Here is a 60,948-nt window from a genome sequence, read left to right as displayed (position 1 = left end):
AGATCTTTTCTTTTTTTTCTCCCGAACAACCTAATGAACAAAGGCATAATATAAGTATGCATCCCTTCCTGATATTTATTCCCTTTCATCCATTTCAACAAGGTCTAACAAAATAACCCTTTATATTTGCTCGAAATCTGGAAAAAAGGTTGAACAGGCTCTTGTTGTTTTTGGCTGAAGACATCATTAGCTGCTAGATGCCTTTTTCCTGCTAAAGGAAAGAGTTTCCCAAACGGATCAAGGTAGAAGGTTTATCCAAGATTAAAAGCCTAAAGCTTGAAAACATAGCTTTGTGTTGTCCACAGGCAAAGTTCTGAAAGACCCAAAAAAGGCAGAGCTGCTTAGGACTTGTAAAAAAAACGCTTCAAGTTTCCTATGAAATCACTGTAGAGAGACCAGAATTATTTAAAAATGATTATTTATTAAACATATTTCTTTACAAAGTACAATCAATGGTTTGCATTAAATTTTGGGTTTGGTATTTGCCTGTATGTACAAAAAAGCTTATAACAGAAAATGTGTCTTGATTTTACACATGGGACACAATACTGAGTTACCTTCATATTTTGATTTCTACCAACATAAGCAGTTGACAATAACTTTCAGTTTATCTGCTGTTTTTTTTTTTTTTAAACTGAAGATGAAGCAACAACGTTTCTGCAGAGTGTCAGTATTTATCAATGTACTCAATTATGACAAAGTAGAAATGAATAATCCTTTGGGAAGTCTTCCACCGAGCATGAGTGGAACATGACATTTTTTGGCAGGTTACTGGACTATCCTTATGATCCTAAAAGTCATTTTTTGCAGTTATAAGATAAGAAGAATTGAGGAGCTAGGTAAGTTTAATAATACCCTATTAGCAGCAGTTGATAGTAAATGCAACATAAGGTTTGTTTTGTCTGTCATACAAGGAGGTGTCCAGGCAGACACTATTGTATCGTTCTCTACTTGAACAAAGTATCTGCATGTATTGTATGTCTTTGGAAAAACAAAACAAAAATAAAGAGACAAAAAGCCATTTATTGTCATGAGTGACTATTGCCATCAGCTAATATGAATGCATTGCTAAAATTAGTGAAGACAGGAAAATGCTGTAAGGTAAATATATACAGAGTTAAAATACATTTCTTATCCACTAGATAGTGATTTTGTGGCACTGTGGTTTTCAGAATATAACATCTGTTGAGAGCAATGTAATTTTCAGTGCAAGCTAAAGCAAAAATACCTGCCCGCTGTCATAAACATGACAAACAAATCTGGAATGTTCAAAGTAAGTTCATCTTCCACTTCTCCACTCTTGAGGCACCTTTAAGACATGGCACTTACTGTAAACCATCTAAAAATCAAGAAAAGCAGACACAATAAGCCTGAATTTTCCATAACAACTTTAAAAATCACTGCCAGAGTCACTTGCATACGTAAACGATGCCTGTGTAAGGCTTGCCAGCAAAGCATCTTTCCTGAGAACGGAGCTGGGACACTCTCTGTGTATCATAAGTGTGCGTGCTCAGAGCTGTGGTCACTGTCGTGGCTGTCGTCGTTCGCTAGTGAGTCCCCCGTGTGCTGGAGACCAGCTGCGCCGATGCCAGAGAGCTCGGAGGGGAGCAGCGTGCCCTTTTTCACATTCACCAGTTCCTTCTCCCGGGCGGCTGCCCCTTGCTGGCCCCCTTTTACCCGCTTCCACTTCATCCGTCTGTTCTGGAACCAAACTTTTACCTTAGTGGAAAAAAGAAAAAACAAGAAAATAAAGATGAGGGGTCACTGAAGGTAATAAAGATCTTTCTAGCTGTAGCACGGCACCTGAGATTTTTTTCTTCTTTTTAACGTGCAACACACTGCCTTTCTGGCTGTATGGTAAAAAGCTTTGCAAGCCTTCCCCGAGGAGCAGGCGATCCAGCGTTGGATAGGACGAGAACACTGGGGATGTGGGGATAACGACTGCGAAGGAGGGAACGGGGTTACGGCAAGAAGGCAGCAGGGCGCTCTGCAGCAGTTCGCTCCACAGGGAGAACTCAGAGCCCTTTAGAAAACAGCCGACAGCCCACATACCCTTGAAAAATGTATTCCTGTCATTTCAGGGGCAGAGAAACAGAGGCAAAATGGTACCACCAAGGGGCAGCGCAGAAGAACCTCATGTAAGAGAGAGCCCATTCTGCTGGCAGGGAGCCGTACTGCTGCCCCTCTGCTTATAGGGTTATTAATTACCCTTCAAAAGAGGGTAGTTACTTCGGAAAGGAACTTGTACTGAAATGTTTGCATTGCTTTCTGCCTTTGTTTCCGTAAACTGGTGGCAAGTTTCAGGTGGAGCATTTTAAAAGCTCTTTTTTTTGTTTGTTTTCTCCTTCTTTTTTTGATTTCTGAAGTATCTGAAAAAGCATTTCTTGCTGTCAAAACTTACAACTTCCCTGTCTATTTCACAAACGTATTCAAATGATTCTAGTTGACTGATCCTCAGTTCAACTACAGTTAGCCATAGACCCTGGTCAAATTTTTCAGACAAACAAATACCCCCAAAGCAAGAGGTCAAGACATCTATAAATTTTAGTGAAAATCAGCAAATAATTTCAGATGAGAATGGAAAAGAAATTCATAGCATGAAAGATTAAAAACGTATCTGTATTTAAGTCACATTAAACCCCAAGATTTTACTCCAGATGAAACTAATTTCCCCTCCTCCTCTTCTCTGTATAGAAATATAGGGGGGGGGGAGAGTAAACCTAAATTATTTGCACAGTTCTAAAGTACCAGCACTGCAAACCACAAGGACTTTTTTTTCAATAGCCAAAAGAAAAGAAAAAAAAACCACATTCGTAGCATCTGTCAAATATATTAGACCAGATTAAAGGCTGATTTCAAATCAACTTAAAATATTGTCACTGAAAACAGTATGAATAGAAGATTGTTGGGTTTGATCCATTTAGAGTTAACATTGCAAAAAAAAAATCTGGTGCGTGTGTGTCTGTGCAGCTCTTCACATGAAGGTTCCACAGAAAAATAAACAATGTCTGCAACTTTTCACTTGGAAAGAAAGCGAGAAAGCTTGCAACGTCGGTGTATCCTCTGCTGCGTTTAGCAGAATGTGTTTCAGAGTTTTAAAAGAAACAGCAAGGAACAGGCACAGCAGGACATATTGTACAACATGAGTAATAGAGCCACAAAAATGCTGTTTTGCTGAATCTGTCTTATACATCCAGGAAGCATTGCAGTGTTTAACCTTTACTATCGCTTTGAATTTTACATTAAAATTTTACTACAATTGAACTGATAGTTAACGTCACTATCTGTATGCACGTATGCGAGAAGGAAGAGAGGTATATTTATTTTTTTATACTCTGTATTCCTGTTAAAGCCAGTGTGAGCTGTTAAAGCCAATCACTTGGGAACAGAGCAAAATGATTCCAGGTTAGTTAGGAGCCTCAAAGCACAGCACATCCTTTCTTTTAGTCAACACATCAGAGGCAAAGAATCTGGCTTGTAAAGTGAAATGAGTGTAAAGGGGAAGGTATTTATTACTGGCTGCTGCGATGTTGGGAATTATCATAACTGGGTCACGTATCAGAGGTGACCACGGAAACAGTGTCTTCAAAAGGGTACACCATTGGCAGCTTTCGGGGGGGCAAGTTAAGATGTCTTTTCGTTTATTTTGGGGTGGGGTTTTTTTTAAGACAATGAAGTTTCTCTTGTAAAAGACACAACCAGACAGTACAATAGATGCAACTGCAGTCATAATCTAAAAATAGACTTTGGATTCAACCCAGTATCGCAGAATATTATCACTCTTATTCTGAAATAAGGGACCAGAGAATTTTACTCACTAAGGAGAAATGATAGGCTTGGAGTGATGTTTAAAAGATCTAAGCAATTCTCCAGATATCTTTACATTCTTGAAAATTCACAGAATAAGTCACAGCATTGAAGGCCTAAACCAATATAATAATGTATACAAAAAGTTGTTTCAAGAAAAATAGCATTGATGCGTTTGAAGGAAAAAAATGTCAATGCACAACCTGGATTCAACCCACTTTAACTTACTGGAACAGGAGAAATCCAGGCAAATCACCTTCCAGATGCATCCATTTCATTTTTGGATACTTGAGGAACTGAAGCAAAAACTCCCACAGTCACCGTCAGAAGCTGCTCTGGCTGGGACAGACGGGAGCAGGATGCTTGCTGCCCACCTCCTGATGCAGGTGCTTGTTTCTGTTCTCTCACAGACAGAGCTAAACTCTCACATCTGCTCCCTTGACTTTTTTGACTCCAATTTAATAAATTATTCTTTTTGTGTTTTCCATTTTTTTCTAACAACATTTTGTGGCTGCCACTTTTTATAACGCAGGCCACTTCACAAACCCACGGTTGAGAGCAGTGTCGCTCCTTGAGCGTTAAACCCAGGAGAACCGAGCGGTACCAGCTTCCAGGTAATGAGTAGCTGAGGACAGGCTGGGGAGCACCTCTTCATTCAGATCATCTGCCCTCAAACTAGCTCATCCCACCGTGCCCAGGGATGAGTCTAGGTCCACGTCTGCATAATAATTGATCTAAATAATTAAAGGACAATGATTTCCCTTTTCAAGAAGAACTGCAAGATACACTTGTAATTCTCAGAGGATCCAACGTGCAACGCTATGTCTGCATGTGACCCACTGTCTGGGAAACGTGGCATTAAAGGGCTAAAAGGACTCCAGCTGCCTCTGCATGCACTGTCTTGGGTGTAGGGAAAAGAGAGTAACCCTGGCACTCCCATAGGAAAATACACACTACTGACTGGCAGAGAGCCTGTCAGGTTTCCCGTAAAGAGAAAATCGTAACAATTTTTACAAAAGGTAAAAAAAAAAAAGCTTTAGGGTTTTTTATTAATGACTTCAGATAATCTGCATCTGATTTACTTAGAGAATATCAAAAAAGAATTTTTTTTAAAAAAAATCTATTTATCTGGTATGTCAGACATTATTTTCAAAAGCTAGAAATCAATTATAGTAAAGTTTATCATTGAAAATTTTATGCATTTATTTTGATGTAATTTGGTGCATTAATCTAGAGAGGGACTATAATATAAGGGAATATGTTAGGTATTTTTTATATATATTTATTTATGTCCTCCATTATAAAGTCCTGAAAAACACTTTTGACCTGATCCAAAGTACACTAATGTCAGTGTGAGTTTTTCCATCGAGTTCAATGGACTCTAGATGAAGTCTTTAAAGCTCATGTGCTAATAATATGAGACAGGTCCTTCACTTGTTATTTCCTCTAGAGATCAAATTCAGATACTGGAATTCTGAACTTCCTTTGGAGCTGAAGAGTCAATTATGGAGGGTATAGTTGTTACTGATATGTGATCCAGCTATATTTTAGTAATGGGAAGGAAGTGAGGCAAACTTTGTGTGAAACACTTTAGAGTGTCGGTTTATCTGGATTCATGGAAAACTCTGCTTTTCAAACACACCACTCATATGAAACTTAGAGGTGTTGCACAAAACACGCATCAGAACAAAACACCCTGAGAAACAAAAAGGAGAAGAGAGAACAAAAGAAAGCAAGAAAGAGAGAGAAAGAGCAAGAGTGAGAGAAAGGAGAGAATGACTGAAAGAAAAATAAAGAAAAATTAAAATAAAAATAAAGGAGAGAGAAAAAGCCCCTACTGAGGTGAACTTGAAAAAAAAAAAAACTCTTGAACTATTTTCCAGGGAAAGAACTACCTTTTACCATTTACAACATTTGCAAAAATTATAGCCTTTTAAAGTAAAGATCTACTATGACAAACTTGATACCATAGATTTTTATGAACCTTTTTTAATGTTGTTTTTCAAGTCTAAGTTAGCTCAGGCAAGAGTTGAGAGTGCTCACCACCTCCCAGAATCAGGTCCTGATTGCCTATTATTTATTAAAATGCACTTCCCCTTCTCCACCCTCTGACTAGCACAACTTTAATGTATAGAGCAAGCATATGTATGTACAGAAAACAAAGGAAGTGGAGGGAAATGAACTATATTAAAGATGATGGTAGCATTAACAGCTGTTTCTAAATCAGCACTTATGAGCCAGTCTATTGAGCACATCTGCTTACTGGCACGAAAGCACAGTTTCTTTTCCCTTAGTCAACAAGTTGTTTAGCATCTGCATCTCCACATCTGATGATTAGACTGTTACTTAAGATACAAGTAAATGATTTCACATTGAGCATATCCTGATGTACAAGAGAAGTGTTTTTGCTGTGACCCATTTGTTTTAAGGTCTGCTCTGTAGGAATCATGGGAGGAGATTCAAAACAAGGAGGTTGACATTGTTAGTGTCTACATTACTAAAGTAATCATTATATACTTATGATATATAGGTCCTATGTGCTGTCTTGCATGTATATCTTTAATACAATTTCATTATGGGGATGAAATGTATTATTTTAATTCCAAACGAGCATATCACCTAAACTTATGATTTAATACTCCTTCTTCAATAGAGCCCTTCAGTCCCATTAAATTTAAGAATAGTTGACTTCTACCATGCTCTGCAGAATGCAGGTGCTTCCTTTTGACATGGGATTTTAGCATTCTGTACTCAGAAAAACTAAACAGATACCTTCCAGAATTAATGAGTATTTCTTAATAAAGACATTCTTGCCTGAAAAAATGAAAGCTTGACTGAATTCAAACTACCTTAATTACACCGTCTGCTGTCTTTCTTCTTTTAAGACAAAAGACATTTCTCTCTACAAAAACTCTTTTCTGAAATGAAAGATTCTTTCCTAAAATTAGGTTTTCTATTCCAGATTTTAGTGGCATGGGTCCCAAACGAGATTAAAATTTGAGGCCTGATGTCTTGCAAACCTTAAAAATTAGAAACAAGAGCACTGTGCCAGTTAAAGCTGTTATTTTGCTATAAGGGATGCATATTTCTGAGTCTTTGAAGTTAGTATTCCAAATTCCATGTTTTATTATACCTAAACGATGTGTCAGGAAGACATCACCAAGCCTTTTAAGCATTCTACCTCTGGTCAGCCATTGTCCATTTTCTTTTATCATTATTTTTTTAATCTGCCAATTGATTTTCCTTTAATGCAGACAAACATATGGATAACAAAAAATAACTTTGACTTTTCCAAATTAAAATAAAAATAAGTTTACTTCTCAACTTTCTTTGGCTCTGAAAACGTTCTTGTTATTTTTAGATAGTACACTTATGCTGCCAAGTTTTAAAGAAAGTAAAACTCCTGAACTTTACAGAAATCACTGCTGCTATAGAGCTGAAACTTACCTTTTTCACGTATACAGAGACAGTATTTTCATGATAATTTATTCAACAAACTTATAAAAGCAAATAGGAATATAAAACCAGGAAAGTTTCTTTTGCTATTCTAGACTATGAAAAAATATAAGGGTTGGAAGAATCAAATCTATTAGTTTAAAATATTTACAGAAATTATACTCAGAGTTATCAGTTCACTTCAGTAACTAAAGATAACATGAGATTTTAAATAGTTCAGCTGAATTTCAGTCATGATGAATACATGGGAGAGTAAGTTAAGGTTGTTTTATTCAATTAAACTTAATTTTCTTCCTTATGTGATTTAAAGGAATTCCAATTTCTATTCCAAAAAAACTCTCTTAAAAATGTTAAATATATACTGAGCTTAAAAACAGTTTAAATAAATCTGAGTATTAAATGTCTTCTTAGTTATTATGAAATATTATCGAAATACCTGAATTGGAGAAAATTAACTTTTATTTGGAAATTAATGAGCAGTACCAGAACCTTCTGATTAAAATTGCTGGTGTCACCTGCTCACTGATTTAAAGCAATCTGCTCCGTGTTACGTTACAGGACTTTGCACCGAATGCGCACAAGTACTTTGCAGCAGCTGTTGAGAGAAAGGGGAGGTTTTGGCAGGTGCACAAAGGACAGCTGGAGCTTTTGGCACCCAGGAAGGTGTAGGAGTGAGTTCTGGTTTTTCATTACATAGAAGTCAGTTGAGGTTTGGGTACTGCTTAGGTGATACATTCTCCTTTCTACCTCCCACGTTTAGACAGGGATGGAATAGACATTATATTTCAGAGAGCGGTGATTGGAGTGTTTCATTCCAGTTTCAGAAGCCTTTGAAAGCACTCAGTTTTCCTCCCTCTGTTCCATCCAAAGAACTGCCACCTTCTCCACCAGCGATCTTCAAAATTAGTTTCATGATCAAACAGCAAACCCTCCCTATTCAAAACCTCTCTTAACTAGGCTTCAGGGTTAACATACCTTAAGCAGAATGGGACACAGTATTTCAGGTTCTTTCCTCCGACTGGCTTGTTGTACATCATCTAAGGGAGTATTTTTTGTAAAATTAGTCTCTCTTCTTTGTGGACAAAGAAGGCAAATAAAGGCAATCTGTGGAGCTGCTGCTAGAACTCCCTCTTCCTTATTTTCCTATAATATACTGTTTTAGAGTCTACCTTCATCCAGTTTCTTTGCTTCTATATAGAAATCTACACAAGAAGCACATGGTGGAAAAATGATTTGTTTGCCTTCAGCTAAACCTTGCCTCTTTGTATAGACATTTACCTGCACGAATTACTCGCATATAGAGCATTTTATTTCATGAGAAAAAAATTCTAACATGCATCAATTTTCACGCATTTCGCACAAGTCAACTGAGTGTGAAAGTTAAAAGATGGTGGGTATATAAGACTGGCTTTTGGGTGAATATGTTGATGCTTTTTTTCTGCTATTACTTTAGTGCGAAGAAAGGCAAATGTCAAGAAGCAGGACTCACAACAATCCTCCAGGGGTCTAAGGCTATGGAAGGCATCTCCCTGCCCAAGTAAGAAGCACCCTCATTTGTATTCACTTAAACTAGTTCTGCAGTTCATGATTTCAAATCTGGAGGGACCTTTTTGCCTTCCAAAACAAGCCAGTCCTGATTCTTTTGATGGCAAAAGGAGCCTCTAAATCAACATCGTTTTAAAGCTAGCAAGCCTCAAGAAGTTGCATCTGTTTTCAGCAGGCCACCAGAAAGAGATTCTACATTTTGCAATGCCCTGCATAAAAAAAACCCCTTCTTTATTCTACGTGTTCATTTGTGCCTCTCCAATACCATTTGTTTGTCACTGATCTCTTCTTTCTGTTTTTTTTTAAAGTGACCATAAACAACAAACCTAAAAATCTATCTCCTTAAACAGGGGAGGCAAGAAGAAGCATCTTTCTTGACTTGTGTATAAGAAAAGGTAGGGGTAGGGGACGGCAGAGCCTTACTCTGTAAAAGCTGCTGTATAAGCTGCTAATATTTCTGTCGATACCGCATATGCTGCTTGGCACAGACAGAGGTTTCTCCCCACCCAGAACCTCATGGGGTTTCCCTGCAGGTGTAGGGTCCATTCACAACTAACAGCTTGAGGCACTTGGATCTCTGCACGTGGAATTGCTTGTTCGCATTCAATCAATACTGCAAAAGTAAATATGCTGTTTGAAGTTTTTCCGTATACTTTTTTAAAAAAGAATTACCGGACAAATCAAAATTATGCTTGAGTTATAATTAAGTTTTCCAGGAGCATTCTTTCCTAAGAAGGAACAAACTGAGTTAGCACAGTAACTCTTACTGCTGGTATTTATATTGCTCAAGACAAATATAAAAGTATTAGCAAGCTTTATTTTATTAAGAGTGTTACTTTAAATAAAACAAACAATCCAAAGGATTTCAAGCCACACAGGCTCATTATTATAGTGTGTGTAGACAGTGCTTAACACTTGGAAGCTTGGAATGAGCAGCTGTCTTTTGGAGAAGATGTGACAGCACAATAAATCAGACAGATATGGCTTGTCCTATCAATCCACTGTTTGGGTTTTTTTTGAAATTATACAGGGGAATAATTTCATGACCTAACCATAGAAATCTAGCTTCCTAAAGTAGTAAACTATTCATCTAGTGTGAGGCATGGAGAGACATTTACTCTTCCAGAGGTGGTTCAGAACAAACATCTAATTGAGGAACATTGAACTCCTAGGTTTTTCACCCAGGTGACTAAAGGGAGATACTCTTACCTTACCAATCAAGTCTAAAAATGCAGTGATTGGCCCCTCCTGAGCTCTGCGATGCTGAACAGGTTTTTAATGAAGTCACTTGTGATGAAGGATGGAGGTGACCAGATCCGGAGGAAACTTTTCTAATGGAAAACTTCATTTATTATTTGTATAGTCACAAAAATGTGATGTTAAGCCACAGTGTGGGTTATGGTACTAGACCAATATTGCCCAAATGCATTCAGATAACAATGCTGCTTGCTTCTCCCTCTGGTAGAAAAAGGCATTACAAAAGCTTCTTCCTTTGTCATTCGTCCTGTGTCAGTGCCACATACATGGAAACCAAACACAGATGCAAAAGCACACTTCATTTCGACAAATGTTTGTCCTTTTCTATGCAAAACGAATGGCTTCATGCCTTTTATAAATGATTGGTGGCTTCTGGGTGGGTATTGGAAATTAAAGTGAAGATGAAATAAACCTTCTCATTGCCATCAGCAGAATTTAATCTGACTAGGTGGGATTTTCCGTTTATGTTGGCAAACAGAAGCATTACATATTTGGACTGTTTATTCCGGTAACCTTAGCTAGCCTGCAGAACTGCAACATTACTCTTTTGATTAGCTCCATGCAAAAAGATCTTGCGAGGTGGAAAGATCTCCTACTCTTTCTATATTTGGCAGGACCAAGTCCATAAAAATGTCCATTTTGCCACGCCTCTGATACCCCACTGCAGCTGCTTCCTCTCCTCATCCCACAGCGAGATATTAAAAAGTTTGCATGGAACCTTCTCCAAGTTTATCTGGATGTAAAAAAGCCAAGAATGCGCTTGTCAAGGTTACAAATATCTAGGGAACCAAGATAGTTTTTAGTCTAACTGGCTCTTCAAAATATAATAGAGGCCTGCCAGCTGAAAATTATTAACTGCTGGCTGAGCAGGGATTGTGAGTGCACTCTATAAGAGATGGAGCAGGAATTATATGTACCTATACTGCTGGAATTCTTACAATACCATAATAGAGCCATCCTACCACCAGATGTGCTTATAATGCTCTCAAACTGCACTCTTAATATCTAGGCAATTGAGGCACTTATTTCATTTCATCCTCCTGTCTTGTAACTCAGGTTTCCTTTTTAGGCTGTGATAGGATTACTTCCTTCTCCTGATCCATATGTCGTGAGGGGTTTTTTTCATTATTATTTTTGTGAAATGGCCTTCCATGAGTCATTTATGTTTGAACTGATCTTGTAAGTTGTTTCAAAAGTCAAATGGAGCCTTGCTTTGATGACTGTAGAAAACTTTAATACCCTTATATAGCTTTTTAAATATGGTCAGACATATGTTTTTTTCTACAGCTTGTTTAAATGCCAGAAAGGTAATTATGAAGTGTTAGTTGGTCAGTGCCTCTTTTAAGCTGCGGCGTATGGTTGAAATTATCACTATAGTCAAGAGGAAGATAGAGCTTTCTTAAGATAATAGGCTCCATGATTTATCTCACATCTTGGGAAATAACTGAAAGTGGTAACTTTAGGATGACCCAACAATACTTTCCCCAGATTATTTTTGTTCTTCTCTGCTCTGAATAATATGATGCTTGTCCTTTTTTAAAAATCTAGTAAAAGCAATTACGCTAAACAATTCATTCCACCAGGGGCTAGGTCTGCTCTCAAACCTGTTTCCTGAGCAGATACATTAATTCACCTGATACCCACCGCTGGTTTTTGTCATTGTATCATCTGAAGCAAGTTTCATTTCTCTGTGTGCAAATTCAGTGTTTCATGAGAGATAAAAGAGCTTCCAATACAATTAGGTCTGCAGCCTGTGATGATGTTTATCACTTGTGTGTTCACTTATTTCAAACAACTGATGCCTATCAGGTACCATTTTGTGCAATGCAGCCTTTGGGGGAAAAATAGTAAAATAAAATTCCAGAAATAGCAATTTCCTAAACATTCTGCCTCGCTGGAGAACGATTTTTTGGAATTCCATCAATATATTTTAATTCAGTCACAGTAATTCAGTCAGAATAATGTTTTTGTTGCATCTGTTTAAGATAGGTATCAAATATGATCTCCTCTGCTGGGACAGATAGTAAAAGAAAGTAATAACAGTAGCAAGTAAACAAGTATGTGCTGTTACTCAAGAATAATCATTCATTCTGCTAATGATGGAAAGACAGGTCCTGAATTTGAGTCCAGTCTCTTAACTGGAAAAAAAGAAATGTTAGTGTCACACCAGTTTCACCCTGGAGTATTTTTTTTTTATGTCACTGAAGGAATACTGATGTAAAACAAGTGTGCAAGAAGAGTCAAAACTTCTGATTTACTGCGTTCAGCTTCTGAAGACTGTCGTACACCATGGAAACCCACACCCAGTTCCATGCCTATTTACACCATTTTTCCATCAAAGCAATATATTTGATTTAGAAAGAAACATTTGTAATTGACAACATTGGAATTGACATCATTACTTGGCTTAGTATGATTCAGAAACTGAAAAATATGTCCTGACTTTCCTCTTAATTTTCTCTTTGTTTTCAATTAACAATACAGTTTTTATGCTAACATTACTTTTTTTCTCTCAGACCATTTTATTGTGGCAGGATACAGCACGGTACTCTATCAAGCTAAAAATTGTAATGCTTTCCTTTTCTAAGTAAGGGTGGCTTTAAGCAGGAAAGCAGGAAGGAAGGAAGGAAGGGAGTTATCTCTAGCAGCTCAGTTGTCACTCTGTGATAATCTGGGGAAGCAGAGAATAATTAGATTACATTAGATAGACTAAGTATAATTCTATAGAAATTATCACAATTATCACCAGAATGCTTAGAACCAACATTATGTGACAGCTAGAAAACAGCAAGTGATCCCATGACTTACATGAATTCTCGGCACTTGTGTAACATGGGCTGCCTTTTCTCCTCCAGAGACAATATTCAATATTTATCTGTCCCTTTTCAGTATGTTAAATGCTTTTAAACTATTTCCTTTAGGATAGTGAACTGTCTCTTCATCTAGTTGTACTACTCAACCTGATCTTTGATGAAAAGAATAAAGAATTCATCATGGAGAATAGTTCGATTCCAGGCCAAAGTCACCATTATTAAATATGAGGATATGTTTTCTGAATTCAGCTGACTGATTCCCATCAAATTGACCAGCAGGTATTTTTTAAAATTGATTTAGCATTTCTCAGTTCCTCAATGACGCCACCTGTGTCACTGAGACAAAAAGTCATTCCTCCTCCCTTTTAGCTGTCAAAATGAGGTGTGGAAGTTAATCTCATTGTCTCGGCTTACCTTAGAAGTAGAAATGAAAAAGGCAAAATTTTATCAATTGTTTAACAAAAAATAGTGTGCTTTACAAATGTAACAAACATATTTAAGTAACAGAAAATGACGCCGGTGGAACCTGGCAACGTGTTTAAGTCAAACAAGAGAAATTACTGGCTGCTTCTTGACAAGCTGGAAGAGACAGCCATTCTCTAGAAGCCTTCAAAGAAAAAAAAACTGTTCCATTTGCTTGTGTGAGCAAATATGTGTTCATAAGTATAGAAAAGGCTGGATTTTCACTGAGGTGTCTGCTTATAGCAGGTGTTAATGAACCTCAAGAAAATTGCAAAACTTCTCATAGATGGAGTTCACAAACCATGGTGCTATTTTGACACCTTCCCTTGACTATGTCATCATCCTACTGATTGTATCTAAAGCAATCCCTCAGTCTAATGTTGATTCGTGAAGAAAGGATGACTGTCTATCAGCAGGTAAAAAGCTTTCAATTGTAGTGATAAAACTCTAAGTAATATTTCATCAGATTTGGTGTACTTGAATGCTTGGTATTCTAAATGTCTTTACTAAAACACATTTGTAAAATGTATACGTTGATATAGTTATTATTTGAAATGTGACTTGGATATCTATTTAGCGTGTTGGGATGAGATCCTGAAACACTTCAGTACATGCTTAACATGAATATTTCCATTAGAAATCAATGTGACAACATGCATGATGAAACTTGAGCACGTGCAGAAGTGTTTCCCGGACCAGGGTTTGGTGAGCAGGAAACCAATAACAGTGATAAGAAATTCCATTGTCTCCTCTGCTTTCACAGTGCAGGGTAAGATAAAGTGGTTAAAAATGCCTGTATTCCAGTTTTGCTGGTGTTCCCAGTCTTGCTGCCATCTGGAAACAGGATGTTCAGAAACTCTGGACAAATGGCAACTGCATATATTTAATAGACTAAAACAAGATGCTCATATTTGTTGCATGCAGGCAGATAACTGCTTGCCCATGCAGTATTTGGGACCTACCACTTCTTCAGCCACGTCAATGTGGACAGATTAGAAAAGATGTGCACCAGTTTAACATATATTACTCGTGCTTTTATCTTCCATCCCTGTCTACTTGATGAAACTAATCTGTAGCTGATACATATAAAAATATAAATTACTTGCATAGCAAAGAGGTAATACATGTGTATCATTTTGCTATTAACATTCAATCTGGTACATCAAGATATCTATTAGTAATATAAACAAGAGCTCTACTGTGAGGACCTACTAACCACTGGTAAATATTAGACAAGCATTTCAAGTCCATTATTTTGCATCAGTACCTGTCTTTCAGTGAGGTCAAGGTTTACTGCTATCTCATATCGCCTCAGCCTGGTCAAATAGTTATGATGAGCAAATTCTGCTTCTAGCTCTCTGATCTGCTCCTTGGTGAAAGCTGTCCTTTCCTTCCTGGGTTTACTGTTGACCTCTGACTTGTAGTTTCCTTCTTGGGAATCTGAAAAAAAAAAGGTGAAAAAATGGAAGTAATGACAAGTGTACAGCTAAATAGGAAACAAGCCCAAAGATAACAATGTGCTTAAGTTACATTCTTCAAACTTTCTTCTCTCAGAAACACACCCTTGCTTTCATACCTACGGGCTCTTCACAGTAAATGAGGAAAGCAGCAGTAATTCTGAGCTGCTGCTTCCATTCACTCACATCAAACTTCAGCTTAAAACCTTGCAGTGTTTCATTTCCTAACAGTTCTCTGTAGAATTTCTACAAAGTTTCTGCTCCTTCCTACTCCTGGCAACTCTCAGTGCATCCAGCCAGTACAGGATGTGTATCATTTGATTAGTGTCTTAATGAGTAAATACTTCAGGAATCTCTCTCTCCTATCATTTCACTAATACTTTAAGCCAAAACTCTGTTTTAAAGAACACAAGATTTAGTCCAGTTACGCTTTCAGGGAAAGGTAACAGAAAAAGCATAGGAAATTCAACACACAACAAAAAGAAATTGGTGAGCACGTCCCATGTGATAGTGGGATCTCCTCCTGCTCATGCCAAGGTGCAGGTAGGAGGTTATGCCACAGCTGGTCTCAGTATAGGAAATTGCTACCACTACAGCTCATTACCTAAGGAATACTTTGGCCACAATCAGAGGAACTTTACTGAAGGTTTCATTACCACCCTCCTCATTCCTCTTACTGTCAGAACCAGGTACATTTGGTCTCGAGCCAAAGTCCTGAACTCAATGACAGTCATTCTGTTCTGTTTAAATAAATAAAGAGATGAAACTGTACAAAAAAAAAAAAAAAAAAAAAAAAAAAGAAAACAGAAAGAGTGGAAAGAAAAAGAAAAAAAAAAAAAAAAAAAAGAAAAAAAAAACAGGACCAGACATTTATAGGTTTGGGTATGATACAACACCTATAAATCCAAAATTAGCAGGAGATCAGTAGGAGTACCATTAGTCAAATTCTGGCCTCATGAACCATCTTAAAAATGTCACAGATAAATTCACACTTCAGCTGCCGATTTAAATAGAAACCTGCATCGACATCCAAATGAACAGGCCCGCAAGAAATCATTCCCCGGGAGTCTGTGTCAGATGAATCATCGACGTGCCTAAACTGTCCAACTGGCCAGTGGGTCTGGTTTCTAAACTACAGTCAACTATCTATGTTTTCACTTTTTTGTCAGTTACTCTGTTGCTTGGAAGGGAACTTTTTTCTTTTATGAGAACTGTTGATGTTTGACTCAGTGCTATAGTCATTAATTTAAAATGCTTTAAATCTAGCGGATTCAAATCACCTCTTAACTTTTGCTGACATGACACAAAGAACTTTGTTTCAGACGTGGTTGTACAGCTGGTGTGTATGACTGAGGGTATCCACCAATGTTACTGACTGGGTCTGGGAGCTGTTCGGTCACAAATGGAGTAGGGATTTGCTAGGATAGGACCCCATTAGATGGCACACCCGCTAACTACAGCGTGGGGCCAAGGTCCATTATCCAAAGTCAACATAGAAACCTTGACAGATCGAAACCACCTTAAGCCTAGAATTTCACGTTTCTTCCTTCATACTAATTGGCAAACTAGAGTCATGATAACTTTTCTGCATTTTCCCATCACAGGAACGTACACGTTGCTTTTCTTCCTTGAAATTTCCTCATCTGCTATAGGTCCAAATACTATGTAGATGACCCAAACTTAAATGCTTAAACCCCTATATCAGCATTCCAATGAATCACTGAAAAGAGATACTTAACTCATTTTTTTGACTTGCCATTCCTATACCACCACAGACGTGTTCATACGTGTTTGAAAGCAGGTGGGTGTGCATACTGCTTATCTGCAGTACAATATGGAAATATATTTCATGCAAGTCATTGCTAAAGTCCTCTTAACTCCCTTGGTAAACCTGTACCCGTGTGACATCATGAGCCAAGAAGTCTTCCCATGTCAGTACTTGCTGTAAGAAATACCCATGGTTCACTGGTTTCCAAACTAAAGGTTGCAACCTTAAATAAAAGTAATGCACCCACAGATGACACTTGACACCATACTGAAAATGAAATACTAAAAATGAAGACATAAGCCTGAAAATACAACAGAAAGTGGGGTCAAAGGCGCAAAACCTTGGTAGCTACTGCTATCATGAATGGTCAAAGGGAGAACTTCAGGAACACCCGTCCAAACATCCCTCAGGAGGATACTGATATAAGTGACTCTATAAGTGACTGAGACTTATAACACAAGCAATTTTTCTTCAAGCAGATGGTTTCACGAGGAAAACAGAATTACCATACAGCCAGTAAAACCATAATGAGCCAAGTCTTCATTCAGGTTATTACTCATGGTTCTGAGTTCCCAATCCACAAATGCTGTTAGCATCTAAATTCCAGGGTCCTGGGATACTGATGTAAGGAAAGGGAAATGTAACTGCATGAGTAACATTTGTCCTTCATCTTTGCCAGCACAGAGGATTCAGCACTGCTAGCCATGCTAGCCCACACAGGTCCTGTGTGGATATAAGCATGCATGGACAACTGGTTATTTAGACAGTTCTGCCATTGCTGGATACCACCTTTAAGTCAATGCTGGATTGGAAGTGCCTGGCAGCCACAGTTTTGTCAGCAGTAGGATTTTATCAGCAGACTGACACAGTGGAAAAGTTGTTTTTAGTTTGTTGTGGGTGTCACTGAATGCATTTGTAATAGTCAAGGTATTCTGAAAAAAAAAACAACCCACATGATAGATTTGGATATTGCTAAAAGTAAAAGTTGGAGAGATATGCAGAAGCCTGAGACAGGTACACAGAAAGCAGACTCCCTCTCAGTACTGAGGTTCACACAATAAAACAACTGTAATCCTTGGAAATCTGTTTCAGCAGAGACCTGGCCAGCAAGACAATGGTATTTTCCTTAATGCATTTGAGATACTGAAAATATGTCTAAAAAGAGATTTAGATGGACTCCAGCTAGGTGGGCACCAGTTATGAACTCTTGCTGTCATCTGACTATCTCTGCTGCAGTGTTCTTGTGGTTCACGTACAGATTGCCTTTTATTTCCTATGGACATCATACTACTCGGAATAGTAATATTAGAAATTTTGCTTGTTTTAATTTCCAAAGCAGTAAATCTAGGTTTTCTGATTGTTTCTTTTTAACAGTCTCTGTAGAGCCAGGATTGGGAGCTCCCATCCCTTTCTGACCTTCAGGTCTCTGTTCATATCACCTGACTAGCTTCTCTTTGGTGGAAAATGGGTGGGAGACTTGGAAGAGATTTTTTGGCAGAACTCATGTCGCCTACATCTGTTTTGCAGCTGTTGCAACTAAGACAAGAAAAAAGTCCCAACAACCTTAGTTTTCTTCTACTGGCTACATCTTATGCCAAATAGTAGGTGTAGAGGCAGAGAACAAAGCCTTGGGGGATCTAAGTTACACTCCTTGCCTCTCCAAAGGCACACGTAAAATATATACAGATGGTACAAACCACTTGATGAAAAATACAGCAATCTATATTGTCTGTCTTCCGCCTTCTCCCAGACAAATTCTGGCATGCTTTCAGAAGATGTAGCCTACACGCAGGTATTAGTACCTTATCAGTCTCCTCCTGCAAACCTTTGTTCTTTGGATGTCAAGTAATGTAGGCAGTTAAACACTGCCTTGAGGGATGCAGGTCATACCTCTTTCTCAGGACTGTTTTTATCAGTTTTCAAAAGCTCCAGGCAGCATTTTTACTATCTCCTGTTAGACAAAAATGCTCGCTGGTAACTGAGGTAGAAGGTACCCTTTGGAAAGACACTCAAAGCTACCAATAACTGGAGGCTTAGATTTTTCCTGAGTTTTTTTTACAAAAAATCATTACTACTTGCACTATTCCCCACCCTCGAAAGTTACTTCAACTTTACTCTAAGGAAAGGATTGCTGTTATTATTGCTCTTTGAATTGTCCTGCCAGAGTTCCAATTTCCTTCTCTCTACATCGTTGAGAGATGAAGCATATCAAGTAAACACAGGATCTAACTCCTATGTGTGGAATATGAAAAGTGGTCATTTTGGCATTTTTGCTTTTGATGCATGCCTAGGAAAAAAAAAGGATCGGGCACAGAATACGGAAAAGAGACTGGTCAGAATATCCATGATACAAATACCTGCTGCTCACTGGGTAGGGTGAGAATCACAGGCAAAATGTACAAGAAGCACCTGCTATTTTTTCCTGGCTTAGTTCAAAAGCTGATGTACCTTCCTTCTTCAGACAGAAACGAACCTTCAGGTAATACCTGCAATGGAAGATCCCAGACAAGAATCTTCAAAAATAAGTCAGATTGGTAGTGCTCTATTAGCAGCTGCAGGTGGTTTTCAGATCCTGACATCCATACTGGCAGTGAGTAGGGACAATAAACACTAATGATTTGTGACAAAAAGGCCATTGGAATTTCACCCCTAGAGTCGTTAGTCGATTTCCAGGTTTTCAACTTTCACTCACATCTTCCAACGCTTACTCTCAGAAAGCCTCTACCATCAACAACCTATTTCTAAATTTATTTCACTATAAATTTATAATGAAGTTGGCCAAATTAAAAGAAGTTCTTAATTCCATACCTTCCTCTAAATGATATTCAACTGTTTGCAGAAAACAACTACTACATGGTTATTTACTTTAAAATTAAGTAATCTATACAAAGTGATCAATGTAAAAGGCTTGTTACTTTCAGGTAGTTTAACGTTGCGTGAAAGAGCATTTCTTTCCAACTTAGTTCCTCTACATTTGCTTAAATCACTAACTTCTAAACAAAAGCTTTAGAGCTTCTAAACATCAATAGGACACAACAATGATATGTGGTTCAATGCAAAATGCTTTTTGTTTTTCTTTCAAGATATTGACCATATGAACATAGGGAAAAGTACTCTAGTATCAGAGCAAAAATCTAGCAAAATATCATTAATCTGAAATTCAGATATGAAGAAAATAAGCAACTTTTGAGAATGTCATTAAAAGTATTTCTGGATCTGCAATTCAGTAAATGTATTTAGAGAATAATTTCTGAAAACTGGAACAAACAGCATTGTCATTTCCATAATTCACAGCTCTGTGTGTGCAAATGGGCAAGGTTGCACAGTAGCACAAGTACGACGTCAAAACTACACGAATCCTTCTGTTCATTCTAATGAAAGCAAACTTTTGTTTGCTTATTGAGTTAATGCTTTCTAACCCAGTCTGTGACAATTTACAATTTAAAACAGCCTCATATCCACTCCCAAAAAAAACATGAACTGGCACAGCAAAACCCGTGGGTATTCTGCAACACATTATATACCATCCTAAACCATTACCTACTAGCTGTTGCTGCCAACTTTTTTTGTTATTACTGCCTCCTGAAAGCACAAGTCTAGGAATTATATTGCAACATCAGAAATACCGATTCGTAACACTGGGATTGCTAATGCTGCAGGTTCTTGAAGACACCTACGCTGAACAAGATGTGCTTCTGCCAGGTCATCTGATTGATCTAACTATATAGCACGTACACGTCATTTCTTCAAACCATGTGAATATGGAAGACAACATAGGAATTTTCTCATATGAATAATTACGCTATTTAGTAAATCTTCATGTGGAAGATGCTACCCTAAGTCCCAAATGTTTGTGTAATTGCAGCTTATGTGTGGAAAGGAGGCACAGGATTTGCCTTAAAGAAACTTTACAGGCTGCATTTTAATAGGACTTTATCCAATGGGACTTCCAATTCCCCTTTGGAGTTCTGGAGATACATCTCTTACACGCAGCATCGAATAACATACACGTAGTGATGGTTTGCAAGTCCCAGCACATTCCACCGATGTCTGCTTCCCAAATGGCAGCCAGCTCTTGCTAATAATTCTGTTGCTTAGAAAGTTCAGACCTTGTGGATATTATTCTCCAAATCTGTGAGTACAACACTTCTAATGAGGTGTTACAAGCTTGGTTACTCCACGTAAAGATCTCAATTATTTAGCTTTCAGATATCATTACAATAAATCATTGTGAATTTCCAAATATCCTTCTAACAACCAATCATTGTGTTTTATCCATATGCAAAGAGACTTAATTTTTTTCCACACATAGTCACTATAATCACCTTATCCAAAGGTTGCTGGAATCAAGGTGTAATTTCCAAACCTCACCAAGTATACAGCCTTATGCTCTTTTTTCCTTAGCTGACATGCTGTATATAGACAATGCCATTGCCCTTACTCCTCACCCAAAAGACATTACATTAAAAACAAGTAAAAGCAGATGGCCTAGAAAAGAGTGTGCCATTTGGGCTAGTTTCTAGGGATAGGCCAAGTCCTTCCCCCAAATTACAGTGGGCAAGCTGGGGCAAGCTCAAGAATTTCAGTGGAATCGCTTCTCAGTCACAAGGGTGTCAGAGCTAATTTTGATCCCATTATAAATCCCAGCTTACTTTGTGTATAATCATGAGAAGTCTTGAGTTGATTAAAGAAAAGTATTTTCTTAGGCTCCTACATATATATTTTCTCAAAATATACATGCAGAACTTACAGTCAAAATCTTGCTGACTTCTAAGTTTGCTTTTTAAAAAAATTTTATTGCAATTGCATGAGCTCCCGTCCGAACAAAAAAATAAATAGTTTGCACGTAAGCCAAAGAATCCAGGATTTTAGTTTTCCATACTAAGCAATAAAAGTTGAAACACTTACAGAAGTTTAATACAGTTGGAGTTTCTTTAGGGCTCCATATTGCCTTACTCACCCATCTTTCCCGAGCAGGTCTTCAGGATACAGTTACACAAAGGAAAATATAAATGGGTACTAACAATTCTTCTTTAACTCTTTCTAAGAATTATTTTGCTGCTACAGGAAACAGGAAGCCATTTCACAGAGGCATTTTTCAGTGTAATTCTTCAACGTGTGTTACACTGGCTAATTTTTTTTTCCCATTCATCATGGAGCAGATTTCTTTGGAACTCCTTAATGATGTAGTGAAAATTTTATATATGTTGAACATGTGACAGAAAAAAAACAGTGTCTGGAGCAAATCTAACATCCAATATTTCTGCTTAATCCTATGTTAGTGTGCCCTTTCTCCCTTCTTTTCTTCTTCTTTTTTTTTTTTTTAATCAGTCTGCCTCAAATGGTTTTACTCCTCCTAAAACCTGTCCTTTCGAAACACTCAAAACTGGCCTCTGCACTGAAGGTAGCACCTTGCAGAACTGCAGGATCACAAATCACCTTCCTTTTCACAGTCTTGCTGAGTGTCAGGGTCCTCACAAGCAATTTCCCGTGGTCAATGCCTGCCTTGGTGGCTGCCTCCGTTAGACACGGCTCAGCCAGTGTGGCATTACAGCTTCCAGCATGAGGCACAAAGGTAATCCCTGTCTGGGCCTTTAAGAAATATCATAGATTTCTGTGCAAATGCATATGGCTGCATATGTTTTAGTGACATGTTTTGTAAATCTTATTATCCCTCAGAAAGCATTAAAATGAAGCCAACGGGCCCAGCTGTGCTCATAACATACCTTAGTAGATATCCAGACTTTTTTTTAAGAACAGAAATACATGCACACACGCTTACTTTCTTACCAAACAGGGTTGCTGTTCTGGGTGTATTCTACTATTTCATTCACAGTTTACTTTACAACATTGTGCTGAAGTATAACACTAACTATAAAAATGGAAAAACAGTGGAAAGTACTTTCCCACATGCAATTAAATAGAATTACCTGTCTTTCAGGGGAAACCAAAATAAAAAAGGTTATAAAATAAAATTTTTCAGATGTTTAAACTATTTAAACCATTGGCTTTCAGGCCAACTGTGAAAGTTTCATTTTTCACTAAAAACTATTACTATCTGTTAATACTAGATAGAAAACCTCCTAATGACTTCTAAAGAAGTCCTGACGATCAGCTGTTTGTGACTTACAAGCTCTCCCACTTAGTAGCATTCCACATTTTCCTTTGTGTTTTCTCAAATGATTATCGTAAATGGCAGAATCCATTAAAAGCACCCAAAGGATTTGTCATGTTTGAAGCTAACACAACTTCCTTTTTTTGAACTATAGTACAATTGTTAAGGGATGAAAAAATGCTCACACAATTAAACAGAAAACCCCAAAACAGTTCTCTAAATAGTATACTGGGTAAAGGAAATAAACCTATAAAAGAAATCTGCAGGTTTAAGTTTTCTGCTAAATCTATTTTACTATTAATTTTACAGTCTAGGAGAGCTTTTTGATGAATAATTTTTCTTGATTGCTAACAATCAAACTTGTACAATTAAAGTTTGTGACTCATAATGGAAAGCTTTGGCAGGGTGCAACAAAAAAAAAAAACAACAACCCCTTCAACTTTGATGTGAGCAAAAAGCCTCAACAATTGTTTGGAGTACTTCCTATTAGTTTAAGATTAGAGTGCAAGAAAATATTTATTATATATCTAAGAGGGGAGGTCACTTCAACTACAGGTTCAAGTGTAGCTTTTGAGATGGCAAACTTTTATGCCATACTTGTACTGTCCCTTTTTATATGTATGACAGAGAGAGACTATAGTTAAAGTAACTAAGAGGTCTAAGCCTCCTTTAAGCATCTAAAATGGACTGCTACTTCCAAAGTAGTTGATTTTCCTTACATAGTCTTAATTTTTAATTTGGAAAGAGAAAGTACAGTAATAAGGGCCCGATTTTGTAAATATGTCAGTGTTTGTACATAAAGTTCAGGTCTCAAGTGAGCACTTTGAGAATGGATATATTTAGAAAAAAATTTAAAAAAAAAAGAAAAGAATCTCCCAAAACCCAAGAGTGTCCAATAATTAAACCACAAGTTCACAGTGTGTGAGTCAAACCGAAAGGTCATTTTGTCCCCAGCTTCATTTCCAACTCCTTTTCAGTAATGGAAAGTCTTTCTGTGATCACTAAACTAATACAAAAGTAGAAACTTTTATTTTCCCAAATAAGAGAGGCCATTTGGCACACAAATGTTAAATAATATGGCCAGACTCTTCCATCATTCACCTCACACAAATTGCTGCGTGTAAGCTGAAGAAGAAAGGCCTTTCTGGTAAAGTAATGTGCTAGTGAAATAGTCTGACAGTGCATGTCAAAGCATAGTAAATCCTATATATGTTTTACTATCCCAGACAGTGTTTGTTTTACTCTTTTAAACAAGGCTCATTTTAAATACCTACCTCTACTGGGATAAGAAAATTAAGAAACATTCATTACAATTGAAGATACAAGTCAGGTAGGTATAATTTTTTTCTCCATCCTAAAAGTTGTAACACTGCAAACAAATACAAAGGTTATTTAATTCTTCTGTAAAACAACCCACATCAGTCTCCACATTATCTATTGTGATCAGTTGTCACCTCCAGTAATGGTTGGCAGGCTGGAGGTAAAACATCATCCTCCCTTTTGACTCTGGAAGTGCTGAACTCCAACCTTCCAGGAAATTAAAATTGATGTTTGATTTCTTTGCTCTTCTTCCCATCTGTATAATCTAGAGTTGGGTGCTCTGCAGTAAGAGTAGACGCAATACTTGAGATCATCAGGTCACAGAAATAGGGGGGAAGAGAGCAATAAAATTATTAGCACACCTACTGGAGGATGTAGGAGTGTACTCTAAAAAGCAGAGACTTGAAGCAACAATGAAATCCCAGCACATAGACCAGTACCCAGCGATTCCAGGGCTGGACTTCGTGCAACAACAATGAACGCTGCGTTTGCCAGTGCTAATGGGATGGAGAGGAGGAGGCGGAAAAATCCCCTTCTAAATCTCAGAAAATACCTCCTGAACTCTGCTCTGGCAGCTCTGAAAAAGAGTATGTAGCAGCCCTGAAACGGCACAAATTCGAGAGATATTTTAAGAAGTGGAATAAAGGTCTGCAGCTTTCCAACAAAATGAGTTATAGCAGTTAGACACAAGCGCTGGGGCGTTACTCTTTTCAATATATAACTTTATTCCATCTAATTTTAAACTACTCAGTCACTGAGTTTCCGCCCAATTAAATAAGATGATTGGACATTATACTATTTTTATCAAGGGTATCTTATTTTAAAATTGCACAGTTAAAAAACCTTAATGCCAAGAAAGGAACTTTTCTAATCCTATTTTACCCATTGATAACCACCCTGAATATGGGCCTCTTGCTCAGGATCTTGAGGCAGAGGGGAAGCCTAGGAATGAGGGGCTGTTTGCTCAGCACGGCCATCCCTGCGATAGACTAGGTGATGGTTTCTACTGATACAAAACAAAACCTGAAGCATCCCATCTCCGTTGTCTGTCATGAGACAGAGTGTCACAAGGGGGACGTATTGAACAACCTCCTTCCCTCTCTTACCTGCTGCTCTGCAGAGGGCTCCTTAGCAGCACAGAGCTTTGGAGATCCATCTACTCGCTGCCTGGTTATTTAAAATATCCAACAAGCACAACTTGCATCTCCTTTCCTTCCTTCCTGCGGTCCCCGGTGACTCCAGTCAGTAGAGCAAATGTCACCAGGGCTTGGATTTATTGTAGATGCTGGACTGAGCATGCTCTGGTGCAGAGCAGCCCTAGGAAAATGGTACTTGTTGAATAACCCCGCTGGGTTGTTTTACATTATTGCAATGTTTTCCAGGGGATTTATAGGCCTCTAGGGCACTGAAAACATGGAGCAATAGCTTCTCTTGCAGATGTAAACATGGATTTGAGTAAATAGTTAATTTATGCTGGTGTTACAGCATTTGGCGGATGTTCCGAGTCATAAACAAGCTTTCTCCATCTTTCAAAACAAAAAAACAAAAACTGGATATTGACTTTCTCTATCATCCAAAACCCCAGCTTGCTTCCCCAGCAAAATTAGACCCAGTTCATCTCACAAGTCTGAGACAAAATTCAAAAGGAGAGGAGGTTAAAATGTAATCTGTTAGGGTTATGACTACGCTGAACTCTTATAAAAGATAAAAAAACATAAAATGCTGATATATCTGATGTTTTTATGCAAGACTGCCTTGTTTCCATTAAAAAGCCAAAAGACAGCTACTGTTTAACTGAAGAAACTGATGGAAAATCATCATTACTATATAAACAGTGGTTTAGGCATAAAAAGTGTTTAGTTTATGCATCTGTGCATTTAGCTGAACGCTAAGCTTTTTCTAAACACAATTTGGTGCCTTCCTACTCCCATATATTTTCACTTTCTTTTTGAAAGCAGGAAATCTGTGTCTTCTCATGCCTCAAAATGTAAACCAAAAAAAAAAAATAATTAATGATTTTTGTATCATGTGTTTTACCTAACCCACCAGAGAATCCCAGTACATTGCTCCTAGAATTGTAGACTCCTTTTAAAGCTTGTCTCTTCTTTGTTTTTTTTTTTTTCTACCTTATTTCCAAGGGAGACTTTAGTCTACCATCACTATAAAAGACCTCATTGGTTACATCATCTACTTATTCTATTTTGGGATTTAAACCGCTTGCTTTTTTGGTGTTCTGTCATTCAGCTTCTTATCCAGACCTAAAGCCAAAGAAAAAAATCTCATAGCCATTCAGTTACAACAGAACGTTCTCATTTTAATTCCCTTAACTTTTAAGTCCCGTCAATAAAAATGTATACATAAACCATCTTTTTCAATGATGGCTTTCATTCCTGGTTCTTCAAATTTCACCTCTTTCAAGCTGATCTAGTCCCTGTTAAAAATCTCAATCTCAACCCCTTTCTGTCATCCTGCTTTCGTGGTGCCAGCCCTTCAAGCCCTTGACATAATAAAAGTTCCCTTGCAGTAACTGCCACGCAAGTTAATCTTCAGTTTTGTGGACAAAATGAGTCGACATTGATAAGACAAGGCTGAGAACATCAAAAAATCACCAGTCATTCCTTCTTGGATTGTATCAATGGCGACCAGATAAGAAGTTAAGGTTAACCATCCTCCTTCAACATATTAATGAGCATTAATTCATCCATATATTAACACATAAATCAAGTAGGATTATTTGTGTGGATGGTGCCCTGTTTGTAAATAGGACCTGCCCCCAAAAGCTACTGAATAGATCCACACTCAGTTTTGTGTATCTTAATACATCAAAAATGCCTTGGAATCATTTAAGAACTAATTCTGATACGTTTTTATTTGGTTTGCTTTAACTTGCACTGAGAGATAATAGGAGCCTGTTTCAGACCGTTTGCTACTACTTGAAATTATTCATCATTGATTCTCAGAGAAAGGACACTATCAGGACATTAATGCATGACCCTACTAAGCCTTCAATGGAAATAAATAAATACATTTTTATAATACTACTTGGAAAAGACTACAATTCAATTGAAGACGGAAGAATACCAGCCCCAGCCAGAAAGGCTAGTTCCCTGGGTTCAGAAACTATAGAAAGAGACGAGAAGCTCTTTCTTTGAATGAAGACATGTATGTATAAATAGAATGAGGAGATAAACTTCCAATAATATTCTTTGTTATTATTCTTCAGTATTAGTTTAGCAGTGATGCTTAAAGAGCCTCCTCATTATACTGGACACCTCACACTAATAAATGAAAGCCCATGCTCTCAAGAGCTGACAAGGCATGTATCATATGCACGTTGATCACTGCATCCCAGCTATCATCATCCCAGGAATTAAATCAGAGCAGGTTTTAAGGAAAGACTAAGGGAAAACATGGCAGTTGCAACATCCTTCAACTTAGTCTCCCAACCCATCAAACTGAAAACAACAGCTCCTATCTTGAGCAAGACTTTGATCCTTATTTGAGTAAGGTGTGGTAATAACTGGCCAGATTTGTATGTTTACATATTGTTTTGTATATAAATAGTATCACATGAACTTCGCATTTTAAATAACAGATCTGGGGGAAAAGAAACAAGGAGCCAGATTGTGTACAATCTAGTCAAAGGTGTGCAGACAGGGCATAGGATGATGTTCAGGTCACGTCTAGCTGAGGTACAAATGCAGAAGCAATGGTAACACAGTTGGTTTCTCTGAGTCAAAATGGTCTTAAGTGGTGCAATTCTGAAATTCCTTACAGTATGATTATGACAAAAAAAAATACAATTTATCTCAAAGGTTGCGGGAAATCAAAGCATCATAGGAAAAGGTCAAAGTATGCAGTATCCTCAGACCTGTGTTCAGCAAAAGGCTAAGGAAAAGAAACGTTGGGGTCTAAACCAAGAATGAAATTACAAAAGCAACATGAAAACATAGATATAGTTCTCAGCAAAACTTTGTAGACATTTGTGAGAAGGTGAGCAAACCTTTTGAGAGCTTTGTCAACAGATACTTGGGTCTGCTGACCTACGTAGTAATTCAGATGTTCTAACATCTGAAAACACCGCTCTCTGTGGGTGTAAATCAGCATATCTTCAACATGACAAATTGATAATGTGTAATGTGGGTATGATCTATGCCTTTCATAAATGAATGACACAGATTAGGAGATTCTTATACATAGAAATCTGACGTAAAACTCCAGAAATATATTTGGGAAGCGTGAATACAAGCCACAATCATCCCAAAATGGTTTCAGGGTGGAAGCAATTTCTGAAAATATAGAAGTGTCATTGCAAATGCAAGATAACCATTTATCAGTAAGAGAGCTATGAAAATCAGACATTTATTTTTAGGCAACTCATACGTCAAGTTGCCCAGGGGTAAAATCACTTATCAGTATTTAAACTTTCATCTTCCTAAGCATATTTAGAAAACAGCCGTTATGAAACTCCCTTTGCACACAGGAGATATTTTGGGGAACCAAAATCATTTTTAAAACTTGGTAAAAGAATACACATAGTGTATGAAAGTCATTAGCTCAAATCCAGTTGTGGAAACCTGTTTACAAATCACAATCCCAGGGAGTACTCATACAGGATATGAATAATTTGTTTCACAACTCTCAGCAATATTTGTGTGAAAAGAAAGAAGTGGTAGAAAGTGCTCAGAAAAGTACACTGCCTTTTGTACCCATTTTTCTAAGGAAAATGACCTTCAGTGACCCACAGTGCTGCTCCAGATTAGTCATCTCTCTACATCTTCTGCTGCTATTGATCATCAAATTTATCTGTCCCGTTTTTAACCGGTTATTACACACAGACTTTCCTCTCAGTTCCACAACCTTGTGACTCATTACAAATACAATGTCCTGGAATATCTATACCATTCCTTTCTCAAAGCATTCAATATTTCTACAAAAGTAGTTAAGAACCAGTACGGCAATAATGTTGAGATGCCAGAAATGATGTTCAGCTCCTCATTTACTCGAAATCAATATTAAGAAAAATGTAGGAGATGGCAACGTTATATCCGGTACAAATCATCACTTGAACAAAGCAAAGCTGACTGTAGACAGGACCAAAGTACTTGTCTGAAATGCTTCCTTCTCTCGGAATGCCTTCCGCCTCACCCCCCCTCCTCCTGATGTTAAGACGTGCAGGCAGATGCCCTTGTCACTGCCTAGCCTCTGTGAATTTGCTTGGATTGATTCTCACTGTGCTTAACTCTCCCTCCAGATGATGGAGATTATGCCCTGTCCTACCCGAGACAAAGCAGGCACCAATGAGCAGAATTTGCTAACTGATGTAATGCATATGCAGGTATTAAGTCACGCACCCTGAAAAAAACCAGTTTTGAGTTGATACAGAAACACACACGTAGCCTGCTTAGCGTGAAGATTCACATGACATACCACTTCCCTCTCCTGCTCTGTGCACTGGCTCCCCCCTGGAAGTAAAGAGTCCACCCCAAGGTCTCTCTCTAGTTGTTTAAAGCCCCCCACAGCCATAGCTTGAGCCACCTGGCAGCTTTTTTTCTCCAAGATACGACTTTTCCAAGACTTTTCCAAGTGTTCCACTGAAACAATTATAAATCTTCAGAGTGTAAGAGGCTCACAAGCAGGGAGCCAGGTCTTCTCCCACCCCCCCAAGACTGAATCTCCATTCCCATAAGAAAAGTGTGGCTCCAGAATTCATGGTTTACAGGAGCAGATACAAAGCTCTCTTAAGTCTGACTTGGGTGTTACGCATGTACACACAACACAGACAAAAAATGTGTAGTACACATGAAAAGAAATTAATTCTTTTCTGCCATATCAATATACAGAATTCACAAACATAACATCTTTGGGTTCTCATAAAGTAGCTTAAAAACTGTTATTTCAATTCATCACACACTAAAAGTACTTGACCAGCATCAATAAAAACAGTGAACCAACCCTGAAAAATTGACTGTAGCTTTTGCTCTGAACAACCCCTGAATTTTTTTGATGCTTACCTGGATCTTGCCCAATCATTCCAAACCTAGATTTATGTGTCTGGATTAATTCTTAGAAAAGAAGCATCTTTCTGATTTAATTTATACAGTCTGCACAATACTTTTTTTTCGGTCATTTTTTGTTGGAAAACAAAGTAAACAGGAAACTCCGAAGCATTTAACTGTTGCAAAACTAGCTATAAAACCAAAGACAGAAGTTTCAAAGTTTTGAGTTCCAGGATTATTTAAAATGGCTTGAAGATCCCAATTTAGCACTGCACCATCCTACTATTTTTGATCTGGAAAAAATCTGTTTCTTCACTGCATTCTTTACAACTTCAGAGATATTAAATGAATCAGCAGGGAAAGTGATCCCTTATTTGCTCAGTAAAATGTAAAAACATTCTTTACAATTGTCATGTAACTAAAATTCCTTAAAGTTCATGCAATGTAGAGCTAAGTGTTCAGTAGCCCTCAATTTTTTCTTCTTCCTGTAACAAGGTGCTTTAGCAGTTACATAAATAAATCATCTAAGGACATAATCCAAGAACCCTTACGCAATTTTTATTCACGCATCCTTTAAGGTATACCTGTACTCATTTAATCTTATGGGGTATTCCCATCTATTTCTTTTATAGATCAGCTTGAAAGTGGCAAAACCAGTATTCCCATCTATGCAGCAGTCTACATGCTACCTAGCCAATACAAAGACACAGGTGTGAAGATGTTTCTTCATGTGAACAACCATCAGCCTTTATTGTTAATGATGGACCATAAGTCTCTGGGAAACAAACAAATAAACAAACAAACAAAAAAAAAGATGACAACTGGAAGAGAAAAAAAATAATATAATGCATGGGCAGACTTTGTATCTTCTACTTCATATTTCCTACATTCCCACCAGCTAGATTTGGAATACAGCATTTTCAGGAAATTCAGCTTTTATAATCCCTCCTGTTCTCTCCAATTCTTCCCACTATTTCATTATTTATTCCTAGCGACCACAGATTATGTCTGTGATAAATCAGGACCTAAACAGTTGTGTAGTTTCAACAAATGTGCCTTTTCAGGACTTGAAGCTACCAAAATCACATTTGAAAAATCATCTCTAAGCACTTTTTCAGAGTGTATATGGATTCATTTCAGAATATTTTGGCAAATGTAGTTTGGAAACTAATCCCAGTTTTATAAACAAGTAGTGTATTTTGTAGGAATTGAACTGTCATACGTATGGCAGACAGATTCATGCCTTTCTTTTCCTCACTTTTGTTCTGTTATTGACAGAAACACCACTTACATGGGATTAAACGTGAGCCAGGAAATATATATCATGAACAGGACCCCCAAGTTATTTCCAGAAGTTTTCCAAATTAGATCTGGCATCTGGTGCCACAGGAAGTGCCATATTCCTTTTGGTTTAGTTTTACACCATTTTACCATGGGTGTGTTTTTACATCTCCCCGTCACCACTGCAACCCAGAATCCAGAGAATAAGAAGGAAAGGAAGAAGGGCAGCCCCATCCCGCCCTCACACGAGGTCATGTGATGGGGTAAACTCCTGTTTCGGGACAGAGTGTGGTGAGGGACATCCCCCTGGCTCCCAGCTTTCTCTCCAGCTCCCTTCAGTCCTGCAGTATCTTCCCACCAAGGAAGACAGAGACACATCAGCACTGTTCTGGGAGCATGCAACACCCAGTCCATGGCAAGAAGGGGACAGATACAACAATGTCCCTTTAAGTTGCTACTGGTAACAACAAGTAAATTTTTTTAAAAGTCAGTATATACACAAAGCATTAGAGGGGAACCTGAATACCGGGGTTAGAATAAGCATTTGGACAGGATATAACTGGAGCCTGTGTTTATGCTTGCAGTAATTACAAGAATAGTTTCTACCTTATCATGATTTCAAAATGCAAAGTATTAAATTTGCTAGCAATAAAAAACCAGAGTGGAATGTCCACATGAGTCTGAAAATAATCACGTAAAAGGATCTGGGTAAGAACAAATTAAATATTTTATTTATAGGACTAAATAAAAAAAGTGTTACTGGCTGTGCATCCAAATCCAAGATAGATCTTTTACTGAAACTGTAATGACCTTCTTTTCCAACAAAGAAAAAATGCCATTGGAAATACTGATGTTAAAATTCTTTACAAGCATCAAATGATTTAGAAACAAGCATAAAAAACGGAATGGATAAAGAAATACGAAAGGTTTTTCAACACTATTTATAAACTATGCTGTAAAGCTGTCCCATTTAAAAATTCTTATTAGCTTTTGCTGGGCCAGGGGTCCACCTCTAATGAAGATTCATTAGATTTTCCTAAAAAAGTCATCTTTCTTCTATTATTGATTGTTCCTGTCATGAGTTCAGCTTCCATTAGCAGTTTCTTGTAGCTTTCATATTCACAGACATTTGTACAAGTCAAAAGTCAGTTTTTATTAGGACGAAAGCTTAAAGCTACTTTGCTGAAAATAACTGTGAATTTTTAACAGGAAAGTTTTCCTTCTGTTTAATGAAGAAACAAACTAAATAGTTAACTAGTTAACCTAAACCCAAGATATTTTTCCCTTCACATCATCTACTCTTGCCTTCAGTAGCTTAACTTCCACAGCGTTTTTCATCAGTATAAGTAGTTCAGCAGAGAACAACCAGAACGAACTAAGGACTTCACCAGCTTTTCAAGACTAATTTTTCACACTGAAAAGAGGTGAAAGATAAGACTTAGGCCACAGATTGTTGGGAAATAGAGATTGCAATGAAATAAATCCCAGCTCAAGAGTAAAGAAAAAGCAGATACAAACTTACGTGTGGAAACACTTGGTGCTAAAGGCAGTCAAGGCACAGAGAGGCACCCTGTGGAATGAAAAACCAAGTCCACCAAGCAGAGGACCATCTGCTTGAAGAAGGCAGCCAGAGGAGTGTGGAGGTCAGAAACATGGCACCAGGCAAAGAGCGGCTGACACAATGGATGTCACAGACCTCGAAGAGCTTCCTGGACTCTTTCAAATTTCCTCCATCCCTGTGAAACTGTCTTTCTTTAAGTAGTTTCCAAGGGCCTGCAATTCATTTCTTGGCTAGGCAAGCTCACTTTCACTGAACACAGTGATCTGAGGTTTGTTTGAATTCCTGCTGTGTGGAAATCTACTGTACTTTCTAGCAGGTGTGAGAACACTGAGGCTCCTTCAGTTGCAGCTCATTTCCACTTACTAACTACTTTATCTCCGTGGATGAAGCAAAAGTGACTTTTGTGTTTCCTGGCAGTCTGCTGCTTCAAAGAACCTAATAGTGATTTGTTTATTTCAGAGGAAATGGAGACCAGTCAGTGATGACAGATTTATTGGTTAAATGGACATCACAAAAAAATTTTCATGCAGTACAGGCTGGCTCTAACCACACTATGAGAACTCATAGTAAGGGGTGATGTGCATTCCAGAAATCCAGTCCTATTTAATCCACTCTACTCTAATCTGTACATTTATATAGCACCCTTCACACAATTTCCGAGAGCTCTGTGCAAAAATGTAATAACCACTGTACTGAAAAACATCCAGGTATATTGATGGCCTACATTTAGACTTGAAAACGGAGCAAAAGGAGCCAGACTGTTGAATATCTCCTGGCAATGAGTCAGTCAGTGACAGGCAAGAAAGAACGGGGTGTCCGATCTCTTCCAATTGAATCTCAGGATAGAAGAGAATTTCATATTTCTGGAGCAACAATTCACAAGAGCTCCTAGTGGAGGAATATTTTACCTCAGAGCAATAAAAAATGAAAATTGACATGAAATTTTAGTGAGACCCAATATAAATTGTACAATATGGCTGATCAAACTCAGTCCAACAAGAGGAAAAGGCACAGGATTTTCAGCAGTTGGTAGGTTTGCAACACATGAAGGTTTACTTGGAGAACTGCATGGTCTCAATGTGAAAAATAAATAAATAAAAACATTCTAGAGCAAGATGCTACCAAATTTATGTTGCTACAGTCTTCAAATACTATCTGGATGCGATAATTGCATCTGTCAAAGAAGGTAAAATAGATTTATGGATAACATATAGAGACCCGTGTTGAAAATCCCAGATAACCTGACAACTGCCCGTTCTCTGTACAGGTGAGGAACATTGATCAAGGCAAACCCTGAGATCCAGCCAGTCAGCAGGGCATTCCACTTGATCTGGATTCAATTTCAGAAAAAATGTCTGGCTGAGGTCGTGCATCAGCCAAACAAACACACCATTTGGAAAGAAGCTGGAATATTTGTTGAGGCAGAGAAATATATCTGTACATCACCTCTATACATATGGTTGGTTAAAGCACATCTGCCAATAATTGGCTCAAAAATCATCAAAATTGTAAAAATGCCTCTATTTAAGATGATAAAATAAAAAGTGTTATTTATTCTTTGGAGCCACATACCTTCTCAAAAACACCTCGGTCAGTAATTCACCCAGTGTTTAGTAACTGGAATTACTGTTGCATTTTGACTCCTCCTACTCCCCAGTCTAGCTTGACATCCTGAATGGTTTAGCTGTGTTTATACATAAGGAACTGTAAGATAGTTCTGCCCATTCTACAGACTGAAGAGCTGAAGTACGGAATAACTACAGCGCTGTGTAAAACTCATTGAAATTACTCTGAAGGAAATGAAACCAGCGGGTCTACACGGGGATTCCTGTAGGGAGTAGAGTCAGGGTGATTTGCCCACAATAACGTACTTGCTCCTCAGCAGGGGCAATTTGCCTCCCAAAATCATGATGCTGACCTGCATGTGCTAACTTGCAGCCCTGGAGACTGCTTGGGTGCTTGTGGGCAATGTTCTACTAGACAAATTCATACAAGAAGTCTATGGCAGAGATGGAAACTCAACTTTTTTCTCCTCGATTTCTTTCCAATGTCTTATTTCAAAGCCACCCATCTTCTTTACTTTCTGGGTACAGGGTAGCATGGTAGCTTATTTATTAAAATTTAGTCTTAGTCTTTTAAGCCTACTAATAGTCCTCTCCTCTTAGTAACTATATCTAAATTTCAAAAGCTTGTAAGCCAAGAATGAAGTCCAGAGGTGCTTTTGAATCAAATACAACATCTTATAGAGCCCGCACCACAATAACAGTTCAAATGGTATTTTTACTGTGTTTGTGTGTGAGAGAGCGTGTGCGTATACAGAACTTACATAAAATCAAGAGCTAATTTTTCCTATCCTTTTTTTTTTTTTTAACTATAAGGGGGTGCACTAGATACCTTGTTTGATCTTGATTTAACCCAATCCTGCAATTAGTTATATTATGATCATATGTATATTGTCAGCCTTAAAGTATAAGCACAATGATTTGCATGCATTCTATACACTAGCCTCCCTCAAGAAATTTTCTAGAACTGGGAGCTTACTTTATAGAAGAAAATGCACAGCTCTGGTTTCTTTAAAATATGTTATATTTTACAGGATTGCCAGCCAAAAGCAAACAAAAGCATATGAATGTGCTGCAGTTTAAGAGTCCACACGCTGGTTGAACTCCTTGAAAATGTATTCCCAAAGCATTAGATGCAGAGAAGTAGGTCCCCGGTATGAAAGCAACGTGAGGGACACATATTTTTAAAACTCAGGACATACTGAAGGGGTTGCAGCCCTGCAATATTAACAATAGATCTCTTAACTATAAGCAAATGCTTGAAGGATATAGATGAGGGACAATTCTGGAATAAAATGTTTACAGTTGAAGTTCTTCAGCCAGGAAGAGATAGGCTGAAGCCTAAAAGCTGCCTCAACACAAAAGGATCAGCTTTCAAGAAAGCTGCACACCCGACTGTTACCATTTAGGCACCTAAATGAAGAACAATGGGGGCTGCTGGGTTCTGAGCTCTTTCAAGCATCTGGTCCAAATTCTTTCCTTCCATATGAATCAAAACAAATGTTTAGGCTACCAACTTTCCATTGCCCTTTCAGTTTAATGCCAGCTTTTCTAGCTTTTAAATTCTTTAGTATAATAAGATGAATAAAACACTAACTTAGCAAAATGCCCAGTTAGGGACTATTTGCAATATCTTCTTTTTTATTAGTAGCAGACGTAAAGTTTCTATAAAGTCATTGTAAAAATATATCTTTCAAAACAATATCTTTTGGAACAAGATTTTTTGGTTTAATGCATTTAAAAAACATGAATCCATCTTACTTGGCTATTGAAAAGTGGTCACAGATTAAGTCACAGATTTGAAGACAGAACAGACTGAAAATCAGCATAAAACAAAACACAGTAGCAGAAACAGTGAGAAAATTACCAAGTAAATTATATTAGAAAACAGAAAGGAGATCACATCATGATGTGGAAGTAGAACAGGAGTTGATGAGTGCTGTGCCACGCCGTGCTAAGGGAAGTTTTAAGGCTACATAATTCCTGCTGCTCAGGACAATTGCATCCATCCCACAGTGATGCGGAGTCCTGATGTAGGCACTGCAATGCTCTGCAAAAGCCCAGGATACACCATTGTGCCTGGACCCTGATACGTCCTAAGACAGTCAAAAGCTGTGCTAAGTAGACATAAGACTGTATTTAAACATTAGAGGGCAACTATTGCGACAGACAGGCAAATACAACTCCATGGTAGTGCCATACCTCTGCAACCAGAACAGAGGACATAGGAAATGCACAGCATCACCCAATACTAACCATGGGAGAGTAAAGGTCCATTCCCAGACCTCTTCCCACGATGGAGAAAACCCATTCTGCAGAAACGTGCACATTCAAACATTCTACTTAAGAATTTTGCAGGCTTATCTACAGAAATTTTGCAGGCTTATCACAGCGAATACTGAAAGGTCAAGAAAAAACTCAAGCAGGTTCATGAAGAAGTAGATTCCACTGGACAGAAGTAAAGAACAACTGGATATCTCATTTTAGTTTTACACCACCTACAGCAGCAAAGGAAACAGAGACCAGTGAAAACACAAAGCCACGGATGGAAATCTGTGGGTTTTTTCTGACTTGAATGAAAGAAAGATGCTTCAAGAAGCAAGTGAACAGAGTTGGCAGGAAATGTTTACTAATTTACATGAGCTAATTTAATAGAATGTGGGAGACGGAAAGAAACGTACAGTCCATTTTCAGCTTTTCCTATACATAACAAGCATTCTTCTCATCAGTTTTTCTTTTCCAAACTATATTCAGGCTTAATGTTTCTATTGCTTTATGATTCTTACATAAATTATTTCCTATAAGTGATACTATGCTAAACAGCAATTATGTCAAAGTTAGCCCTGACCTTCAGTTGTAGAAAGAGTTTTCATTAAGAAAATAAAACAAAAAATTTGGAATTAATGACTTGAAGATAAGAACAAAGACTCATCCCCAAACTAACTAATCCTGTGCATAAGGATGCATGCAAATTGCCTTCTAAAGCTGGATGATGAAGAGAAGGGATAAATTACTTAGGACTGCAGTAGAGCATGAGACAAGGTTCAGAAAAAAGAAAGTTTGGAGTATTTTAAGATGAGTATCAGGCCAAAATTCCTGCAAGTGAGATTTATTACACCATGGAGTCTGTTTCCTGAGACTGCTAATGAAGGCAAGCTATTTTTTAAAGTCCAAAGGAGCATTTAATAAATGAGTACCACACTCACAAACCATATACATAACCTGTTTTGTCATACTGAATTGAAAGAAATCAACCCACACTCAAGCCTTTTAGTCATCACTACTTCACTCCATCTGTCACTCGTCTAATAAAAGAATATTAATATGGATTGCTATTGGCAGGGGGTACCTTTTTCCCTGTAAATAGGATTTCTCTAGGTAAATTACGTGTGTCTTTTAAGCAAGGTTTCCTTTCCTCCTTTTTTTGCCTTTTTTTCTAACCTGCACTGTGTTTTATGTCCTTCCAATCATTCCTAGGTCTGCATAGCTAGACAGCAATGTAATTAATTATCTTGTAATTAATTCTCTCAGGGGAGTTGTTCAACCACCATCCACTGTACCACCTGACCATCATCCACATTCATTACACTGGAAATAATGGCATCCCTAATTGACACTTCAGAGTCTGTAGTTCCTCTCCTTTTTGGAGCCAGAGAAAGTTCGCCGGGCATAAAGCAGAGAGGGGAAGAGAGGGAGAGAAGGGTTGTTTTCCCATCTTTGTGAAGGTTGGAAGTGAGGTGAGGGAGGTAGCGATGAAAGTCAGTACGATTATGACAAAAAAAAAGCTTTCAGCTATGACAGTTTTGCAGCATTTCCTGAAGGGGGGCAGCCTCTTGATCCTTTTTAATATCCTTATTAGTCTCCAGTTCAAGAAGCGTGTGTGAGGACATGTTTAACTCCCATTGAAGTCAGTGGTTCTTAAGCATATGCTCAAATTTTTTCACAAATCAGGACTTTAATCTGTTCCTTATGTACATTTAGGATTACAGAGAAGTCTTCTGTTTTTGAAGTTGCTGGAAACATCAGCTTGCTGATGGGAGGTGTGGGAAGGCAGCAGGACTCCATCACTTTCAGAAGTCTGCAACTTTCTTTTTTAAACTTTTTTTCCAATTTTGGCTGGAAAAGTATCTGTTTACCAATTTTTTTCAATCTTCTCAAATCCTGTCTATTAGATTCTAATGTGTGCTGCAGAAATGTGGGTTACTGACACAACACACTTCTAGGTTTTCCTTAGTTATAAAGTCACAAATATTAAGGTTAGCATCTCATTCCTCCCTCCTTCCTCTATAAAGTTGATAGAACTCTTACCAAAGCCCAAAGAGATTTATTCGCAGCAAGGGGAAAGAGGAGTTGAGACAAAAGCTGTAAAACTGTCTCCGTCCTACACTGCAAATGCACCTCAATTCTGGCATCTAGTGCTGTTGGCTATTTCAGTCCTGGAACAGAACCCTCTACGCTGAGCCTGAAGGTTGTGCCAAACTGTATGGTGATTTTTGTGATATGGAAAAAAGCCCACTGGAGACTAGCCCGAAAGCAGCCAATCTTGTGATCTGATCCTCATGTGAATTTGTGTCTCCAAAGTTCAGATTTAATATCTTCTGTAATTTTACCACGCACTCTATTTGCTGATATTACGCTGGAAAACTCTAGATATTGAAAAATAACTGCAAAATTGCCAAGCCCAAGCATTCAAAAGGTATCAGCAAGGCTCCTGTTTCTTTTTCTTTTCTCTCCCTGCCTGCGGCTCCCTCATCCTCCTCAAACCACTTTAAAACACATTTAGGAATAAAATAGCACAGTATAACCAAGTGCTGGTCCAGTCAAATCAAGGGGAGTACCCAGGTCTCTATCTGCTGTTATTTTAGATTTGACACATACACGCACACACACATCCACACACACAACAAATGTCTGTTCATGTCTATTATATCAATGAAATGGAATCACAAAAAAAAATACTCTTCTTTACTCTTTTCAAAATTCTTCTTACAGAAAAATAGAGTGAAAGGACAAATTGCCAATGCTATTTAAAGAGTTTACCAGCCCCTTCAAAATGAGACTTTACTTTCTTTGAAGCACATTCCTTCTGGCACAAGTAATTATTACCTAAAATCTTGGAATTAAAAGACTGCCTTTTAAGAAAGTTAGATTCTTTTTTTTTTTTTTTTTTTCACCCATGTGGCTTAGTTTCAAATGCTTCCTTTTTTACACAAGGGTCTGCTCAACACTGGGTATACCACTGGTATTAAATATTAGCCATGAGTATTGTCATGTCTGTGTCATGCTTGATTTCTGCTATAGCTGTTTACAGAATCTGCTCTGTTGTGCACACCCTTGTGAAGCTAAAACCTCACAAATAGAAGAGCACAAGAAACATCTTTTTGTTCACTTTTTTTTTTTTTCCTGTTTACTCTCAGCCTTGCACACTTTTCTTACACACCATAAATGCATGGAAGAGCCATGAATGACCTACAGTTACCAAAAGTCAGTTCTCAGTAAAACGATTGATGGTTTGGGGCAGAATATCGCTTTGGATGTTTCTTACACGTACGTGAGCCCTACCGAAGACAGAGAAGAGTGAATGGACAAAGGAAGAACACACTTAAGGCAGCACAGAGAAAACATTGAGGTAGATAAGAAACAGGATCTGAAACATCGGCTGAGCAGCAGTTGGGCAACGCCTTGTAGAGAAATAAGTTTAACTCTGAGGGGATAAACTGGAAGGAGAAGAAGGATTCTAGTAAGGGAATTTCAAGAGAGTATGATTGAAAGGTAGGATCATTTCATCAGCTTCAGTTTTTGCAGGGTTAAAATAGGAGACAAAAGAGGGCCAGGGTAGGAAAACAGGATTCAATTTCTGCTAAGTGGTATAAAAACCATTTGAAAAACCGTCTGAAAATGTGTTGGAAGGAGAGGAGATTGATAAAAGAAACTTACAAACTCTCGTGGCAAAATAAGATCTTCTAAACCACAGTTCTCACCCTGTTTAGAACAAGCGGCAGCCCACAGCCTTGTACTGGGGAAACCAAGGACAAAGTTGTTTTGCCCCCATTAAAAAATGCTTGGTGCTTACCCCCAGGTGTCTTTTGTGAGCATTTTTTTCCTACATCTGTGCCTTTTTGCCCTGGAAGGAAAGGAAATGCTGTCTGCTTTTATAAAGAAACTGACCTTAACTGCATAAAACCAGCTCTTAGGCTCCATGGAGAGCAGAGATAGAGGAGACATTAAGTTACATGGCAGGGAAGGTGCAAAGGCTGGTTAGCAAGACCACCTTTTTGTGCTTGTTGTGCAACATGCTACACACATTCCCTAACTTGCTTCAGTTCCCAAACTTGCAGCAATACTCTTCCAGAGGTATTTAGGGAACACGGACGCCCCGCCAAATAACTTCTGAACTAGTAAGGCTCCATATAGGTTCATATGAACACCTTAGACAAGAGCAGCGCTTCTTGCATTTCTAGCTCTAGAGTGGATTTCTCCTCTGCCTTTTGTAATAAGAGTCTGCTGATATGTTAACAAAGTCCTTTTAATTAACAGGACAGCAATAACACGTAGCCAGACTCCACTATACGAGTAGCATCAAGCTTTCCACTTATCTACATAATCAAGTCAACCATATGTTTCAAGATTAACATGGATGCAGCTTTTAGTTTGTGCGTGTGCGAATTAAGACTATCAATTAGTTGTGGAAACATGCTTGAAAAACACAAAGCAAGCCAGAGCCTCCATAAATAATATTTTTATGGTATCTACCCATATGTTGTGGAACTACAAACATTTCTTAGTCACACACCATCGAGCTGAAGGAATCAGTGACAGAGTAGCAACCGACATGCTTGTGCTTAACTTTTTCAACATTATACTGTTAATTCCAAGAGAATTATGTACAGTAACCTAAGCTTCGACAAAATTAGAGCATCAGGACACAGCCTGGCAAAGCACCGAGTGACTTTTGCAGGAGGGAAGGAAATGGCTTACCCAAGAACTCTGAAGGATTGGGTCATTCTGGAAGTTATATTTCGCCAAACATACTTCAAAACGGCTGGACGCATTTAGCCACCGTACTTGAAACACACAATCTCTATCCAAAAGAAGTGTTTGTTTGGGTGTCATGTCTGGCAAAGCCCTTGTGATATGTTTGCAAATATAAAAACATTAAATCTCTGATATTTCTCATTCTAGCAGACTGCAAACCTGATTGGTGCCTTCTCTGTATGTCCAAATTTCAGTTTGGAACCAGTGAAATAAAGATAGCTTTATAGGGTTTGAATCCTGTTAGATTTCTGTACATATTAAAACAATAAAGATATTTGCCTCATAAAGTTATAGCAATGTATAGTGTAAAAAGCAAAGGGGTCAGAATGACTGGAGAAAAAAAAAATTAAAATGGAAAGCTAAACCAAAGCTACAGGAAAGTTTGGCAGCATATTTCTTCATAATTTAAACCAACCCAAAATATTTGCACACTTGTCTCCAGCTTTCTCTCCTGTGCATATTCACATTGGTTTTTTTTTCATTTATAATTTAAGTTGTTCTATTTACTACTTTTAATAATAATATATTGTTTGATAAAAAGAAATAATACAGACAGAATAATCACTCTTTTTATTGGCACAATAATATAATCCATTAGAAAATAATGTAAAATTAAGTGGCATTAATACAAAAGATAATGCTGTGGATTCAAGACACCTTATGGTCAACTGCTAATGAAGCCTCCTGATTTTACCTGACTTCGCTCCACTGATCCATAACTGTTTCATCTCGCATTGCCTAACAGACCGACATTATCTAACAGTGCTGTTCTATTTGGTGGATCACTGCGGTCCTTAAGCTGTTGTAGGTTAACATCTAATGGAAATCTGATTAAGGTAAAGGGTGGTATTTTTTGTTTTGCTGTAAAAAAAGTGCTCATTCTTCGAGGATAAATGGAAATGGAAAGGATGTACAGGCATATGTTCCTTCAGAAATGGACTTGTGCAAAAAAATAAAGAGAGGGAGGGAGGGAAGGGAGTGAGACCATTAGTGTGTATTGTTATAATGTCCTCAGGAACGCAAAGACTTAACACACAGCTGTGGCTTGAGGTCATTGTGGTACACCCAAAACAAGAATATAGGAAAGAAAAAAAAAAAAGAAGATAAAAAAAAGAGCTTAATACTACTATGTCACTTCTGAGTCAATCAAACCAGTAATTCCGATGTGCAAAGGACGGGCAACGTTCTCAGTTCTCCCTAAGTGCTACATAAGGCGAGTGCGACTCGTGGACTTTTACTAGGTTTTAAAGTCTAGTTCAGAAAATATCAATTCAAAAAGAGCGAACGCGTCTTAGCCCCCATTAGACTGCTGTTTTCTCCTGGCAGAAAATACCATCTGGCATTCTCAGCACAAAGCTTTACAAGGCATCTTTGAGCGGTCAGTGTCGGCGTAGCCGCCCGGGCTTCCATCCACACCGTTTTTACCAGCTCAGTGCACCAGAGCCTGACAAAAAACGCCATCGTATAATTTACCAACACATATGACTGCCGTTCCTTTTTCCTTCACTAAACCAACGGTTGTTTTTTTTTAATTTAGGAGACATCTAGTCACTGTTCCTACCACTCTTTTTACAGTAATAAGCACATTTTAACAAGTAGGTTTTTGCCCATCCACATACCCTACGAGGATGGGGCCTACAGCGTTCTGGTGTTCTGCACCAGCTGAAAGAAAATGAAAGACTTGAAAAGCTACCGAGACCCGTGTGCCTGAGGAGCCTCACTCACCCTGGAAAAACACCCCCTTCCAAAGAAACCTCCATGCACCCTCGGGGTACATTGCATACTTCTAGATTATGCCCTTTTTTTTACTTGGCAGGTAGAAAACCCCACGGTTCGTTCAACTCTCTTCAGAGCTATATTGTCAGTCCACATATGTCCGACAGATTTTTTAGCATCTATTTTTAGAAGGACCAAAGTGGGAAACAGTTTTTTTCCGCTTGGTAAATTTAAGTGACTAATGCCCCCAATTCACCAAAATGTGTAAACATACACTTAACTTCGGGTGTGTTCGTATCAAAAGTAATGCAACTACTTCTGCTGTGAAGTCCTGGCTCCACTCAGTAGTTAGTTTTGACTTCGGGACACCCAGGATTTCATTCATCTCCCAACATACGAAATTAAATGCATACTGGCATCATCGCAGGATCGCAGTCTAAGAATTAAAACTCACAATGGTGGCAGAGGCCACTGAAGTGCATCTAAGGCAGTTTATGTAAGCATTTGTTCAGGCTCGCTTGCTAAAAATAAAAAATAGCTATTAGAGATCTGAGAGAATGCAGAAGGAAGAAGGACTTTTAAAAGCCTGCAGTAATCTGTTTCAGTTTTAGTTTTTCATATCCTATTTGCTATAAAATAATGTTCAATCAACCAATTTCTCTCTAGTCCAAGAAGCAGCTTCATAAAAAAAAAAAAAAAAAAAAAAAAAAAAGAAAAAGAGGGAAAGAAAGAAAGAAAAGAGATTCCTTGGCTTCCAGTTAGGGTTTCATAATCCACTGGATTTTATTGGTTTAGTAAAACTATGCTCTTCCATCATAAATGAAAGATTTGACTCATTCCTTTGAGACTTGTTTCTTCTGCTGTTTGGTCAATTATTTTGTTTCATTTGTTGAAAAGAAAGATAAAAGGAAACATAGGTTCAAGTACAAAATAACTTTTCTTTCAAATGACCGTTAAGTTTTCATGCATGTTCTCTTCTGTTTATGTAATTTAAGGGCCCCTTTTCCCACTACTGCAAGGTTTATTCAGCACAGGTAGTTTTCAATACAAAGTTCAGAATGCTTTTTTTTTTTTCTTTGTAGTGAGAAGAAGCTCCAGTGTTTTCATGCTGCATAATATTGAATGATTACATTCATCGTTAAACGACAAAATATTCAGTAGACAATTTCTAAATGTGATCTCTGGTTTTTCTTTTGAGGTATAATCGCATGCCTATTTAGAAATATGCACAACTTCCAGTCAAGTAACCTACCCCCAAAATTATTTGTAAAATTCACAATTCCATACTGAAAATAAACTGATGTTACGAATAGGACTTATGTTAGTCCAAGATCTCAAAATGAAGGACATCCTCCCTCATCTACAATGAATTTTACATCTTTAATATCATTGATGTTAACAAGTAGAATTTTGACAGCCTAAGTTGTCTATTTATAGTGTTCAGTAGAATACTTCAGAAGCAACTTTTTATGTATGACAGTGAACTCTCTACTACAATATCCCATTATATTAAAGACTTTTTTTTTTCACTTTGTATCACTTAGTGAATGCTAGGATACAGTGATGCAACTCCGCATTACTGATACTACAGATATAGATATATATATATATATAATTAGCAGACATTGAATAACATCAGTGTGATTTAAAATTTTGTCTATGAAAGTATTATTTTAAATGGATATGGTTTAGGTAAACTTATCAAAGGGCACAGATTTTGTAATATATATTAATAAATAACAAGGGCAACAAGCACTGGTAAACTAAGACCGATGGCAGCAGTGGTTTTTCAAACAAGCATTCCTTTGCTGTGTTTGCCGCTGGAAGCATGCGAGACAGCGGATCACAAAAAGCATAAGCATCAGCACGGCTAACTGGCCTATCTCCTCCCAAGCTACATTCGTAGTCAGAACGCACGCCTTAAAATCTGGTACTACCAAAAAGTCAGTGGGAGTTTTGTCATCGATATCTTCCGGGTGAAACTTCCCTTAGCATGTATGTTTATAAGCCCTTTGCTTTAATAGCTTTTTTTTTTTTTAGCAATTCCAAATACTTCAAATGCATACACGACCAGGCTGTGTGCACCCAACACAATTACATCGGGCTATTTTTTCAATTCAAACTTTCATTAAACGCAGTAGGAAAGCCGTTACCCGATCATCAAAGACCCCGGGCACTCACCCCAGAAGTCAAATGCCTTCTTGCCATGCCCACCTATGCGGCCACATGAACTCGGGCAGGTAAAGGGGATGTGACTGCCCTGCCGAGGAGCAGGAGGAAGGCTCTTTCTGCGGGGGTGGCTGCGCCCCGTCTTGCTCCTGCCCTGCCACCAATTAATGCTGGAGAAATGGTGATGCAGATCTGCAAGTCTTTAAAGCCTACTAAAAAAAGCGCAAGCGCGCACACACATACACACACACACACACACACACACACAAAGCTTTTCGTTAAATAAAAGCTTACAGGACTTTACAAATGGAAGGAAAGCCCTGGTACTGCCATGGTATAGGTTGGGGAAACAGACATAAAAGGACAGGGCAGAGGCTCGGGACAGATCATAAGGCTGGGTTCGGTGCCCAGCTGTGCACTGATGTAATGAAGTAGCCCCAAGCACTGTTTATCAAGCTTCTCTAACACCACACCACTTTAGTTAGAAACCTTATTAGCGACATATGCAAGTATTTATATTTAAAAAATATGACTTTCCTTTTGCATCCTTTCAAGTTGCATTCTTAAATGTATTAGAACAAGGACACGGGATAACACAGCAAAAATAAGGATTGAACCCAACCCCACCATAACTACTTTTTACTGATGGATTTAAACTTTCCTCCTTCCAGCAGATGAAACCAGATTTATTTTGCCTCCCTTCCGGAGACTGAAAAAAACTGCTTGGTAGAATACATTTTGCTACTGAAAGAAACGTGCTACAGTGACCATTCATAGTGCCGTGTAACGTTGTATTTGCTGAAAGCAATAATCCAGTGAGCAGCATCAGGCTATTAGCAGACAGCAGCAAAGATAATGTTGTCACCTTCCCTTAAATTTCAAGACACAGAACTCAATCCTGCTCTTGAGGACTTCAAAGATACAGCATATCCAGTCACCACATCACTAAAGAACGAGTATTTCCAAACAGCAAACTATATGCAGATTAACAGGCTCGATTAAAAAGCGCTTGTTCAATAATTAGCGTATCTAAAAAGGGCAACAAGTCTGACAAAAAAAAAAAAAAATAATAATCCAGAATCTGATTACTTACTGTGTAAAATACTAGAGAAGTTTTGCTAGATGTTAGGACAAATTTTATCCTAGGATGTTAAAGCCAATGAAATTAAAATTCAGTTTATATATATAATGCTGAATTGGCAATGCTCGAACAATCGGGCAATCCTAATATTTTATCAATTAGTATCTACAAGAATTATAAAGCATTTTTATTTCCCTACCACGCAACAATAGTTTAAAAATTCTGACAGGTAACTGCAACCATGATTTTTTGAAAAGTTTTAGTCAAATTTTCTCCAGACATGGCTAGAATGTTTGAATCTTTAATCCCCATGTGTCCATATATCCTTCTGCATTTGGTTCTAGCACCACACTTCTTACTCATCCAGACCCCTCGGTGGCTTTGTTTTGAAGACTGAGATCCTTCACAGGGCTTAATACCAAATAATAAAAGAATAACATGCAATTACGTTTACATTTCTGTGCCAAAGATTTAAAACAGAGTAACAGAAATAAGCTCCAAGGGCTTAAAAAACCTTGAGCGCTTCAGGAGTTCCATTAGAGTCAATAGACCTTCACACAAAAACATTTGTGCTCCAGTGAATGTCTGGATTGGGACCCTGACGTTTCTAAAATGGGGGGGAGTGGGGGGGTGGGAGGGGAAGTGTAGATCCTGCTGAATGATACATATAAACAGACAGAAATACATAATTAGAGACCATACTTATTTCTGCCCACACAAAATTACTCTTTGGGTATGGGCAAAGAATTCTGAGAATGTATCAGTAAAAAAGTGTTTAAAAATTTTACAGTCCTAGAAAAGTTCCTGATTATTATTTCCTGAGAGCAAAAGTGAATGTATTGCAAAAATTCATCTATTAAACAATCCAGCAAGTAGCCCACTAGGTAGCCCAACATTTGCTAAGCAAACAGCCTGAAAAGTTTTCTCCTAAAATTATTACTATTCTTCATCAGATTTTGAACTTGTTTCATTTATGAATTCTACAGAGGTGTTTTTTTGTTGTTGTTGGGGTTTTTTTAATGGTAAGGGATGCTTTGATACTGGATACCAAACAAATTAACTCTTACCCGAAAAACTATGCTTTATTATGTATTTTTTCTTGCTTCCGTTTACAACCACGCTGAAAAGCACAGACATATTGATGAATCAGTTACACAGTTCTTTTTGACTACAAGTGCGCAGCTCATTTTTCTTACTGATGTGTTTCAGAAACCAATGAGAAGTCCTCAAAACCCATGATTCCACAGTATTTATAATCATTTATCAAAATTACCTGCTTTTTAGAGACTATTTCAAACAAGCACATATGATTTATGATATTTAGATGTGCTTAAAATAAATTCCCTGGAGATGTAACTTTTTACTGCTTGCACATAGAGAATAGGTAGGCTATAAGAGATGTTAAAACACTGGAAAAAAGAGTATTGTTTTCTTTTCGGCTGATTTGTCAATGAACAAAAACCAGCAGAACAGCTATTGAAACACTGGATTCCTGAAACGTTTTTGTATGTTTAACAGCAGTGTTTCTATATGGTCCTATCGTAAATACAGTCAAAAATATGAATAATTGTTATTACCTGCTAGCCTTTCCTTGGAAATCTGTGCCTCAGAAAAACATTTATCCATGTCAAACTTTAGAAAAAAAATTAAAAATAAATAAATAAAAATAAAAAGGTTTCTTAAGCCGGGGGGTGTGTGTGTGTGTTTAATTACATTAGTCTTTAACCGGAATCAAATTTTCTTTTAACATATATTTATCTATTGCAATTAAATGTCTGAATAGCTGTAGTGCTTAGAACTCCTTCAACAGTACTCAGCCTCCCTCTAATCTTTTCAGCATAGTCCAGATTCTATTTTTTTTTTTTCCATAGCATTTTAGCCTTCCTTAAGGCTACCAGATTCACTTTCTTTTTGTATTTCTCAGTCAGCCTGGATTACACTTTCTATACAGGCATTAATACGCTTTTCTCCCAACTGAAGTTTTAAGAAAACTTGGACCTAAGTAAGCCAACCTAGACAATCGCATTTGATGTGTTCTGTATCGTCTGAGAATCAAAACCTACTCTATAAAAAACAGAAATAAAATGGCCTCGAAAGTCACAGGCAAGTAATGAGAAGGGGAGGCATCAGAAAAATCCAAAATATTCCATACAGAACAACTTGTACCACAAAGCAACAAAGCGCTCCAAGAATATGTTTTTTATCCACTCAGCATGGTTTTCATCCGCACCTCATTAGCACGCAGATAATTCTGACCATTAGTGCGCTTTAAAATAAGCGAATTTATTTGCAACCTATCCTCAAGTTTAGTATCGTCTTTTTTTTTTTTTTCACTCCTGCATCCTTGACATACGCAGAGCCGAGTTACAAAGGCAAGGATGCAGATGGCCATTGCTCACTGCAGAACGTTAACATCTAAAGATGTGTGTGCATCGCTCCTCGACCCGCCTGCGAGTTTGCTGACCCACTTCTGGGCCTACGCAGGTCGAAAGGAATGTTCCGAAGATAATGACAGAGCGGCTACAAAACCTGGAGACACTGACAGCTGCAGCATGCAGGAGGCGATGACTAAACAAGCAGTATTTCCCAGTCCTTTACAACAAGAACAGTCGAACAATTTCACCCTGTTCTGTGGCAGCCTATTCAGTATCTTCAAAGGGAACTTCCCAAACTGCTTAAAACCTGGGTTAGGGCAAGAGAAAACTGTAAGTCAGTTTGTAAAACTACCACAAAAGCACATCTCACCTTGCTTTCTCAATCCCAAACAAAAGTATAACAGAGCATAGTGCAAAATATTTCTAGCCTCCCATTCGCGTGAATTCCAGGGGAAAAGAGCAAGCACAGGGGCAAACATACAGTCCATCATCCAAAATTTTGCTCATCTTCTCGATTTTTGTTTATAATTCAAAAAGTTACACTCCCGTCATCATAACAAATAAGGAAAATGGGGTATCTCTGCTGGTAAATTTTCAGAATATCTATATGGCTGAGCAACAGTTACTAGTTTGGGAGATGATACAAGGAATGTTCATGTTTTCCTTTCCTTTAAACTATCTATAAACTCAGCTTTATGAATTAACCTTCCTGATCTTAAACATTCAGGAATGAAAGGAAAGTAGTGCAAGAAAGGGGTAGCCTAAGGTTAATTCAGCTCTGAAATGCAGAACAGATTCAGTGCTCAAGAAAACACTGAACATTCTGTGGCTTTAAGTGATCTGCTTAAGGAGAGGAAATGTATCTGTAAATAAGCAAGAGCATTAATAATTGTCTCAGAATGCTGGCACTGAAACTTAAACAGTCTCTCTTCACTTCTTAGTTATTTACTATTAGGATTTTATACAAATGCCTATTGAAGTAGTTCCAAGTGTGATGAATATGTCTCCAAAAGTGGGGAAGGCGTGGATGAAATTCTTTCAAGTATGGTAATTTTTTTTTAAAAAAAAAAAAAAACCAAAACAAAAAACAGATTAATGAGAAATAAAGGGGATGAATTTCAATCGAAGGAGGGGCAATTACGGAAGACAAATATAGAAACGCAGTGGCTTAAAAGAAGGTCTTGCTGCCATACATTAGAAGGGCATTAAATATCTAGCACCAGAGTTCAGGATTAATAAAGGGGTGGGGTTAAATGTTCAGTCCAAAACTCAGGCTTTTGCTGAAGAAAACCCAAAGATACAGCAGCTACTCAGTCGTCGCCAAAAGATGCCTATTTTCAGTTTGAGAGATTCACAATTGTGCGAACAGACATAATATTTTCTCTTAGGGGAAGGGAGGAGGAAATAGTTACCTGCCTTGATCTTCAGAATGCCTGAGAAAGTGAGGTTCGGAGGGAGTGCGGCGCAGGGCGAGCGTGACCATGGCTAAAGGCTCGAACCCTTGTCCACTGAATCCAGTGGAAGGCTCCCGTCACTGCAGGGTAAGCTTTGTGACATTCCCCACTGGCTTTTTCTTTTTCTTTTGCATTGCAAAATGAAATAAACAGAAAGCGATACAGATACTTCCCTGACAGTGAAAGGGACCCATTTCCTTTTTTCCCCCCAGCTGTAAATAGACTGACAAATACAGTCAATCCTTACACCGACAGGCATCCAACTTATTTTCCCAGGAGTAATGGGAATCCAAATGTTAGTATTGCTCATACACCTCACGGAACCAGAGAATTCCTTGTATTTCATAAGATGTAATGAGGATGCAACAAGAGATTTCGCCACCAGTGTTTTAACTAAATACGGCTTTTAAGTCTTGGAAGAGTTTTTAGCCCGTACATCAGCTACGTAAAATGAAATTCATTTCAACCCATCCTGAATCACTCTAAACGTTTCTTAATGTAACGAGCAATGAAGACAACGATGGTATCCTTGAGGGTTATTTTTAAAAGTAGCTTCTGTCGCTTACCACTTTACCAAACTCACAACGTTTCGAGTGAAAGAGATCGCGGTTTCAGCTGTGAACTTCATAACTATCTGGAAAAGCCTTTCACTTTCTCTTCCTCGATAGCAAACAACTCGCTACGCCTGCTCTGGAGTTTTCAAACAGTTGAGCCCTCTCTTTTTCAAGTGCCTCCTGCCTGTCCCAGTATATTTTTGATGACCCCCCCGGTTTACGTGCGCTCTAACGGAAGTGCCATCGGTCGCGTTGCCTTCGCCGAGTGGCTTTTGTCAGAGCGGGACTTTGACAGGCTTTGCCTTTTTAAAAAGCAGAGATTATGTCAAGGTCCTTTTGCAGGCTCAGCGATGCCAAATCATCGCCCTGGAATGACTGCGGGTCTACATGTTTGTACGCTCGTCTTTAAGTAAGAATTGCAGTGATTTTAAAAGTCAGACAGCTCCTTCCTTCCCTCCGCCCCCGCCACCAGCAAACTGAAGCGAAGCAGCTTTCTAAAACTCCCATTCACCCGTTTGCTCTACAGACTCCAAATTTCGCCCCTTCCACGCTGAGGGTTTGATGCAGGCGCACCCAGAACCTCCAGGGCAGCGAGGCATCAGCTCCTCTCCCCAGTCCCCATTTCCAAGGCAGCGTTTCCAAGCGTTGTGCAATGGCCTCGGAGCCGGAGTCAGCTCCGCGGCGAAGGGGCGGAGGGGAAGGAGCGCGCTATATTCCGAATTTTGAAGCAGAGGTGGCGTATCGGGCAGGGGGGAGGGGGACGCGGGACCAGATGCTAAAATCCTCACCAAAACTTCAAGCGTTTCCCTCCCCGACTGTAAGAAACTCTCTCCCCCCCTCCACCATCCCCAACCTTGATTTCATGCTCTATCACGTGCTGGATTTTTCCTTTTTAATTTTTCCACCGCCACCCCCCTACCCCCTCCCCGTCACCCCAATAAAGCTGGCTTTAACGATGGAGAACCCGAGAGCGCGTTGGAGGGAAGGAGCGACCCGGCAGCCCGGTGTCAGCGGGCGGCGAGAGCGCAAGCGGCGGCCGGGGCCGGGGCCAGCCCAGCCGCGGCAGGGGGGGGGGACCCGGGGCCCGGCAGCGCAGCTCCCCCCCGGCACCCTGCGCCCGGGGGTCCCGCCCCGCAGGGGGAAAGCGTGAGCCGTTTACCTGAGCTGTCGCTTTTCCTTTTGCCGGACCTCTTCTCTGTTTCCACCGGGGACAGAGCCTGCCTGCCATAGTCCCCTGGCGCACACGCTGCCCCCGTGGGGGTGTTGGTGCCCAGGCTGGAAGAGTTTGAACACAGGACGGGGGGGCTGCTGCCCAGCTCCGGGGGTCCTCCTGAGTCGGGCTGAAGGCAGAGGCTGTGCCTGGCCGCGGCGGGAGGAGACGACATCTGAGGAATGTGCCAGTTCGTCTGCAAAGCCTGGTGCTGCTGTTGCTGGTGGTGGTGGTGGTGGTGATGGTGATGGTGGTGGTGCCCCCTATGATGCTGGCTGGCAAACATGCCCTCCTCATTGGGGTATCCCGCTATTATGCAAGAGGAAGAAGAAGAAGACAGATCAGGGTAGGACATGTGGTCAGATCTTCCATGCAGGGCAAGAGAAGACTGGGAGAAAGGGTGCAAGCTCTGCGCAGTGGCATGGGGGCTGCGCAGGCAGCCAAAGAGTGTGTGATCCATGGCATGCAAGTCTCAGGTTCCAGGCAGGAGAGTTTAGGAAAGATCCAACTTCACCACCCTTTGGTCAACTTTCACTGTAAATAGATCGGGGTTGGGATTTTTTTGTTTTTCCAAAACGGCAACGACAGACTTTGCAGCAGGCAGCTGAGCTCAGATAATCCAGGTCTTTAGCCCTAGTGGCCAGTCTCCGCTGCATAAACACCCGGACCTAGATGAGCCTTGTCTCAGAGCTGCTCAGATGTCAAGAAGTGGGAGAGGTTGAAGCCAACAGAAGGTGGTCCCGGAGAACTGCTTGAAGGGGGAAACAGCTCCGAGAGGTTATAAATACAGTAGTGTGTAATGTGAGCTGGGGGCTGGCTTAGCAACACAGCACTGACCACATGCGAACTCCCTCCAAAACGCCGTCCCCGCGCCGAGCCGCTCCGTCAGCGGGCGGCAGCGCTGCGCGCCCGCGCCCCGGGCTCCCGCGGCAGCGGCGGGGGGGGGGGTGGAATAGGGGGGGGGGGGGGGGGGGGCCGGCTCGGCGGGGGCTCAGCCCGCCTCCCCCTGCCCCCGGGCGGGCCGCGGGGAGCACGCCTCTTCTCCCCCCCCCCCCCCCGTCTCCACTCCCCCGCCGCCGCGGAGCCCAGAGGGGCTGCCCCCGGGGCCGGCGGGGGTGGGCGGAGGAGGAGGGAGGGCGGCGGTGCCCCCCGCGGGGCCATCACCGCCCCGTCGGGGCTGCCGGGGCCGCTCGGGGTGCCACCGCCCGCGCTCCCCCCCCCCCCCCCCGGGAAGCGCAATAAAGACGTGAAGAGAAATCCGCGGGGTTTACTCGGGGGGAGAGGGGGGTGCGGGGGCTGCCGCCGCTGCTTTATTCTCCCCGGGGGGTGGAGGGCGCCGGGCAGCGCCTCACCTGCGCGCCCAGGTGGGAGGGCGCAGCGCAGCCCAGCGCGTAAGCGGCCGCGGAGGTGCGCGGGGCGGGCAGGGGCCGGGGCCGCCCGCCGCCATCCCCCGCAGCAGCGCGGTGCGGCCGCGGGTGCGGAGCATTCACACACACAGCTCCCCCCCCCCTCCCCATCCACCGCCCCGACCCCCGGGAGGGACCCGGCGTCCCCCCGGCAGCGGGGGGGTGGCTCCGCAACGGAACCACCGGCGCTCACCGGGCCACCAGATCTGGCCGGAGAAAGACAAGTTTCCCTTCTTGCCCCCTGCCCCTTCAAAAGGAGAACTCGCGTCATTTTTATTCCCGGTATCTTTATTTCCTTCGTTGTGGTCTTCAGTGGGTCAAGAGGGACAACCCAGAGAGGCTGAGCTTGGCGGTTTTATTTTGTTCTTAAACATGCGTGTAGTGGAATTAACAGTAGCCACGAAGGCGACTGTTAACTGGTTTAAATTAGGATAAAGCATTTATTCATCACTGACCAAAGAGGTGCCCGCTGCGGAAACGTTTTGTTTCTTAGCCCTTCCTCCTCGCTCTACCTTCCTCCTCCTCCCCCAAATCAAAATTAAAAAAAAAAAAAAAAAAAAAGGAAAAAAAAGGAAAACCATTGCGCTCCTGCAATTTAAGTCTAAATTCTTGAGTCCATGTGCGAAAGATAAAATGAATTTCAATTGCTATTGGAAAAAATCAGGAATTGTATGAGATTTGCAAGAGCTAGTTTCTTAAACGGAAATTGAGTCCTATTTTGTGGGAAATTAGTTTTGCAGACTTTCTAAAAAAAAAAAATCTAAAACTTTTGTTCAGCAGCTGCTCCACTTTTCCCTGCAGTTTCAGACTGGGCTGGAACCTGCAGCAGTCTTTCGACGGTAAGATTTTCCCCCCTTTTCTGACATCTAATGCTTTTTAAAAATTGTCTTTAGATTTAACTGTAACAATGCGGTCTTTAAAAAGAGAGTGGCGTCCAAAGCAGCAGTTGCTGCCTCTGTGCACTGTTCAAAACTTGATATTTCTTCAGAATAAAGGAAATATACAGTTACAACACTGATGAAATATTTTGTGCTTTTCATTGTGTTTATCGTTTCAATATGTGCTCTAATATTAAAAGAGAGGAGTACAAAGAAAAACGCAGTGGCTGAACCCCTCTCGGGTTTGCTGGGCTGCGAGCACGGGGGTGGTGGTGTCCCTCAGAAACCAGGCGGTGCCACCAAGCCAGATAAGTCACCGGCGGGGTGCGTGGCTCCCGCAGCGGCCCCGGCCCGTCTCCCCGCCGGCCCGAGGGCTGCGGGGGCGGGCGGCGGGGCCGGGCGCGGGCGGCCCCAGGTGGGAGCCCGGGGAGCGGCGGGGCGGCCCCCCCCCCCCCCCCCCCCCCCCCCGGCAGCCGCTTCCCCGCTCCGCACCTCTCCGCACCCCTCCGCTCCCCTCCGCGGCTCTCCAACCTGCTGCTGTCAGTCCGCCCGCCCCGGCCACGGGGGACAGCCGCCGTCGGGGGGGGGGGGGGGGCCGGGGCCCGGGGAAGGCGGGGGGGGCAGGAATGCCAGGACCCCTCCTGCAAGGGCCGCCGCCGCTGAAGCCCTGACACCGCCACAGCTGCGAAGGGGCAGGGGAAGTCCCCAAACCCAAGCCAGTGTAAAAAAAAAAAAAAAAAAAAAAAAAAAAAAGCCTTGTTTTTTGTTTGTTTGTTTAATTCTAGGGGATGGCCGCACAGGATTTCTTGCACAGAATTAAAAAAAAAAAAAAAAAAAAAAAAGTGAAATAAGTGAAGCACAATGAAGAAAGTGAGAGGGTGCGAGGGGGAGGGAGAAAGATTAGGTTTCCAAGAGAAATAAGAGACGGAGCCAAATAGCACTTTTTTTTTCGGGAGAGGTAGGAGAGGCTCCAAAAGGTGAAGAAGAAATAAAAAAAAAAAAAGGAGGAACGCAATAGCAAAGTCGTAATGGCACGGCAAAGTGATTGCCATTAGCTTCATAATTAAATCTGAATATTCGGGACTGTGCTTCCTTGGGCTCCTAAGTCCCCTAATGAATACACAAGTCCTAGATCGAGTGTTCTTATTAATTTAATACGAGATTTTAAGCACGCAAGAACTGAAAATGCAAATCTCTATAGAGCTTTCTGCTTTCATTTTAAACAATATAAGGAGAATGCAAATATAGGCAACTAATGGTGAGGCAAATAAACGACTTCAAACACTTACTGAAACGATTCAAAAACTTTCTGTGCAGAGTTATCAAATAACTATGGCTATATGATACCATCCTTTGTAAAAATTTATGACTTTTCAGTCAAAGAAAGCTTCAGTGCAAAGCTTCTCAGTGAAATAATTGCTGAAGAAAGTGTAAGCAGTTATTACCTCTCGAGATTAATGACTGAGTTCTCGTTCGTATTGTATCTTTTCAGAATGTGCGTTTGACCTACATGTGGTACAAAAGCATAACTTAAATCAATGCCAGCAAGTTTGCCCAAAGCTTATAACATCAAGTGAAAAAATAGAATGTTTTAAATATATGAAAACAGTAAACCGTTTAACTCATAAAAACATCTGGAACCAACACAGTTTGGAACATCATTTATATTTTCATGTATGGGCTAATATTTGCATTCGCTTTGTGTTTTTCGGGTTGGGTGGTGGGTTTCTTGTTTTGGTTTGGTTTTTTGGGTTTGCGTTTTTTTTTTTTTTTTTTTTTTTTACCTTACGATTTATGGGGAAAGAGATCATATAAAATTGACCTGAATGAACCAGTGTACAATTCCTCCTCTTCAGGACTTTTGTAGTCTTGCTCAGTTTTTTACGTTGGAGGCTGAAAGCACCATCTTCCTGAATATTTATCAGAATGTAAGTAGGATTCTTGAACAGTTCTTTCTTAGTGTGTGGTTTGCACATTTGCAATATGCATATTACAGTAAAATTAGACAGATAGTCATACTTGGGGACCACCGTTTGAGTGGTATAAATGGTCGTAACTTTGTTGAAGTCAGCAAAAAGATGACAATTTACGCCATTTAAGAGTATTCTCCTTACTGTCAAAGAGAAAGCTTACAAATATGAATTCAGTTTATTTTAGCCAAAGATTTTATTGTACTCAAGAGCCTACCAAAGCAAGAGGACGAGGTTTTATTGTACTGTAATTATGATCAGTTCGTATTTTTCCATGGCAATTTGGTGAAGGCAGGCATCATTATTTAACCTTAGAGTCAATCCAGATTCACAACAGATGTATGTTTATTTTCAGTCTTTTCTTTTTTCCCTAAATTTTGCCTGTTTAACTCCCATAGAAGCAATATAATTCGTTTCTCTTGATACCTGTGCTGCAATGGAAATCTACAGATATAAGCAATAATAAAGCCTGGGGATTATGCATCATTTCAGGGATGCTTGAATGCCTTAACTGAAAATCCTTGCACAGAAAATGAATGATTTGTTGACTGATTTGTCAAAAATACTGAACCCCTGACTAGTTAAGAATGATGATAATCACATTTAGCATTCATAAACTTACAGTATACCAGTATCTTCACTATACCTTACCATAAAAACATTTTTCTGTGAGAAATTACACTACCACAACGCATACCACATAACTTTAACATTGCATTTCTGTGGTGTACTTCCATTTCACTCTTTTTAACGTTTACATGTGCCATGGTTTAACACTTATCAGACACAATTTTTGCTTTAAAGACTACAACGTATCTATAAAAACTTTAAGCCTGAATCCATATTTTCAACTACTTCTCCCGTATACATATGGATTCTGTTCTAATTTTCATGATCTCCAAGTATTACAAATTTTAAAGCTATGCCAGCAATTTAGTATATTACATAAAAGTTATGCTGAACTATGAGGCCCTCACTGAAAATGATTTACAAGTTTGCATTACATCATTAAAAGTTATTTGAATTGCCAGCCCGCTCTTACCAGTAAAATATCTTATGCTTCCTATTTAATTTAAATAAACCGATGAAATATTGAAACGGTTAATGGACTTGAGGCTTCACACCTGAACTATGATGTTTCAGGAATGCTTTTAGGGTTTAAGCCATGGGAAACTTGCATTCCACATTAGATACTCCAAAGTCCCAGAACAAGTCCTCTTCAGAACTTTGGTGTGTGTTTGTTTTAAATAGATAATTTACTTGCAAACTGAACTGTCTTGCACAATAGTATTTGTTTCCCAATCTGCATGTTATATTGCAATTTAACAATTGTTTCATTCTTTCTAGTATTATCTCCGCTTAAGAGCGCTGATCTAAAAAACAGTTATCACAATCCTTGTAGGATGTTTTAATAAGATGTATCTTTCGTTTGTATTTAGAAACGTATTCAAAGTGCATGTGCAGGAAAGCCAATGATGCCTGAAAATATGTTTTCCATTTTGTTTTCTCCAGATCTTGACAGTTAGACACTACACTCACTCCATTCTCCTATTAAAATTACTAATCGCAGAGAGAAAAAAAAAAAAAAAGGCTTGTATTATTACATATTACTCATTTTACTATTTGATACAATTTGCATTGCAGATTTGGATCTGTATGTGTATGTTTGTGTATGTATTCAAAAGGCATTTTACCAGAGCCCCCATCAAAAATACAGGCATGGTTGTGCACGGAAGAAAGGCGAAGTGTATTTTCAGCACTCTGTATTTTTAACACTGCTTACTTCTGACTGCGCTGCGCAGTTAATATTTTGCCGATTATACTTCAAGTAGAAAAAAAATACAGCTGATTCAAAAATACAGAACAAAAAACACAGATGATTCGAATCTTTGTGCGTCAAATGTTTTACTCTGTGACTTACACCCGTTTACCAGGTAAATACGCAGTATGCTTACATTACAAAGACCGAACTAGAGAAAAAAAGCTGCCATTACCTGAAATATTTATTGTCCCCTGGCTGATATTTCCAGGCCCTTGCAGGACCAGCAGCAGGGGGCATATTTCATAATTCTGCCTCCATCAGGGGATATTAGGAGAGTGATAAGTCACTAATCTTCATCACCTCTTTTACACATTAATGAGTAAAATACTTCTCACAGGGTGTATTCCTAGTCATTTCTAATATTCTCTGCTCTGGCATGAGAAAAAGACACATATACATACAAGGATAAATAACTGCAAAATATCTAGGTTTTAATAGCTGCTGGGATTATGTCACTTACTTTGCAGGTGTGTTTGCTTATGATTTATAGTGTGATGAGCTCTAGACTTGGAGCAGAAACCCCTAACTAGCGAGTATTCGGAACAGAAAGGGATTCACTGCCCTGAAGAGCTCAGGCTCTATTCATTTCACCACTTTCACGTGGGAGTACTCCTGTGTTTTTACAGAGTCCTGTTTGCATTCATGGCAGTTTGCTTGACTAAAAGCATTTGCAGGATTGGAACCTTAATTAATAATAGCTGTAGGAAACAAGAGCTAAAAATTACATGTACTTTTTTTATGTATAGCTGCCTCGTGCTCCTCAAAGCCTAATATCAGATAACGCTAACAACAGATACTGGGTAGGAGAAATTAAATACGAAGTAACAATTGTTTGAAATGATCATTTTAGATTAAACTGTTTTTCTCAGATGCAGATATTATGGCTTGTGAAAGAATGAGAAAAGAAGAAAAAAAAAAGCATGCTAGATTTCCCTCAAATACATGCCAAGAAAAGCTTAATTTGCAGAGACATCACCAAAAGACACAATCATATCTGTCTCAAAGATTCTGATTCCATGAACTATTTTAAGTTTGCTGGCGTCAATGACACTACTGACGTTAAAAAAAAATAGGCGAGCTCTTAATTATCTTGAAGAAAGATCCAAATGGCATACGTTAAGGATGCTGACACCTTCCAAAACCACCTTTATTTGCATAAACTCTTTTTGTTTGGTTTATTTCCCCAAAAGAGAATGTAGCTTTACTGATGAGCTGCGAATATATTATACTATTTCTTGAAATGAACCTTCCAAAGATGCTTGTATTTGTTATACTTTATTAGGCGTCACACTTGTGTGTCCTTTCATGCAGTGCAGATAGGTCTCAGGGTGGCTTCAATAAACTATTCCAGTAAGAGACTGTCTTTGAGGCGCTTTCACACCGTCTAAATATAAATATCGGACTTTGGCGCGCTGGATCGCTTTCGGGAGCCACCTTCTTCTCTTCATTGATGCCCATCTGATCTATTTCATCTGAATTACACGCCCACAATAAAAGTGTGAAACCCATTTATTCCTACCTCCCTCTTTTCCAAAAGGAAAGTGTCTAGCGCTGTGGGGTCAGCGAAGCTCAGCTGCGCAGCAAAGAAGAGGTATATTATTTGGCATTCTTTCCAGCTGACTGAGACACAAATGCAAAATACAGCATGTGGGGACACTGTCTGGATTCGTGCAATTCCCTCATAGGCATTTTGTCCATGAACTTTACGCATTTGCGCATGTGAGCTGTAGAACATATCACTTAGGGATTTAGATTTGATTTAATAATCCAAGTATATTTCAATACAAGATGGTAAACTAAAAATATTTTCCATTTAACTGTTTCAAAACGCCATGTGCAAGAGAACACAACAAAATGGAATTAACTCGTAACATATGCAACTCTTATTTGTGCAAGAGCAGTATATGCCCCTAAATCCAGACTGCAGCATCTGGAGGCATAGCATGTCTCTAATGGAAGAGAAAGGCACGAGACATGTCAGCTTCTTGGCTATGTTACACTGAAAGCCGTGCCTTTTCCTTCGTGATACCAAATACAACTCTGATTAAAACTCATAAAACAGACACTGTCCAGGTAAACTGCCTTGAAAGCATTTTGGATTTTTCATCTCTTTAGCTGTAGGCAGCAGGATTAAGCCGAGATAGGTATTTACAATACAAAAAAAAAATCTTATCTAAAGCTCTTTCATTTGAAACAATCAAGTTTGAATAAAAACTAATATCCCATGGTATGAATCATGCGTTCATAGTGCATCCAAATATACAAAGTCCCATTTGTAGAAACAATTTTTGCTGTCACCACGGTATTTGTAGTGCCTCTTTCTTATTACTGCTTTTTACCTTTAGTAGTATTACTAATAATGGATTCTTCATACACTTTTACTACTGTGCTCAGCTTGGTAAAGACTGAAAACATTTCAGAGAAACAATTCATCCTTTAAATGTTTTACAACACGAACTGTCTTCAGACTTGACCTTGAGAAGTGCTGAGTCTTTTCTTTTCCCCATAGACCTCGCAGGATCAACTTCATTGTTAGACTGTAATAGCAATTTTTAAAAGTGCAGCTAAACATAAATACTGTTCCTCGTGGTTACCAAAAAAACCCCAAACCACTGAAAATTGCATTTTGAAACAAACGTATATGAAAGAAAGCTGGTGGATAAAATGTTTTACTAGCGCGTTTTCAAATTTTAATTGCACTAAAATCGTTAAATGATCTGCTATAGAAGTTGAGACGTCGGATTTTAAATTTTCTTTCATTCATATTTATCAGTTTATCTCCTGTGTTACGTTCATTGCAAGCAAGGGAGAAAGTACGCCTGTCTGTTGGAGTTATTCTTATTTGCATAAAGTGCAAGTACCAACTGAGAAACTG

General features: G+C 39.2%; 1 protein-coding gene across 1 annotated transcript; it reads right to left on the bottom strand.

Annotated features, from left to right (window-relative positions):
- Nucleotides 1-407: 407 nt before the first annotated feature.
- Nucleotides 408-52,925, bottom strand: MEOX2 (mesenchyme homeobox 2). Its single transcript, XM_074150454.1, has 3 exons — nt 51,947-52,925; nt 14,608-14,780; nt 408-1,719 (listed from the first exon to the last, which is right to left on the bottom strand). Exons 1-3 carry the CDS (start codon nt 52,455-52,457, stop codon nt 1,495-1,497), a joined length of 909 nt encoding a protein of 302 aa, XP_074006555.1. The 5' UTR covers nt 52,458-52,925; the 3' UTR covers nt 408-1,494.
- Nucleotides 52,926-60,948: the final 8,023 nt, after the last annotated feature.

The sequence above is a fragment of the Numenius arquata genome, chromosome 7 (assembly GCF_964106895.1).
Source record: "Numenius arquata chromosome 7, bNumArq3.hap1.1, whole genome shotgun sequence".
NCBI lineage: Eukaryota > Metazoa > Chordata > Aves > Charadriiformes > Scolopacidae > Numenius > Numenius arquata.
The sequence above is the reverse complement of the archived record's forward strand: the minus strand, read 5'-3'. Positions and strand labels throughout refer to the sequence as shown.

Coding starts and splice junctions, on each gene's coding strand:
- MEOX2 (XM_074150454.1), bottom strand. CDS start 52,457: ATGGATCACACACTCTTTGGCTGCCTGCGCAGCCCCCATGCCACTGCG. Junction 14,781..51,946: donor AAGGAAAAGCGACAGCTCAG/GTAAACGGCTCA, acceptor TTTTTTTTTCAG/ATTCCCAAGAAGGAAACTAC. Junction 1,720..14,607: donor TTGACCTCACTGAAAGACAG/GTACTGATGCAA, acceptor TTTTCCACTAAG/GTAAAAGTTTGGTTCCAGAA.